This window comes from Bidens hawaiensis, unplaced genomic scaffold (assembly GCF_021521415.1).
Source record: "Bidens hawaiensis isolate Kalapana, Puna unplaced genomic scaffold, B.hawaiensis_p1.1 tig00023983_1, whole genome shotgun sequence".
In the NCBI taxonomy this organism is placed as follows: Eukaryota; Viridiplantae; Streptophyta; class Magnoliopsida; order Asterales; family Asteraceae; genus Bidens; species Bidens hawaiensis.
This window is the reverse complement of record NW_027493767.1, coordinates 223,764-295,852: the sequence shown is the minus strand read 5'-3', so window position 1 is coordinate 295,852 and position 72,089 is coordinate 223,764. Positions and strand designations below refer to the sequence as shown.

General features: G+C 35.0%; 1 protein-coding gene and 1 pseudogene across 2 annotated transcripts; one reads left to right on the top strand and one right to left on the bottom strand.

Moving 5' to 3' along the window:
• Positions 1-32,894: 32,894 nt before the first annotated feature.
• On the top strand, positions 32,895-45,958 carry LOC143568370 (protein TRANSPARENT TESTA 9-like; annotated as a pseudogene). Its single transcript, XR_013141568.1, has 20 exons — positions 32,895-33,663; positions 33,755-33,831; positions 33,936-34,069; positions 34,226-34,322; positions 34,832-34,889; positions 35,594-35,702; positions 35,798-35,921; positions 36,953-37,139; positions 37,244-37,548; positions 38,367-38,455; positions 38,534-38,604; positions 38,772-38,873; positions 39,072-39,137; positions 40,120-40,257; positions 40,338-40,443; positions 40,525-40,596; positions 41,298-41,356; positions 41,456-41,615; positions 44,231-44,398; positions 45,355-45,958. The product of XR_013141568.1 is annotated as a protein TRANSPARENT TESTA 9-like (transcript).
• Positions 45,959-53,166: 7,208 nt separating this feature from the next.
• LOC143568371 (RNA-binding KH domain-containing protein PEPPER-like) lies at positions 53,167-56,623 on the bottom strand. The gene is made up of 6 exons (XM_077054544.1): positions 56,353-56,623; positions 55,637-55,880; positions 55,222-55,373; positions 54,940-55,137; positions 54,081-54,269; positions 53,167-53,338 (listed from the first exon to the last, which is right to left on the bottom strand). The coding sequence occupies exons 1-6, from the start codon at positions 56,611-56,613 to the stop codon at positions 53,225-53,227; spliced, it is 1,158 nt and encodes a 385-aa protein (XP_076910659.1). The 5' UTR covers positions 56,614-56,623; the 3' UTR covers positions 53,167-53,224.
• Positions 56,624-72,089: the final 15,466 nt, after the last annotated feature.

Below are 72,089 nucleotides of genomic sequence, written 5' to 3'. Positions count from 1 at the left end.
TCCCTGAAAAAGTCTAATGCAGTTGGATCAGAATCGGAAAATCAAAGTTAAATCAAACATATAGGTTATATTTTAAAGCTCAGAAAAACGCAAAAACCGCGATCATCGATATTGTTGTCCACCTAAACCCATGCCTTAATCTTTACCGAGACAAATAAGATCCGACAATAATATTACTTAGTGGTTTACACAATTAAGACTCGCTTATTTTCTGCTTTTACCGGACCAGACCACCCCAACTTGACTTAAACCTCAAAATTAGCAGAATTAAAACTTTGTTGCTCAATATTTATGAATAGTTAAGACGATCAAGGGTATTGTTTATCCACCTAAGCTTAAGCATCAAAGTCTACCAAGCAGCCATTAGATATGATTAAGGTTCAATTATTTATAGCCAGTGCTCCCCACAACATGACATACCCCCGTTATCAAGCAATACCCCAAATCCTTCACCATAGGTGAGTATGCAAAATTTCATCTGTAGGGCTTACATGTAGCGTGTCCCTTGTGGTCCGTTTCTTAATGGTAATGAGACGCGAGCAAGGGGACCCCACATGGCTAACAGCGTGGATGATCAAGTCTGTAGTGTATTTGTACTTTTGTACTTTTTGTGATCATGTTTATAGACTTATAAGGGTTTGCTCTTTGGCTTTATTTTTAAATATACACAACCCCACTTAGGAATTGTGAATACCCAGATAAATAGATTGCATACAGACCCATGGTCTCCGGACCCAAGGCATCCCATCAATACAGGATTTAAGGTTATAAAACCATACGCCAATGAGGTGTAAAACACTAAACTAGCATTTTATGATTTATATCACAGGCTACACGGCATACTCTAACGTTAAACCTACCCAAGCATCATATGATAACGTATTCAAATTTTTTATTTTTTTTTAAACTCATGATATTTCCAATTTTTTTCATACCAAAATTTGAGGCTTGAGTATGGCCCGACCTTTCATTGCTTATTTTCCACGGACAAAACGCTTTACCCACAAAAGATTTCCGTTTAAACCGTTTTATCAAATTTGCCCTTTCATTTTCAAGGCTGAGCCTACCAACACATCCCAAGTTAAGTGCGTTTTCTTTTATTTATCTCATATTATTAGTAGTTTGAAAAACCGATTTCCGATAAATATCATCATCTCCCACTTTAATGCAAAAGAAACTAAAAACGAGGGACATTTTTTTTTAACTTAAACATCGTACGAAAACAAAAAAACAAGTGAAAACTTTTTATTATTTTTTTTTAATTTTTTATTTTTTTCTACAACTAAGTAAAATAAATTCCCATCCCCACATTTAGAACGAAATCGTCCTCGATGAGAACAAGGAAAAGAAATAAAATAAAAATAAAACGTAAAGCATAAAATTAAAACTTTAAAGAACAGAAATTAAAATAGAGAACGGGTTACTCCCCTGGTTTAGATGCAAATTCTTCATCAGCTGTGTATGATTCGAACGAACGACCGTATAGCATTTCATTCGCGGCCGCAACCTCGGGTGAACCAGTTCCAAAACGCCATCAGAGCTACCATGCGCATAATAATACCTGTAACAACTCAAACTCGCTCGCATGTAGCGGCGTACGAAACAGAAAACAAAAACATAAGAGATAAACATATTTTTGTGTTTTTGTATTTTTTTTAATTTTTTTTATTTTTATTAAATATTTAAATTTTTTTTTATTTTCTATTTTTAAATAACAAAAACAAAACTCTAAATCTCGGGCTGCCTCCAGAGAGCGCTTAGTTTAACGGGTCCTCAGCCTGACCCCAAATCTCAATTTCCATCAGGTGGCTTCTCCTTTATCCGTTTCCCACTCGACCCGTTTCGTTTTATTTGTCTACTAGTAGTTGGGAAAAACTTACCAGAAAAATTTAAAGAGATTTTGAAAATCTGAAACGGGTCGGACCACCAAGACTTATACCTACCCGGACCAAACTTTATACGAGTCGTGTAATGAAGGAGGATGTCATCTTTGCTGTGTGTCAACTTTTTATGTTGTTTCGTATGTCGTATCCTCACTTTCAAGTTCGTTTGATCCAAGTATACATGTTCCCTCTTCTGTGATGTCTCCCTGAAAATTAATCTTCCTATTCCTTCAATGTCACCTCCCGGGTCAAATTGCGTATCATCTACTTCCATAGAGCTATCCTCCACAAGCTCTTCATGACAACCCTCGATATCCAAGATAACCACATGCGCCTTCTTGACCTCCATCAAAGTAGATGCAATGATAGCCGGCAGCTTCCTCTCTTCATCTAAAAACGCATACTCAAGGTGGGCAGGCGAATCCTTAATCTCAAAGGAAGAATGAGGAATCTCGACCGAAGGTCGGTCCATCGGATCGTCTCGTACGATCTTAGCAGACACGCCAGAGTTAGGGGTATACGACTCGGTGTCGTCATTTAAGGACTGATTGGTTACGGCAACCATTTCAATCTCCGGAATCTCCCTAACGAGAATCTGGGTGTCGGAGGCAGATCCTCCACAAATTTCGCTGAAAAACTCCCCTACATGCTCCATGATGGTATCAATGAAGTATAAGGAGTCATCAGCAGACTTGGGGTGTTTCAGTGACTGTCGAACGTCAAAGGTAGCTTTCTCATCCCCAACTCTTAAGATTAATTTACCCTCGCAGACATCGATCAATGCCTGTGCAGTGGCAAGGAATGGTCGGCCCAAGATGAGTGGGACACTATCATCATCGTTCATGTCCAGGATGACAAAGTCCACCGGGAAGATGAACTTGTCGACACGAACAAAAATGTTCTCGACCACCCCTCGGGGGTATTTTACAGAACGATCAGCAAGCTGGATACTCATACGGGTAGGCCTCGGTTCGCCTAGACCCAACTTGCGATACACGGAATACGGCATGAGATTAATACTGGCACCAAGATCTGCCAGCGCATAGACGACCGTATTATCACTCAAGATGCAGGGAATTGTGAAACTCCCAGGATCGGACATCTTTTCTGGTAACTTTCTCTGCAAGACTGCAGAGCAACCAGCACTCAGAGGAATGGAAGAGACTTCGGCTAACTTCTCTTTGTTTGAAAGAATATCCTTAAGAAACTTTGTGTATTTGGGCATTTGCGTAAGTGCCTCAAGGAAAGGAATATTAAGATGAAGTTGCTTCAGAAGATCAAGAAATTTGGAGTTCTGCTCCTCGTCTCTATCCCTACGGACTCTCCCGGGAAATGGGAGTCTAGGTTTGTAGACTCTCGGTGGTGTGCTGGGTGATGGTTGGTTCTCGGCCTGTGCTTTACTTCCTGGGCTGTGCCTTTGATGCACCTTGGCCGGTGGAGACTCCAACTGAATCTCCTCGTCTACCTACTCCTCTACATCTACCGCAGGCTCGCTAACGACTCCTCTCGTCGCCTTTTGAATCACGGGCTCGCTACGTGCCCCCGCACCGCTCCTTATCGTCACAGCCTTCGCGAACGCCTTCGGATTTTGTTCAGTGTTACTTGGAAGTATACCTGGCGACCTCTCATTTAGACGACTTGCTATCTCTCCCATCTGACGCTCAAGATTTTGAATTGAAGCTCCTTGATTTCTCATGAATGACTCGTGTTCCCGGAATTTCTCTTGAGTTTCTTTGTGACGGGAGTTCTCTCGAGTCATGAGTTGCGACAGCATCTGTGTCTGCTGTGCCAATCTCCTCTAATGTGGGCTTCTTCTCCCCGCTACTCGGTCCCCTCACCGGAATCCTGGAATAGGCTCTGACGTTGCTGGAAGCCGGACTGATTTTCGTTCCTCCAGTTGGAATTTTGGTCACCTCTCCACCCCGAATTATAAGAATTGAAAGAATGTTGATTTCGGTTTGGATTATTAACAAAGTCGACTGCCTCACCCTGGAAACCTACGGGGCACTGAACCGTATCATGTCCCCCTCTACAGATCTCACATAACTTACTTTTCACTTGCAAGTCCTTCACGATCTTTGCTAACGCTTCAACTTGTGCCGCAAGTGCGGTGCTCATGTCGACCGAATGCATGCTGCGTGATAGGGAATCGACGGTTTTGGTACTCTTAACCGGTGGTCGCTGGTATCCACTCATGGCTAAACCATTAAACAAGGCAATGCACTCATCCGTATCTTTCGTCGTTAGTAGGTTACCTCCTGCAGCTGTGTCGAGCATACTCTGAGTTGCGTACGTCACTCCGTTATAGAACTTCTCGATAACCGCCCAGTCTTGTAGGCCGTGGTTCGGACATAAAGCAAGTAGATTTTTGAACCTTTCCCACGCCTCGTAGAAGCTCTCGGTGTCCTCCATCTGGAAAGAATGAATCTGGTTACGTAAACGAGCGGCCTTAGCCGGAGGATCGTATTTCTCAAGAAATTGGGTCTGCATGGCAGCCCAAGTAGCAATGGACCCCTGTGGGAGGGACTCAAGCCACAGACTCGCATGATCAACGAGTGACAACGGAAAGATTCGGAGTTTTATGGCGTCTTCGGATACGCCGGCAAGATGAAACGTGTCGCAGATACGTGTAATACGAGTGAGATGAGAATGCGGGTTCTCGTGGAGCAACCCGTGAAATTGAGCAGAATGAGCAATCGTGTTCAGAACATTAGATGGAATCTGCCAAGTCGTTTGAACTCCTATAGCTGGTGGAGCAATGCTGGATCTCGCGCTAGCATAGACCGGACGGGCCCAGTCTGCAACTGTCCTCCTCGGTGGTGGATTTGCGTCGCCCATAATCCTATCCCTATTGACGGGTTCAGAAAAAGGAGGAGAAGAAAACGTATTACCGACGGACATAGATGAACTGGAAGACGGTTTTGTACGACTTCTCTCAAGAAGCTCTCTCTCTGGTTCGGGAAATCCTTCAACTTCTGGTGGTCCTAGAGATCGAGTTTGTCGCATACAACTATTAAAATAAATAAAAGAAATATTAATTAGCTAAACTATTTTAAACTAACAAACAAAACAAATAAGAAAGACAAGTAGTAAACAAGGCAAATCTTAACTCGAGTCGTTCTTAATACGCCTCTAACCGTGTCCCCGGCAACGGCGCCAAAAACTTGATGTGCGAAAATATATATATAAATAAAACACAAGTCGCAACTAAGCTTTAAAAACCAAACAATCTATCCTAGTTCACACAAACGACAAGTGTACCGATCGCGTATAGCACAGATAAGGAAAGTCCGGATATCGAACTCGAAGACACGTGAAAACGTTTATAATTACTAAACTCTAATCAAGACTCACCAAAATATTTAATTGATTTATTTTAAATGTAATTTAACTACTTAACTTAACTGAATGAAAACTTTTAACAAAACTTTGAAAACTTTGACTGCAGTGATAAAAACGTCAACCTAGGAATGAATCATGTTGATAGAAATAACAAGACAACGGATTGAAAATATTCAAGACACCGATTATAAAGGATGACACAACTAAAACTTGTTTAAGAAAGTCAAATTACCTCTCAGTCTCTCTAACAAACTCTAACTTGTTTTAATTGATTTTAAAGAACAAACCGGAAAAACAATTATTAACGTGTTCTAATACCGACTCACCTCTCGGTCTCACCGACACACTAGCCTAATGGAAACGAATACTACGCAACCAATGATAGAGGAACAATTTAACTTAACCCAAATTAAACCAACTAATTGCACATAAACACTCAAACTTGACAAGACAAAAACCCGCTCTCCGCGCAGTCTTAATTCTAACAAGTAAAAGAAACGAGACAATATTACTTCTTATCACCTCTCGGTCTCAAAGAAGGTGTATTTTAACTGATTTTAGATGATTATATTACCCACTTATCCCTACGGTTGTACACCCCGCAAATAAACCCAAAACACCAAGTCAAGAGTCTAACAAGCAATCAATTAATCAAAACCAATTCAATTAACTAATGCAAGAGGATTATAAGTAATAACAAATAAAACACAGCCATCACACACAATCTAATTTATGGTTTAGTTAAACTTTACATCAATAATTTAAGTCTTGAGCATTAACAATCCATTAAACAAGTTAAAACCATTCAACAATCATCTATCCTAGGTAGAACAAGCAAGTTTAGCTACTCATTAATTTTGGACAGCCATGCATACTTAAGAAAAACACCATAAACATCATCATAAACATTATAAAACTCATTCAAGATCCAAACAATATCAATAACAAGTCAAATAATCAATCAATTGCAAAACAATTCAAAACAAGAGATCAAATCAATAAAGTTAGGGTTCTTGAACAAAAAGTAAAGTTTATGGATGTTTTACTTTGAAGTATGGCTGAGATCTTTGCTTGTTTGAAGCCCCTAGCTGCTGCCCCGATATTCCTCTTCCTTCTCCAGCCGCCAACAGCCCTCAGCCGCCTTGCTTTTTCTTTTTTTTCTTTCTTTCTTTTCCGGCTGACTTGCGATCGGAACTCTAGGGTTTTAGGGTTCTTTTGTGTGATTTCGGAATTAGTGGATTAATTATGGCTGGAAACTCATGTTATTCATTAAATATAATAATATAAAAGGCTTTTAAGAAGTGGGCTTGGGTCGGGCCTTGACTTATAAGTTTGAAAGTTGCACAATTAAGCCCCTAAACTCTTCAATTTAACTCTTTTTTCCACCAAACTTCACAACCTACAAGTAAACAATTATATTTGTAATATTAAGCATAAACAAACCATAAAACTTAATAATTATACTAAAAACAATTAAAACATGATAAAAATGATACGGAAAGTAAGTGTGTTTCACTACACATCAACATGTAAAATATTAATTAGATTTGTTGCTTTAGACTTTTTTTCCAAACTAGTGTTTGTGAAAAAAATATTTACCAAATAGGTGTTTTATAAAAAATATTTACCAATATGGTGTTTTGACAAGCTTTTTGTTTCTCACTCCTAATTTTATTAGATAAAGCCAAGATGGGCCATGATATATCTTTCTTATCTTTTTATTTTAAAACAATAATGTTATTTAAATTAAAATAATATTTTTTAATACAATTGTGTATTTTATGAAAATATATTATTTAAAAGGTGCGACGAATATATTAATTGAATATTTTCGCAACAAATATTATGAAAAACAATGACATGTTATATAATATTTAGAGTCTTATTAATTAAAATTTTTTATTCAACCTTGAGCAAGACTACTTAAAATGACATATTTGTTTTAATTATATTTATAAGTTCATATAAAAGCTTGAATTTACATTCTTTTTAGAAATCATAATGAAATTGAATAATGTATTTGAGTTTACATATATAAGATAAACTTAAGAACGTGTTAAGTGTTTTTAATTCTTTTTATTCTTCAACCTAAGTAAAAGCATGTTCTAAAAAACACTATTGTATATAGTTTTTCTTTCTTTTTTTTTTTCTAAAAAGCTCTTCTAAAAAATCAATTAATCTGGTTATTCTTTAAAAACACAATTTTATTTGAAGTTTTTTTAATTGAAATATGTTATTAAAATAGTTTTTCTAATAAAAATTATTTTTATTTCAAAAAGTTGTTTTCTTCAAAAATGAAAGAAAAAACGATTTCCTCTTTAAAGAAAAAAAACGTTTGCCTTATATTTATATATTTTAGTACTATTCTATAAGCAGCTAAAGGTTTATTAAATACACAAAAAAAGTATTCAATAAATTTAATGGTAAAAACGGCTCCAATAAAGAACAAAATATAACACAAACTTTTTATTCATGAAATGTTTAATTAATTTGAACATACTTTTAAAGAACGTATCCTTTTTATAAGATAAATATTATAATTTTCTATTAGGTGGAAAAACTATTGAAGCAGCTCCTTTCAATTATCTGTTTTGAAAAAAAGAAATAAATTACGGAATACAAAGAAATTTTTAAAAACATTAAAAAATACATTTACAAAATGTTTTATTATTTTTTTATTTCCCTCTTTAAAGAAAATTTGTTTGACTTGAAATCAAAGTAACTCTTTTTTCTAATTGGATTAGGAGTGAGAAATAAAAAGCTTGTAAAAAACTATATTGGCAAAAAAATTATAGAGAACACGTATTTGGTAAATATTTTTTCCATCAACACTAGCTTGGGAAAAAACTTGTTTTACGTGTAAATGTTAATGAAAAGTGTTAACAACCAACCCCCCCCCCCCCCCCTCCAAGCTAAAAAAAACCTACACCCGCTAAAAGCTAAACTATACCCAAAGGCTAAACTAAGTTTGAGTTTTTTTTAAACGGGGGTACTAATGTGTGTGTGTGTAGGTATTGGTTTTTTTTTTTACTTTTTATATTTTGTTTTCGTTTTTTAATATTCTTTTAAATAAATTTTTGATTTTTTTGTTATTTTGGATCGGGGATGCTAGATAAACATTTTGGTTTTTTTACTTTTTTTATTTTTATGCTTTTTTTGTTCTATATTTTTTTATTTATTTTTTTGATTTTTTTAGAGTTTTTTCCTCTTACAACAATAATGTGATGTAGGTGATTGAAAGTGCACCATAAGTACGTGGGGAATTGATCAAGGGTTGGGAATGTTGTTCTCCAGTTTTTCACTTTTTTGGAGTTTCTTTTTAAACCTAATTATATATAGAGAGAGAAAAGATGCAATACAATAATCCTTAACGTACCTTAACGTACAAGAATATCTATATTCACGAATTTGATCCATAAAATCGCATCTAAACATCTCGGAATCATCAATACATATCCAGTTAATCATTGATTCACCGAGAATAACAGATTTGGATCGTTAATCGATCGATCTTTTACTTTTTTCACGAAACCCGTTTTTGAGCGTTTTAGGTTTTGGCTGAGCGTTTTAGGTTTTCGACTGAGCGTTTTAGTATTTTACCTTTTTTTTCCTCTGAGAGTCTTGCATATATATCGTACGTTAAAACATTATTGTACAATATCTCGACCCTATATATATATATATATAAAGAGAGAGAGAGAGAGCAAGGTTTTAATAAGAAGTAGATTTTTCCTAAAAGTGCAGAAAGTGTGTTTTCACCCTTAAATCTAATAAAACACACCGCACAATAAACACGCCGCAACTAAAATAAAACACACCGCACAATAAACACACTTTTCATATCCACCATCAGATCAACATATGTGCCCGCGCGTTGCGGCGGGGAAGTGACGGGGATGCGGTCGGTGTGAGTTCGGTTTGCGGTGTGGTAGTCATACAACTAGGATTCAGTCGGTAATTGTTTAGTGCGTTGTTATAGGGGCGTGACAGACAATTTATCGGGCTTGATTAGACTCATGGGTTGTGTAAATGAACAAATGATTATTATACTTGAATAATTAAGAAACGAAACTATTTTTTCATAACTGGATCTAACGAGTAGTAGAAGAGCATGCGCTTTGCGGCAGGTTCAAAAATTGAGCAAAATGCTATCAGTGCATGTGTTACATCGTAACACTACGTTAAAAAGAATATATAAAATTAAGAAAGAAACATAAATTAGTTAACATGGTTTCATAGTCCACAGAATGCTGAGCTTCTTCTGTACACTACAATGTTTGCCGGTTGACATCTCTTGTAATTCGTTGATACGAGAAGCAAATTGTTGCCCTTGTTAGAAGATGCAGCCAGTAAGCACTCACTTATTTTCTTCATTTACAAGAATAGATAGATAAGAAAAGACAGCTGACTCCTTTTCAATAGAATAGAATAGCCAAACCAACCCAGCTTCTCAGGTGAGGAATATGAACGAGATAATACGATCTAACAACGCGTTCTAAGCACAGATCATTGGTATTGGATGTATCGTTAGCAATTAGTAGCGCTGGCACGTCACTCGGCTCCTCGGCTGACGGCGTCTCGGGTTGAGGAAGAGGAAGAGGCTGCCCTGGTGGACTAAGGAATATAAACTAAAAAAACATTTCGTTAATTAAGCAAGAACATAATATCATATATTCACATTCCAACAAATTAATTTTAAAATATAAAAGTCCAGCAAATTACCTTACCTTTGTAGGTAAATATAACTTATTACAAGTATATCTACAACTTCATAGTAACAAGTCTTTAAACACATCAAACATATTTTTATTAATTTAATTGACTGGATGGATAACTTTTCGTTAAGTGTAGCTAAAAAAGAAGCTATGGGTGCAATTATATAAGTTTTTTGGTGGGCTATTTAGAAGCTGCGGAATGATTTTGTCTTCTTGAAGAGTCAGTCAAAGGACACGTGGTTGCTTGATGATATTATGTCTCTCTTTTTATTGATTCTCAAGTAGAAAAAATAAATGTTAGGTATCTTAGACGGAGTGGATGAAGAAAACCTTGCTTTTCATGTAGTCTTTTCTTTTCTTTACCTGTGTTGCTTCTTGTTAGTCGATACTGGATACTTAACCAAAATTATGCCATTCAGTAAACAATAACAAAAAAACATTACTTCTATTTAATCATATCATTACTTTTATTTAATCGTACCATATAATTGCTACATACTTACATGACGAAATTTTAAATTTTGTTCATTGGCGAATTAGAAATCAAACTTTGTACCAAAATCTCTATCCTTTTAATAAAAGTAAAACCATTTAACAAAAACTATTAAATCACCATTAAATTTGAGAGACTGGTTGATTATGAGGTCTTTCAAGCTAAATAACTTCAATGGCTTCATGATGATGCAACTTGCAAACCTGATAAAGCACCGTTTGAGTCCCCATTGTAACCAAAAATATCACACGTGATTCGATCGCAACCTGCCAGTTCCAATTCAAAATCCTTGTACAAGCTCAATCAAAAGAAAAGTTACCAAATTTCATTTCTTTGATTTTAAGTCCTTCTCACTCCTCATTCAATTGAATCCAAACTATTGTATTAGTTTACATTTTATGTTTTGAGTTCTTTAAAATTGTACATGTTGGCATGATGTTTTACTCGCTTTCGAACCTCCTTCACCATTTTCTTCCTTTTCATACTCTTAACCGATTCTTTAAACATCAATTAGATTCAGGCTTGCAATTAATGTTGATTCTGACCTCTGTTAAAAGAATCAATGGTCATATACTCGAAACAGTTCAACCGAATAAGCAAGATTAAACTTGGTTTATTCGACTAAATTCGGTTCAGTTATCCGAATAAGCAAGATTTCGGTTTGGCTTTTTCCAGTTATGGATTGAGTTTTTTTTTTCAGACTTTTCGGGTTATTTTGACGTTTATCTAAATGGGTGGGTTGTAATTGGTTAAACGAGCTGTCTGTTTAGACATAACATTACATCTTTAACATTTAATACTGAATTTAAATGGGGTGACCCATTTATCTATAACCCAAACCAAACATGACCCTTTTAAAGTAGGTCAAGTTGTTTGGCCCGCTTTAGACACAACCCTAACCTGTTTATTTTTGTTGTGTCACAGATTACCACCCTTAATGTGCATGATAAAACAAACTAACGACATGACAAATACTAACTAACCTGGCCCATTTCCCAAGATTTGCAATAAGGGTGGACGGGGCGGTGCGTGATGGGTGATCCATCACGCGTGATGGCCCTTTCAACACCGTCGCCGCCCCCTTGTCACGCGGAAAATGGGTTAGTTGCGTGATGGGTGTCACGCGGGATGAGGGGTGCATTCCAAGAAAAAGAGCCGTTGGGGGGAGGAATGTAGCCGTTGGTAGCTTGGAAAATAAAGGAGGAGCTGCTGTGTTTTGTTGGGTCACTGGAAAAAATGGGGGAAAAAGGAGGAATAAATTGTTGGGTCACCGGATAAATAATATAATACAATATTATTATTGTATTATATTTTAAATACAATTTACATATTTAACCCCTTAACTTTCATATTTCTTTTAAACAGAATTTAGATTAACTTACGAATTAAACCTTGAACTTTTGAATGCTATAAAAATTATATAAAAGTCGGCTAAGTTGGCGGAAACGTGACGAGGCCTATATCAACCATTTTTTGTCGGTTTTTATTTATTTATTTATCTTTGTAACATTTAATCTTGCAAAAAAAAAATAATAAAATAAAAACAAAAAAATTCCATCACACACCACCACATCACATCACCACCCCTAGTAAAAAACCATCACATGTCATTGATTTGGGGTTGGTGATGTGACACCGTTTGATTAGGTGGGGTATGTGATGAGTGATGCCACCACATCCACCACCCCTCCCCCCCTAAGTTGATCCATATGAGAAACATAAAAGGGAATTTAATAGGTCTCTGAATCCAAAAGGTTCTGACGTCATCTATAATAGCCTGCATTTCATAAGGGCGGACGGGGCGGTGCGTGGTGGCCTCCCCGTCACGCGTGATGGCATATTCAACACCGCCGCCGCCCCCTTATCACGCAAAAAAGATATGTTTGCGTGATGGTTGTCACGCGTGAAGGGGGGTGTTTTCCAAGAAGAAATGTAGCCGTTGGTGGGGATGTAGCCGTTGGAGGAGTGGGGGGTTTAAATTAAAAAAAAAACAATATAAAACCAAAACAAAAACATAAACCAAATCCAAATCAAAGCCAAATCCAACTCAAAAACACTCTCAAACTTCCCCTTCATTCACAACAAAAAATATGGAATTTCCGAAACACTCGATGCCCTTAGACACCGATAGCTCTTTGTCTTCGGACGATGACATTCTCGAATGGTTCCCGTTGTTATACAAAGAACTTGAAGGACCGAGCCGTCCAAAGAAAAAGGTGGTGGTGCGTGATCGTATACATGCCCACGGCGTGCTAATGAACGACTATTTTGTGGAGAAGCCGAAGTACAACGACGAGACGTTTAGGGAACGCTTTCGTTTGCCAAAATCTTTATTCTTAAAGATTGTAGCCGACGTCGAAGAAAACGAAGAATGGTTTCAAGAATATTACGACGCGAGAGGCAAACGAAGGTTTACGTCGCTTCAAAAATGCACATCCGCTATTCGTCAACTAGCGACAGGTAACCCACCCGACCAATTCGATGAATACTTACAAATGTCTGAGAGAACTTCACGTGAATGTCTACAATTCTTTTGTAACGCGATTATAAAATTGTATGCCAAAGAGTTTCTACGAAAACCAACAAGACACGACATTACACGTCTTACGCCGCACACGAGGCTAGATGGCATTTTCCAGGGATGCTCGGTAGCATCGATTGTACACATATCGAATGGAGGAATTGTCCACGGGAGTTGCGAGGGGCGTATGTTAGGGGTGATATCAAACGACCGACCATCTCACTAGAAGCGGTTGCGTCAAATGATTTATGGATTTGGCATTCTTATTTTGGTGTTCTCGGCTCAAACAACGACATCACTGTTCTATACACATCACCGTTGTTTCAGAGCGTAACAGATGGCACCGCACCTTTCTGTCCGTACTTTGTCAACGAGAGATATTACAGACGTGGCTACTATCTTGTCGACGATATCTACCCGCAATGGTCTGTTTTTGTGAAAGCCTTTTCGTTTCCTGTCGAGACCAATGAAAAGGCGTTCAAGAAGTTGCAAGAATCGGCAAGAAAAGATGTCGATAGAGCTTTCGGTGTTTTAAAGGGTAGATGGTGCATACTCAGTCGACCGGTTCGTGCAATGAAAAAACCCACGATCTCTAGCTACGTGTATGCATGTATCATATTACACAATATGTTAATAAAAGAATATGGAAATGCAATTTCTCCAGATTGGGTACCGGATCCTCCGACTAATGTTCCCGTTCCTGATGATGTCCAATTAGACTTGCGGGATGAAGATATTCATCATCGATTGAGATGGGATCTTGTTGCGCATATAAGTTCTTTAGGTTTGGAATTTCCAGATTCAGACGAGGAGTAGACGTTCGTTGTAACTTTTATTTTTTATTTCTAAATTTTAAGTTGAATTATGTTCTATTAAACTATTGTTTTTAATTTTAAGTTCTATTAAATATTGTTTTAATTTTTAAAGTTAATAAAAATAAAAAATAAAAAATTCCATCACACACCATCACACCACACCACACCACACCACCACCCCTAGTAAAAAACCATCACATGTGATGGAATTTGGGTTGGTGATGTGGCACTATAATTGGGTGGGGTGTGTGATGAGTGATCACACCACATCCACCACCCCTCCCCCCTAAGAATACTTGAAATGAAGTTTTAAGGGGTCAAAGATCAACCAAAGTGTCAAAGTAACGATGTTGTGCATTAATTTATACCATCAAAAGCATATAATTACACAATTAGAATTGCTTTAATCCAACAACTTTTTAGTTATTTGATAGCATAAAACAAAGCAACTAAATAAGCGTGTTTGTTATTCAAAATCAAGGTTTTGATCTTCAGCTGGTCCTTCTTGCTGGTCAGCTACGAATAGTCAGCCCATGCACCTCCATTCGGCCCCGAGGCTGAGCCCAAAACACTCGAACTTGTTGTCCCATTTAAAATACTGTTCTGGCAGCCACCATCGCTACTTTTTAGAGCTATTTGTTCAACTATTCTGACCCATAATACCTACTAAGCGGTTGTCAAACACCTCAAATCGCACGACATGATATGGGCTCAAAACTAAACCTAAAAGCATGACATTGCTACACTCGTTTGGCAGCCTACAGCTTATCAACACCCTGCAAATATCCCAAAGTTCTTGAAGTTAACTTTATATTTCAAAAGCTAAACACATACATATACACGATTAGTGATTCTTTTTCTAACATATGAAATACTTTGTTCTTTGGAACTGTTGTTTGTAGTCATAATTGACTTTGATAATTCCAAGTCCAAAAGTTGTAGGTCTAACAAAAAAAGGTATTATAAAGAATGTGAAAAGGTGCCTATATGTATCATAACAGAAAGAAAGATATCAGCATCACCATTGGATGATGAAACAAGAAGCACAGAAACTAAGATGGTAAGATACTATAAAGAAATTAAATCAATCAAGTAAATCTGAGCTGTATTAGCCATGATCATTACAAAAAATAGCATGATCAATGTACATAAAGGTAGGCCCACAAAAAATGCACACTAATCATTCATTATTTGCATGAAAAGTGATATTAGATCCAAAAACACAAAAGAGGATGACTATATATGTGACATTTTGATGAGGTGAATACCTTCTCTGCACCGGTGGCATCATAAATAACACAATTTTCTCTCAAGCAAACCCACATAGCATCCAGATCATCAGCGTTCAGCAAAAGATCAGATTGCTTCTGCATCAACATAACACAACTTTTGCTTATCTCTAGAATCCTAACATGATAGCAGAACTAATTAGGCAGCTTTGAAAGAAAGAGAAGAGACAGACAAACAAACAAACAACTGTACCCAGTAAAATCTCATTTATAGAGTAGGGTCTAGGGAGATGAGAGCAAAAGCAAAAAATACTAATAACAGTAGCAAAATATCAATTTTGTTTCAATCTAGAACACAAGAAATAATTGACCAATAATGTGTTTGTTCACATACATATACCTTTGTTCACTTCTTTATATTTTAAAGATATATATTTAATCGTTTAATACTAATAAAGGTCATCTAGAAAATCTCGTCCAATGTGTGTGTTCAATTGTTTGTTCGTTTAAAGTTAAACGAACAAAATCTAACATGCTTTATTCGTGTTCATTCACTTAATTTACAAGCCTATTAATTATGGTGTTAAGTATTTTCGTGATTAATCTTGAATATTATCACTGTAGAGTTGTAAAATGACATAAAAATGCCCCTGAATCAACTCAATGATTGGTTCACTAACCTCACCGAAACCTGAAAGTCGTTGAGCATGCCAACCCTGCATGGCTCGAAGTCTATTTTTACGCATACAACCTATTAAATCAGTTTATTCAAAGATTTAGATCAAATCTGTATCAATCTTGTTTCTGTAATCATAATCAACACATTCATCATCTTTAAAAGGTTATAAAAAACGGGAAACAAAGTGTTAGCGGGTCAACCTGACCCGCTCATTAACGTGTCATGTACCTCAAAAGATTTAGAAGGATCTCTTTCTTGAAAATATATACTCCCATGGAGGTAATATACGGCTTCTTTTCAGCCTCTTCTTTAAACAATCCCAAAACCGTTGTATCCACTGTCTGAAGCATAAAATTTAACCGTATAAACAATTTAATCGTTTGTATCGTATCATTTTATATATCTACTAATTTACCATTGCTTTTAACTCATTCCATTTAGGATTTTCACAAAATGAAAGAACTCTTCCTTTCCCATCAATCTTCATTAATCCAAAATCCGAGGCCCGACTATCACACGTAAGTAATGTTAAAAATAAATATGAGCGCATTACATTTTTTGTTCTTTAAGTTTACTCCAAATTGTAGGATGTGCCATTTAACTAAGTTAACTAAAAAAATGCCCTTTAGTTAAAAAGTTGTAACACATTACATCCTTTTGACCAAATGGTGTTAACGTTTTGACCAATGTACATGAGGGTATTTTGGTCTTTTGTATCGTCAGTGAGCATGTTGTGAAGAAAAATAAACAGAAATAACCTGTCATCCATGGGTAGACAAGAAATTGTGATATCTGCACCACTTTGTTTGTGACTCTACAACAAAAATGAAGATTTAATATGTTAATTTGTAAAACAAAACTATAATTAATATAAAACTTGTTTATGGTTATAATATTTTCACCTGAAGAAAGTCCATATAATCCATTCTATACAAGCGATCACCAGATAGAATGAGAACTGATGTGTTGTAAAACACATTTACTTTCCGTATCATTTTTATCATGTTTTAATTGCTTTTTAGTATAATTATTAAGTTTTATGGTTTGTTTATGCTTAATATTACAAAGATGATTGTTTTCTTGTAGGTTATGAAGTTTGGTGGAAAAAATAGTTAAAATTGAAGAGTTTAGGGGCTTAATTGGTCAACTTTCAAACTTATAAGTCAAGGCCCGACCCAAGCCCACATCTTAAAAGCCTTTTATAATATTATATTAAGTTAATAACAAGAGTTTCCAGCCATTATTCCATCAAGAATCCCGAAATCAAGAAGAAAAAAACCTAAAACCCTAGCTTTCTTCAGCTGCCGATCGGGGCAACTGTAGCAGCGGTAGAAAAAAAGAAAAAAGGAGGCGGCTGAGGGGCTGTGACGGCTGGAGAGGAAGGATAACATCAAGGGTGATCTTGTGCAACTACTAGGGACTTTATAAATCATAGATCTCAGCCATACTTGATAGTAAAACATTCATAAACTTTACTTTTTGTTCAAGAACCCTAACTTTGTTGATTTGGTCTTTTGCTTTGAATTGTTTTGCAATTGATTGATAGTTTGACTTATGATTGATTGTGTTTGAATCTTGAATGAGTTTTATCATGTTTAAGTTGATGTTTGTGATGTTTTTCTTAAGTATGCATGGCTGTCCAAAATCAATGTTAGGCTAAACTTGCTTGTTCTACCTAGGATAGATGATTGTTGAGTAGTTTAGACTTGTTTAATGGATTGTTAATGTTCAAGACTTTAATTATTGATGTAAAGTTTAACTAAACCATAAATTAGATTGTGTGTGATGGCTGTGTTTTATGTTTTATTACTTATAATCCTCTTGCATTAGTTAATTGAATTGGTTTTGATTAATTGATTGCTTGTTAGACTCTTGACTTGGTGTTTAGGGTTTATTTGCGGGGTGTACAACCATAGGGATAAGTGGGTAATATAATCATTTAAAATCAGTTAAAATACACCTTCTTTGAGACCGAGAGGTGATAAGAAGTAATATTGTCTTGTTGCTTTTACTTGTTAGAATTAAGACCGCGCGAGAGCGGGTTTTTGTCTTGTCAAGTTTGAGTGTTTATGTGCAATTAGTTGGTTTAATTTGGGTTAAGTTAAATTGTTCCTCTATCCTTAGTGGCATAGTATTTCTCTCCATTAGGATAGTGTGTCGATGAGACAGAGAGGAGAGTCGACATTTGAACACGTTAATAATTGTTTTTCCGGTTTATTCTTTAAAATCAATTAAAATAAGTTAGAGATTGTTAGAGAGACTGAGAGGTAATTTGACTTTCTTAAACAAGTTTTAGTTGTGTCATCTTTTATAACCGGTGTCGTGAATATTTTCAATCCATTGTCTTGTTATTTCTATCAATATGATTCATTCCTAGGTAGACGTCTTTATTCATTGAATTTAAATCAAAGTTTTCTGAAGTTTTGTTAAAAGTTTTCATTTAGTTAAATTAAGTAGTTAAATTAAATCTAAAAAAATCAATTAAATATTTTGGTGAGTCTTAGTTAGAGTTTAGTAATTATAAACGTTTTCACGTGTCTTCGAGTTCGATATCCGGACTTTCCTCATCTGTGCTATACGCGATCGGTACACTTGCCGTTTGTGTGAACTAGGATAGATTGTTTGGTTTTTAAAGCTTAGTTGCGACTTGTGTTTAATATTTATATATATATATTTTCGCACATCAAGAACATCCTCAATATCCTTGCTTCTTGCATTCTATACACTCAAAAGTTATTAATAATATTATGTGTTCTTAATAATATGTTAATTTGACCAAAGTCAACGTTTGGGTACCTCAACCAGCCAATGAAATTGGCGAACCGCATAGGCAGTACCTTGAAACCACCTCTTACCTTCCTCACATGTAGTTTGAGTTGCGGATAATGCCTGATATCACATAATTATTAATAGTCATTAGAACTTTGTGATGCGGAGCTGATCCAAGAGATGACAGACTTATAATTATTCTTTACATGTAAATAATCATCAATCTTAGAGTAAACCTGGGATCACTTATCTTTCTGTGAACATGGTGTGTACTTTAGGACGAACTTTACCGGCAAAAGTGAAGGGATAAACAATGTTACGGGCCTCTGGGAAGACAGTTGCAAGAGGGAATTCAAGCTCACCAATCTGGACCTTATGTCTTTTGTACTCGAGAAGTGCCTACAAATAAAAAAATATATCATTTTTAGCGTTAAACTTGGACCATTTTGCTACTAAAACTTACCAGTAGGCTTTAACAGTGGAGATAAAAGAGTTGTGAGCCACTAATATAACATTTTGGGCCTTAACTTTGGGCCATTATATCATTAAAGTAAATAAAATATAACATTTGTAGCCTTATCTTCGGGTCATTTTACCGTTGAAGCAAATATAACATTTTTGGCCTTTAAGTCGGATCATTTTGCCCATAAAACTTACCGACAGCTCTCTCTGGAAAAAATATGTACCTATTGATTTTTATAAAGATTTGGAAATGATAATAACTATACAACATCATGATTGAAAATTAGAACAAATTAGATTAAACCAAAACAAAAATTGATCTAATAAAACAAATTACTTGGAGAGGTAATTTTGGCGTTCCATGATACCGAATCTCTTTTGGGCAATTTGTCGAACATATGACGTGCAAGGTTGAGACAATTATTCATAAGCATCCAGATATCATGTAGTGATTTCCTCACATACAAACCTGAATTCTTAGTATATCCATATTTTATAGGTTTTTCGTATCAGATATTTTGTGAGATTAATTTTTAATATATTTAGATGTTATAATCTGTTTAAGGTTATCTGGGTTTGGTGAGACTCATACACGTGAATTCGGTTCAAATGCATGAGAAGTCTTCATTTACAAATAAAACAATCTGGTGGCTTGAGAGAATGTAAGAATCAACCAGAGAATTTTTAAAGGTTTCATTTATATATATTTAAGATTAAAAATCTTAGTTCTATTATTTTTCTTTTTTTTTCTTTCCTTTTTTTTGCGTGCAGCATGTATTGTAATTTATTTACATCCTCATATGTTGTTTTACATTATTCGTTTATAATATTAATATATTTTTTTGGATTTTAATTTTAATTATTGTAAGGAAGTTAATAATATACTTAGGATTTGATGATAAAAAGAGTTTTAAAAATAGATGAAATGTTCGGGTTTAGTGAGACCCTTGATCCGCTTATTATATACTATAAAATTATTTCTTAAATATAAACAATATCTTTTTAAAGAAATAGATATTAAATTTTAGTATATCCATATTTAATAGGATTTTCATATCACGTATTTGATGAGATTAATTTTTAACATAATGAAATGTTATAACCCATTTAAGGGCTATCTGGGTTTGATGAGACACATACCCATTAATTCGGGTCAAATGCATAAAAAGTCTTTATTAAAAAATAAAGCAATCTGGTAGCTTAAGAGAATTTAAGGAGTTTTTATTTTTATATATATTCAAGATTCTAATAATATGTTGAGTTCAGTTCATGTATATTTCTCCCATTATTTGTTTTTTCTTATTTAAAACTAAAAAAATAATCGAGATGCAACTAGGTTCATTGGTGATTTTCGTTTTGTTTTTACCATGCGAAAGTCTACCGAGGTAATGTGTATTTATTTATTTTAAATACCATTCATCATTCTATTTACCTCTGATTTAATACCAAATAATTTCACACATCGACTAATTTATTATTTGTTAACTTTTGAATATTCCTACACACAAACAAGAAAAAATCAAACAATAATTCCTTCATGCACTATTTATTAATCATTTATTTTTATATTTCTTGATACACGTTAACTAAATTCCTAAACACACATTAAAAATAACAAAAAAAATTATATTCTCTCACACACCCTCTAATTTTCTTATCTTATATATTTACAATTGTCATTCACATTAACATACTTTCCTACACATTTCATATTGATTGGTTATACTATACAGAAACCTATATCTTATATATTTACGATCCTTCTACACTTTCACATAGTTTTCAACCATTGACGGATACAGAAATTTTTTCCATTGGGTTTACCGATTTTAGAAACTCTAATTTTGTACATTAGACAAGGTTCATTAGATAATAAAATAGTAAAATACGATATAATAACAAAGAACAAACGTTGTCATAAGCTAATTGTATAATGCAATTCAATAAATTTCAACATGATCAGTCATACATTCTAGTTACGGTGGACTCAACCGTTTTAGAGGCCTATAACAAAATTTAGGGCTTTTTATCGAAACTTCATTAGTTTAAATGTTATTCGACTTGTTTATAAGACTTTAAATTTCCGACTAAAGCATTCAGTTTAGTTCCATAGAGATTAAGACCAAAATTCTAAAAGCCTTTTATTAGAAAAGAACTAGTTAAGAAACATTACTAAAGAAAGATTATGATACTTGTGTAGTTGTGTGTAACTAAAAGCATGTCAATGAATGTTGTATTTAATTAGCTTCCAGAAGTTGGTTTGTCAACTGTCAATTTAGTGGCCGCGTGTCTAAAATTTAAAAAAATATATAGAGTTCAAGCACTAGATGGGACTCGAACCCGGGTTACCAATGTATGAAGGAGGATTCCTTACCACCAGACCAAGATTCAATTTGTTTATGGGTTCACTCAACATTTTATGTATGGGTTCACTCTCATATTTTATTTAGACGTTATACTAAAAATTCGAAACTTAGTGGGTTCCCGTGAACTCGCACATAACATGCTAGGTCCGCCCCTGTTTCCAACATATATATTTTATATACAACATCTAGACATCTCATAATATATACATTGCTTGTATATCCCTACACATACATATATCTACACAGATCAGCATCACCTACATATAGCATTATGTTTCGTCATATTGTAAACAAGCAGGTTCATAGTGTGTGTGTGTGTGTATTGTTTGCATGTGACATATCCCTACACACCCGCGCGCCCGCACACACACACATATATATATATATATGTATATAATACCTACCCTTATTATTATACACATGCACTTAACATTTTGTTTCATCATGTTGTAAACAAACTTATCATTTTATTCCTACACAAAATATTATACACCTACACATATCATAAAATTATTAATACACTGTCTACATAGCTCTACATAAAAAAAATTAATGCAAGTAATCAGACACTTTACACTTTCTACTTTATTATAGTATTTGCTAGGCTTTAAAGAAAAATAAACCCTTCGCCGAGCTAAACTATTTCCATAAAAGCCTTAATATTAAACCAAAATTAATAAATCAGTAAATTAACAATTCAAAAATGTAATGTAATTAATTAAGTATTCAGCGTGTGAGAACATTTATGAACTCAAATATTCAATAAAAAATACATTAAAAAAATACTTTCACATGTTGTGCATGATAATAAAATATTATTTTCATGGTAGCCTGGTAGGGTTGAGAGGATTCCCAGCAAGTTTGATATTTTGGAATGTTAGAAATTAAGTTATCATTAGGAGACAAGATGATTGCATTTTAAATCTATAATATATATAAACGAAAACATAAAAATCTTATGTGTTGCGATGTGGTCGTTCCCTCTTTTTTTGGAGTCGCCAGATTTATTTGCTTTTTAAATGGAGGCTTCTAATGCATTTGACCCGAATTCACGGGTATGGGTCTTATCAAACCCAAATATTTCTTAAACGAGTTATAACATCTCATTAAATTAAAAACTAATCTCACCAAATATTTGATATAAAAATCCTATAAATTAGGGATATACTAAAAATTAATATCTGATTTATTTAAAAAAGATATATATTATTTATAATTACAAAACCAATTTTATAGTAAAAAAAATAAACGGGTCTTGGGTCTCATCAAACCCATATAGTTTTTAAACCGGGTTATAACATCTCATTTATTTGTGAAACAATTTATCATCAAACCATAAGTATATTATTAACTTTCATACAATAAAAAAAATATAAATTCAAAAAAAAAATAAATATTAAAAAACAAATAATATAAAACAACCCCCGTAAAGAGCAAAATACCAACCTACCCTTTTGCTTTTAAAAAGCATTAAATTAGGCATCTCAATATTACAATATTGCCATCTAAAATGTAGGCATTAGATCAAACACAATCAAGGTTTGTAAATAACTTATCACACTTCTCACTGTAAAGCGAATTCTCTCCTCCTGAACCATATATATATATATATATATATATATATATATATATATATATATATAAAGGTTAACATAAAAAACAATTGTTTTGTGAGAAATATGAGAATACTTTAAAATAAAATACACCACCTAAATAGGACACTAAAACATGTAAATAGGAAACTATACAGCTTTTAAAAACTAACAATCTCAACCACTAGATCCTAGATCCAAATGTGTACATCTATTATTATGTTTCTCACAAAACTATTGTTTTTAGATTAATCCTACCCTATATATATGTGTGTGTGGGTGGGGGGGTAAGTTTAGGAGAGAAATGAGATCATTGCGAGAAGTCTTCTCAACCAATCAAAAATTTCCTTTTATTTAATTACAATGGTACAATTGTAAACATTCAAATTGCTATATTTGAAAAAAAAAATAACTAGTATTAATTAAAACCTAATAACCTACACCAATCATAATAATGATACACATTATTCATATTACCTACACATTATTCATATTAACCTACATTTTATTCACATTTTAGTCAAACGTGATTTTATAGGGAACAAAACTCTATATTACAACACATATACATACACAACTAAAAATTTCCATACATAGATTGATTGTATCATACTTAAATTAATAATCCATGTAAAAAGATAAAATTTGTACCAACACAATCTTACATTCCACCTACACATATTTAATCATACATAGGTTTTTATATTTTTATACATGAAATATGAACCTTTATTGTTATATATGTAATTAAGCTAAATTTGTGAAAATGTCAAATTAATTAATTAAGCTAATTAAGTTTGTTTAATTAAATTTAGTAGGTTACATAACAAATATTGACCATTATATCCTTCATCATTAAAATTTTCCATATCAGTTTCCAATTTATTACACAATTGCCACTATAAATCTAGACCATTGATTTGACCAAATTGATGTGAGAAAAGCTATATATAAATATTAATAAATAATTCTCGCAATTCAACACTAAGTCTTAAATTTATAAAATCAAACAATCCTAACTAAACTTTTCACAAACGGCAAGTGTACAAATCGCGTAGCAGCACAGTCTAATTGAAGTCCGGCTGTCGAACACAAAGACACGTGAGAACGGCTCAGATAATTAACCCTAATCTAAGTCCCGCCTAAATAATATAGTTCTTTATCGTATTTGTTTAAAACTAATTTAACTTAACTAACGGTGAAACTTAATGGAACTAACGATAATAAGAAAACGAATCACCTAGGTAAGATGACTTAACGGTCGTAAGATGACACATGTATTAACATGTGGTTGAAACCAGGGTTCTAAAGGTGGGCTAACATAGGTGAGGTCGTGGCAACTGGGTCCCTATGGCCAGTATTACCAGAAAACCCTACAACGCCTAGATAGCTTTTAATTCGTGGTTGTTAATCTACGTACCCTAAACTAGTTAATTTAAATCGTTAAACCTCAAACCTAGGTGATTCTAATCAATAAGCCAATCATAATCATAATTAGCAGATAAAATAGATATAAATAATAAACATGTTATTAGAATCTGATTACAAAAGGTTTGAATGTGTCAAACCCAAAAACGAACTCCTAAACGTTAAAACGAGCAAAACCGACAACTGGTTGATGAAACTCTGATCCAAAAGCTCCTCCTCTTTAGGTCTTCGTCCCTCAGGCTCTCATGGTGGCTGGAATGGTCTATATATCGTACATAGGGTTTATATATATATATATATATATATATATATATATATATATATATATATATATATATATGAGTTTAAACTTGTTAAACAAGTTATAAAAACAAAATCCGGTCCAACTAGCCCACTAAAAGACAAAACAGACAGGCTGCATGAAATCTTGTGAGATGGGACACTCCTAGAGCACCGCGCCACGCGACCTAGGGGGGCTAGGTGGCCGGGCGACGTGGGGAGCACCCACATGTTCAGTTTTTTGTTTTTTTGCATTGTTTAGCTTCGTGTACGCATTCCGACTTCCTCTCGAACCTCGTATACCCTTGTTTCCTCTTATTGGACCTCGTTATCCACGGGACCTAAAATAAACACCAACATGTAATCACATGCATACACAACTTGATATTTGTTAACGTTTAAGCATAAAACAAACATGAATTCGGGATAATTTTCTATATATTTTGTATCACATCAAATATCCCCAAACTTGAACCTTTTTTGTCCCTGAAAAAGTAATCTGCACATGTAAGGCCCAGTCCCGGTACCCTACTTTAGTGTTGGATTTACTCATAAACACAATTCTAAATATTTGAATGAATTAAAACTTTTGTCGGAATATAAAAACATCAAAATTCATATAAAATCTTGTCTTTAAACTTTCAAATTATCTTAACATAAAACATAACTTTTCTTCACTAGATGCCAGTCAGCTCAGTGCATGCCATGTGTCAACCTCAAGCCAGCTCCTTCATCCTATTTTCCTGCGTGCATACTAAAAGTCAGCTACGCTGAGTGAGTTCCAGTTAATCATGCAAGATATATTACATTCATATATATATATATATATATATGCGTATCCGTAGATACATATTACATACTTAACCTTCTTCTTTCATTCATACATACACACATACATACATTCATACTTCTATATTTTCATATTTGCATTCTTTCATACTTACATTCTTTCATACTTAAATTCTTTCATACTTTCATTCTTTCATACTTTCATACCTTCTTGTTTTAGCTTGCTTATACATACATAATTATCTCTAAGTTTTAAAGAGCCTTTCGCCCTATAAACTCTTAGATATTATAAGGGTTTGGACCTTATACTCTTAGATATTTTAAGGGTCTGGTCCATATCCTCTCAAATAGTATAAGGGTCTGGTCCATATCCTCTCAGATATTATGAGGGTCTGGTTCCTATTCTTTCAGATATTATGAGGGTCTGGTCTCTATCCTCTCAGATATTATGAGGGTCTGGTCCCTGCCTTCCATACAACCATACACCATACATTCCTTGTCATATAATCATACATACTTTGCCATACATACATTAGATATCTATATATATTTATACATATAATCATAAACATCCACATATATACTCCTAGCCTTTTCTACATTTGTTCATCATTTCAATATCATTCATATATATCTTTCATAAGACATTCATATAACATACACTTACCACTTAAGGTAAGTGTATTAACTATCACATAGGTTTATGCACACAGGACCGAAAACATAAAAGAGAAAGGGGCTAGAAACTCACTTGTGTCTGGTGCATCTCAGAGTTAATTGTAATACCTCTCCTTAGCTGTGCATGGCTAACTGTGTAATAATTATAAGTATCATTTAACTACCTCTAACTCATCTAATCGAATCACCATTCTAGTCGAATCACAATTCTATTCGAATCACAATTCTAATCGAATGACAGGTCTAATCGGATGACAGTTCTAATCGAATGACAGTTCTAATCGAATGACAGTTTTAATCGAATGACAGTTCTAATCGAATGACCAATTCGATTCGATTACTTTGTCAAGTCAATTCGATTACTTTTTCATTCGAATCGAATACTTTTCTCCAAAACCCGATTCAAACATGGTTTTTCATATCTTTTCTTCCTAATCACATCTTTACACCCCGTTATGCCCATTTTAATGATAAAACGAGTTATGAGCCATAGCAAGTTCGTTTTCGTACTTTAACTCGGTCCAAACATCACTTGTATTACCTGTTTCATTCCAAACAACTTGTTTATGTTCAAGTTTACATTTTTCTCACATAATAAGGTCCGATTTACTATCCTACCTAGTTTCATGCAAAATCGGCTTCGTTTACCCGTCCTTTTCACGAACCGAACACTACTCGTTTTACCTTAAACGAGCCAACTAACTCTTTTACTCACAAGTTCATTACTTATCAATAATTGTGGTCTATTTTATCATCTTACCAATTTTCATGCAAATCCGTACACGAAAAGTAAACCTTTTTAACAAAAATGTACCTTTGAGGTTTATGTTCGAAATCACTCGAATAGACCAAAACCATATCAGACGAACTCGTAATTAAGTGATTCAAGTGGCCACGGAACCGTATCGCCCCGAACTACAAACCCATCAGCTCTCCTTTTCCGGCAAACGCCGCTACAGTCGCCGGAAAACCAAAACAGTTGCCGAAAAACTCCATATTTGCTGTTATGGTTTTCTTATTAAAAACCAGGCTTCCCGACCTTTGATCAAAGATCGGACTAGTGGAAATATTTATTAATATTGTAGGAACACTCTGTAAAAATGAGACCGATACAATGGTTAGATCTCCGGGAATCGTCGGATATTTGTGGGCCGTTATCTCAAAAATGGGAATTTGGGTTTTAATGAGTTTGGAGGCTAGGATGGTTATGAATGAGATGGTGGCTATATTAATAGGAAGAGGGTAGGGTTTCATGTTTAATTTTTCAGCTAATGACACTTATTCCCCTCACACTTTAAATAATTACATTTATCTTCTATAATTATATTAAACCCAAATCATCTAAAATATCAAACGAAATTTGGGATGTTACAAGTCTACCCACCTTATAAGAGGTTTCGTCCTCGAAACCTGCTTAGTCCTTGTAAAAGGAATACTTCATGTATTCACATCTTTTCTTTAACTGACTTAGCTTCCTAACTTACCGGTTTATTCTTTGTCTCACTATCATCGAGTGGTGTTCATTAGTTTTAGCTGTCTTAGGTAGCTTGTCCATTAAGTCCTCGTTGATACGCTTTCTTATATAGACTTAACAAGTCTCCATCATTTTCTTAGGCATGATTTTCTTTCTTGTCCTTCAAATAGAACCAATGAACTTACTGTTATAACACTTAGCACTGAATGACCCTTCTGTCCAATTACAACCATTAGCAATATATTGTTTTGCAATATGTTCAAATCTTAAGGAAACATTTCCAGTTTCTCCTTAAGGATTATTTCTTAAAATCCTTTTATCCATCCTTAAGATATAACACTTCTTGCAATTCTTGAGCACATCCATTGCATAACTTGTCAAAGAACTCCTTAAGTTACCACTTAAACCTTCTTTCATTCTCAGCTTTGCCTCAACACGTAAGGTTCATGAGTTATAGTTGTCTAAGGTAGCCTGAACATGAAGTTCATGATGATACATCTTCCTTTTCTTGACTAATAAAGTCTCACCCTGTCCTATGAATCCATTGTTGTTTGCTGCTGCATATCAAGCTGTCTGATATATCATAACTATTTATCTTAACTGACTTCCTTTCCGAGCATGTCTTGACCTTCATATGGACATTTATAATACCATTCTATCTTTACCATTCTAGAGGACTTCATGTCCATGATCACATGGTTATCAGTTGCACACTAATCACTCGTGTTAAGACTTAATTCCAATAACATAAGTCTAAGCCATCTATACGCTTTCCTTGCATGTATTTCCAGCTTTTGTCCTCGGTTTCTTGCATCCTCTTGCTGTGTTACTGTCGGTTTCACCTTCGTAAAACTTGAGGTTGTTCTTGTCCATGTAGGCAAAGTATCATATCATCTCATAGTGACACATACTATAAACTCATTTTTTACTCGACTTCTACTTAAAGGTTTCACTTACATTAGTATCTGCCTTCATTTTAACCGAATTCTTTCCTTTCGAAACCTCGATGTAAACCGAGTATCTAGACATATGAGCTTCATCTAGGATTTGGCCTCGAAAATCTCCATGACGTGGAATCCTCAGGCGACAAAATCTGATTTTCACATCATAAGTATTATCTTCCACATCTCGGTGTAACTAGAAAATTCATTTCTTTTTCATCTTGCTCTCATCATTTATAACTTCTATTGCGCCTCGCATATATTGCTCATGAAATTCGAAGTGCTTCTAATTTATACAACATAATCGTCGCGATAACCTCTTCACCTTTACGACTTAGTGTGTCAGCGACCACATTAGTCTCACCAGGATAATACTTGATATTATAATCATAATCTTTTATCAACCCCATCCATTTTATCTGCCTCATATTCAGTCCTTTTTGCTTGAAGAAATACCTCAAACTCTTATGATTTGTATAAGAACGATACACTTGAAACTTCGCATATGGTTTCTCTTTCTTCAACGTCTCCAACACTTCTCTCAAGTGTTCGGCATGGTTCGACTTATTCATTAAATAAATCAAACTATCGCCAATAAGGAAATTATAGATTTGTCCTGCATCGGACGACATACTCTATTCATCATAACCATATATGCTGTTGGAGCATTCTTCAATCCAAACAATACCATGAGAAACTCTTGGTGTCCATATCTTAGTCTTAGGGATGTCTGCATCCTTCACTTTCAGCTGACGATAGCCTACTCTAAGGTCCATTCGCAAGAACCAACTATTGCCTTGCAATTGATCGTTCAAATCGCCAGTCCGTAGCAACGGATATCTATTCTTCATCGTAAGCTTGTTAAGGAGTTCTTGCAGTTGGGACATTAACTCTTTCATCTCAGACGACGCCAGACGGTAAGGTGCCTTCGCGACGTGTTGTGCTCTTGATATTACTTCTATCTAGAATTCTACTCCTCGTTTTGGTGGTAACCCTTGAAGGTCCTCTAGGAACACTTCTGGATAGTCACACACTATAGGAACATCTTTCACTTCTTTCGTCTCGGGCGTAGATTTGACAACTTACGCCAGGTAGGCACTGCACCATCGTCTTAACAAACCTTCGGCTTTTATCATCGAAATGACGTTAAGCCCTAAACTTTCCTTAATACCATAAACCGTCACTGTACCGCCATCCAAAGACTTCAACCTTATCAACTTACTCTTACATGCTATATGAGCCTCAAACTCAAACATCAAATCCATTCCCAAACGACTTCGAACTATCTTAAGCTCAAACAATAAGAGTAATAAGGAACTCACGTCCCTCTAGTTCTACCTTACAATTCTTAGTCATTCTTATATTTTAACGAAAGTATCGCTAGTGGTCTCTTCCATAAAGTCTCATATGCACAGCTACATTCTTCTTAGTGTCTTCCTTTCATATTCGCTGCACTATGTAGCCTCATCCTTTCATGCCTTTTTAATTAAGATACCTTGACAATCACCTATCCTTCCCAATCATCGCTGATTTCTCGTCATTCGCTTCGTTACTCATGATCCCAACAAGTTGCCTTATGGAGTTAACTATTGCAGGCATACTACATGTCTTGACTCATTCTAGTTGACTTATCTCTGTTTCTTTCATGTTGCTTCCACTAGGATTTCCCAGTTTGGACTGCCTTTGATGCTTCAGCGAACATTGTTGGTATTGTAGTGTGAATCAATTGAGCAACTCCCTTAGTGTATATGACTACAAGCTCTAAGTGTGATCCTTCTTCATTACTTCATAAAGTCGAAGTCCTACTGCTTTCGTATATCGCTTTGTCGCACCTTCTTCAAAATGGGTGTTTGGTTGGCACATGTCTTACCACAGCGTCCAGTACGACCTTCTCGTGCTCGTCCCTTTGTATCAGTCATCTATCTTATCTCTAAGGAAGCACAAACATTATCACTCTAGGAATTATTTAGCACATGATTTGTAAGGTAAGTAGTTAATGACAGTGGCCAAGTGTAATTAACTCTTTACATTACTCCTTAGGTTCTACATACTTCCCTTTATGATTTCACTTGTGCTAGTTCCTACTTCTCATACAATCATGTAAACATACATATAACCTACATTCTTATCCCTAGCAATTAAGCTAGCATAAACATATTCTTTCCCTAGCAATTATTCTAGCATACAAACATTCTTTCTTTAGCAATTAAGCTAACATCATATATTCTTCCACTTTCATTTAACATGAATATACATATATTTTTAAATCTTTACATGAAGTTAATCAGAATCGGTACCCGCATATGATTTTTGTAGTTATGTTTATGTTTCTCTTGACATTCTGGCATAGATTTTGTTCAAACAAAAATGTTTTTAGTATTATATATTTTTTTGATATCATAATTTTTTGTTGGTACTAAACTAGTATCTATAGCAAACCGAATCGTTTCTGACTGAACACCATCGACATCAATATAAATATTAAATCCAATTCAAAATTTAACTACCATTAAGAAGAAACTAACTTGTAAACTAATAATACAACACTTATCAGAAACAACAAAGATAAACAAAAACCAATAAATAATAATTTAAAACCTTGTTTTGAATCGGTCTAGTAAAACAAAATTTTAAAATTTTTAAAAACAATTTTCAAAACATTTTTTTAATGTATTTAAAAAAATGCTATGGAAATAAAAGTATAAATTGTGTTATTATTAGTTCATTTTTTTTTATTATATTACTTGAATTAAACAAGTTTAGTGTAAATTTTCTTTACCCAATAAGATAATAAGATTAGGGAAGAGAAAAATAACTTTATTCAAAAACACCTAATTTATTAAATACTTTTCACAGTCTTCATTTAGGTAAATATTTGTTTCCCCAACTCATTTTGGTAAAAAAAAACTCATTTAGTTAGTCAAGGTGGTAAGTTATAAACAGAGGGAAGAAGCGTGACTTGACTTGAGAAAATTGGTGTCGATTCAAGATGTAATATTATTGTTGTAATTTGGTGTTTCTTTTGTTGTTGGCGTTGTACACTCTTTTCTAGCTACTAGCCAGTATTTAATATATGTTTTGTTAGTTGTTAAATAAAAAAGTTGACACTCTTTTAAATTGTATTCGGTAGTCGTTATTATATGGTGCTCTGTTTTTTATAATAATAATCCGTTTGCCAGCTCAGCATTCCTTTTGTAGACTGCGCTAATATCATTATCATTATCATTATCATAATTACAATAATAATAATAATAATAACATAAGCTTTAGTCTAACCGGAGTTTATCGATCCGCCAGCGTCTGTGAATATTATTCTCCGTCGCATTCATCACCACAAACACAAACACATACTCATCAACACTCGGAACGTTTTAGGTCTCGTTGATTTCGTTAGGTTTTAACTGACGGAAGGTATAATGTGATAATAATAATCCTGATTGGAGAGATAATCATCATCATCATGTGGTTGGAGATCCAGAGATCGTTTCACTTTGGATCAATGGCAGGTAACTAACCAACTGTTTTTAATTGAATGCTGTGGAATTGTGTTAGGGCACAGATAGATAGAATTATTATTATTATTATATTATGAAGATGATTTCTGTTACTTAGGGCAAATTAATTAGGATCATCAGAAGAGAGTATACGAGGAGGCATTGAGGTTTAACATAATTTTATATTAACTGTTTATTTAGGCATTCTTATTTGGTGACTTTGACTAGTTTCTTCTTGGCATACCATTCCATTCCTCTAGTCTAAACAAATTGCACCTTTGGACTTTTGCTCTTGGTACTCACTCATATGTACAATTCCGTCAGAGTTATTATTAATCCTCTGTTTGTTGGTTATGGCCGCCTACAAGTGTTGTACAAATCGCTAGTCGGGTGGTTAGGTACGGACTAGCGATTAATCAGATTGGAATCTATATGTAGTTTTTCAAATATACATGTATATATACAAAATTTTGTATAAACAATTTTCAGTTTTGACCAAATAGCGATTAATCGGCGCCTAGTCGTTGGGGTACCGACTAGCGATTGATTGGGTGGCCCTGGGTGTTACATGTACGCCATTGACATTTTATATCCAGAACAATACATTCTACACATCCTATTGGCACCACTAAACTTGCACTTTTAGACTAGCTCAATTTGAAATCCTCATATTGTAGGCTGTTTATCAACACTAGATTTTTGATACTTGATTTGGTATTTCTGGGAGTCAAGGATATATAGAGGCATGGGCCTGTTTAACAGATCAATTTCCATCATATATAACATGATATCATAATTAAGAAAAATTATACAATAGTTTCTTTTTTTGTATGCCCTCTAGAACCACATTCATATCTAAATTGCAAGGAGACTGCATATTCATAAGAATAGTGTCTGATGTGTAGGTTAGTTTGTTCTAACTTTTAATGGGAAAATGGGAATCGTAATTTCCCTACTCAACACATGTTAGACTACCCAAAGTTAGCTGCTCTTTGAAGCTAGGAAACACATCTATGCAGGGCATGTGGGTTCAGCATCAAATTACTAAAATCCGGTGCAATAAACATATTTAAACATGTATATTGCAATAATAAAGTGTAAAACATAACAAAGAAACTTGTTTAGGTATCTTAACTCAAACCACAATAATAATCCATGAAGCTCAATCAAACTCTTTTGCTATCCCATATGCAACAACTCATAATTGAAGCCTATAAATATTAAGAATTACTAACAAACTGTAGTTAGGTTGATGAGATGCATTAGTAGAAACAGAAAGCAAATTCAAGCAGAGGACGAGTAAGTATGTATGTATGCATGTATCAATAATAAAAAAGTAAAATAGTGAGGAGAGAAGTACATAATTGACATCCAAACCCTAGTTATTGGAGCATTGGTATGCATGTATTTTATGTTTTTTTGAAGTAGATATAGCACAAGCATTACTTTTCTAAAACTGAATGTAACCATTTGTGCAAAAAGTGGCATTTCCCCTGTTCATAAAGTTGGATCCTTTTGGCCTGCATCTAATGTTTGCTAAATAGGCAATGATACATAAAACATTTTTAGTTTCTATTCCAAGATCAAGTTCATAGGCATGGATCTATGTGCATTCAACAATCTTGATCCGTATACCCGGCTATTAATTTTCTTCCGCTGCAGATATTTAACTGATCATCTGATGAAAATTCAAGTTGTTAATGATTTTAACAAGGTAACACATCCACATTTCAATTATCCATGATTTATTGTATTTTCTTTCTGAATGCACCAAATTACATATATTTATGTTTATTTTGCAATAGGCTTTTGTGATCGAGGCATTGAGATCAATTGCAGAGTTGATGACATATGGCGATCAGCATGATTCAGATTTCTTTGAGTGCGATTCTTTAGATCTTTACTTTGTTTTACTTTTTCCAATTATGATGTATGATGTCATGTGTGTGTATACATTGGTATTTATCAATGCTGCCTATCTAGCAGGGTTTTTATGGAGAAGCAGGTCATGGGGGAATTTATACGCATACTAAAGATCAGTAAGAGTGTGATTGTTTCAGTTCAACTGCTACAAACAATGAGCATAATGATTCAAAATCTGAAAAGTGATCGCTCCATATGTAAGCTGGTTATTTTGGTAAACTGTAAAGAAGTACATCATAGAATTATACAAATGTATGTGTGTTTATATGTGTGGAATGATGTGTGCACCCTTATTTTCTAAAAAGCCTGTATTTGCTTGATTTTCTGATATTAATATATTGGATAATCTGCAGATTATTTGTTCAGCAATGAACATATAAACAATCTTATTACTTATTCTTTTGATTTCCGGAATGAAGAGCTATTGTCATATTATATGTCCTTCCTCAGGTTTGCAAATTCATTAGCCCATCTGCTGGTTTTCAGAAATTGTCCTTTTTATTTAGACTAAATTACAAGTTGTTACCTTTATACACAAATCATAAACTGAGACCTTTTGAAAAAACACTGTCACTCAATAACCTTTATTTGAAAACTAGTTACAGTTTTTAACCTTTAGGATAACACCCATCCATTTGAGATGTTAATTAACTGCACATAGGTTGCATATAATGGGCAAGCATGACCTTTTACCCTAAAAAATCAACTTGATGGAGAATAGATCAGGGGAGCCAACTACATTTTCACTGGAGAACTTACCGTGAATGAACGGGTGCAGTTAATTAACGTCTCAAATGAATGGGTGTTATCCTAAAGGTTAAAGACTGTAACGAGTTTTCAAAATGTCGCATTCCATAATTTGTGTAAAACATAGAGGTTATAATTTTAATTTACTCTTTTAAGTATTAAATGCTTCTGCTGATGTCACCGATTTGAATTTGCATTTGCGTTTGTTGTAGAGCAATCAGTGGGAAGTTAAACAAGGATACCATATCTTTGCTTGTGAAAACTGAAAAGGTAAGTTTGTTTTTGCACGTTTACTCTCTTAAATCATTTTTCACTTATAAATTGATTTTGTATTATTGACCTTAACAAACACCTTTTTCCAACCGCTACCCACATTATAAATGAATTGTATTGTAACAATACCATTACATATTATATTAAGTTGGGATATATGTATTGCATGTCCAACTAACTACTCTCTCTCTCTCTATATATATGTGTGTCATCATCGTACTCAGTATATCCCACCAATAGCAAAGCTATGGTAGGGTCTGAGGAGGGTAAGATGTAGACAGCCTTACCTCTACCCCATGGGGATAGAGAGGCTGCTTCCGGTGAGACCCCCGGCTCGATAGTAGTTTTGCATCAAGCCTTGGACATAAGGCACATAGCACTCAATCATCGGGACGCCGGCTGATTGGTGCATGTACCCCTGTCTTTCGGCTATCAACGCCACCACATGATGCCTGATTAACCTTCCATCACTTTTAACGTTATTTTCACGAAATTAGTAAAATAACGTTAAAATTAGTGCAATTTTACTTTTGCCCACCCGAGGGTTCACACATATATACATTATATGCGCGCACCGCAAGCAGGGCAATCTCTATATATGTGTGTGTGTACATATATTTATATGTATATATAATATCTACCACTTGTTGTCTTCTGTTCATATACATGTATTTCATCTCTTCGTGTTTTTGTGCATCTAGGAGGATATAGTTGCCTTTCCACTTTATGTTGAGGCAATTCGTTTTGCCTTCCATGAAGAGGGCATGATCCGTACTGCAGTTCGTGCACTGACACTAAATATATATCATGGTTAGTTACTAACTTTTAACATCGCATTTGCTTCCCCAGTTACTCTTGGTATATTGTTTTTACTGCAATTCTTACTTGTGTTTATTCTTTTTCAGTGGGAGATGTATATATTAATAAATATATCGCTAGCACTCCCCATGGTGATTACTTTTTGAACCAAGTTAAATTTTTTAGAGAACGTTGCGTTAGCTTAAATGGAATGGTATCACCTACCACAGAGTGCGTATAATTTTTTGTGTTATTTAGCATTACTTTATTATTTTACATTGAGTTCTAAAATAGTTTCTAAATCCCTATCCATCACAAATAAAGGGATTGGTATGGGGCGGTCCTTAGGGTTGTAAACGAACTGAATGAACACAAATGAGCAAGTTCGTATTCGTTCGTTCACTTTAGCCGAACAAATGACCGGAGACAAAAAATCAAATGGACAGGGTTTTCTTGTTCGTGTTCGTTTTTGTTTTCGTTTATGTTCATTCGTTAACAGTATAAATGGACGGTTCACGAGCGTATACAAATGGACATAACTAAACATAAATGACCGAACGCAATCGAGAAAACCGATTATATTTAAATGTGAACAATGGTGTTTTGGGCCAAAAAAGCTATTAAAACTTGACTAAAGTGTAATAGGTGTAAAAGTGTAAATGAATATATTAATAAATGGAAATGAACGAACTTAAACATACATAAACTAACGAACATAGATGAACATAAACGAATGCTCATGATCATAAATGAACGAACAAGACATGTGTTCATGTTTGTCTATTTAACTAAATGAACAAAGTTTTTGTTCATGTTGGTTGGTTCGTTCATTAAATAAACGAACTTCCCGTCAAACGGCTCACTAACACTTCACTGAACGTTTGATTCGTTTATACTCCTGCTTACTGGCCCATTTTTTTTCTTACAGTTTAAATTAATAAATAAACTTTTTATCTTTCCGTTTTTATTTTCTTTTCAGTTAGAAAAATTAAGCTGTTATAAACTTGTTTTTAAACTACAGTTAAATTTTGTTATATTTTAGCAATATATTACGAGTTTTAAAAGGCATAAGTGCATAGCCTTTAACAGTTTAATGATATTAAGAATGCTTAATGAAACACAAATAGTAGAAAATTGCAACTTTTGGACCTAAATGTGGGTCCGGGCCCAGTACAGGTCTTGGGTTCAGGCCCATTTGTGCATCTCGCCATTTAATCTTAGTTTCATTTAATTGAGCTTTTTTATATTTGTCAATGATGTAGGAACCAGAGTACAGAATCAACCTCTAGCATACTCTCAGCAGTGGATGAAATTGAAGACAATCTATATTATCTAAATGATGTTGTATCTGCTGGGATTCCAGATGTTGGGACGTTAATAACCGACAGCATATTGAAACTCCTCATATTTCCAACGCTACTTCCTTCACTAAGAATTCAAGTTTCTGATGTATAAGTTTGCACCCTGTCATATTTTTGTTATTGTCATACTATTTATTTACTGCAAAGATTTGTCTGCTAATTGTCTGCTAACATTGAGTCTTACAATTTCAGGGAAAGAAATTCAGTTCTGTCACTTCCCTGTATTTGTTGTGTTGCATATTGCGGATCCTTAAGATTAAAGATCTGGCGAATACTGTTGCAGCTGCCCTAATTTGTTCTATTGAGTCCTTTATGCCAAATTGTGAGGCTACAAATGGTTTCAAGGAAGATAAGGATGAAACTCATGATAAGAGCCATGTAAATAATGAGAAACCAAGTGGAATTCTAAATTCTAGCAGCATGATCATTTCTATTCCGAGTTTATCTACTTCATCAAGCTTTCAACTTAGTTGTTGGAGTTCTGCTTCAGTTTTAAGGTAGTAACTCTAAAATATCAATTAATGATTCTGGCATCAGTGTTATTCTTCTGCACAACTGTTGTTAGAGGTGGCGATTTGCCAAAATGAGTAGATTAAGGGTAAATAGATTACCTTGTCTAGCCTTCTATATTATCTGTGTAGATAACTAGTGTGATATATTATTACCGTTTACTATAAATATATATTTTTAATAACAATATGTTGTTTTGAATAAAGTGATTTTTGAGGTTTATGAAATAGAACATGTTGACGACTTTTCACCTGTTTGATATGTTTCTCAATTAGCTGCCTTTTTCATTCTTTACCGTTTAGAGTTATAAACATAACCTAAATCATATTCATAAGCAAATAGGTTAAAATTGCCACCTCTAATTCAAATTCTTTGTTTGCATTGTATACACACACACATTAGTTTAATATGATGTGATTTTTGTATTTATTTTATTCAAGAAAAAGTTCAGGGGTGCTAACAGTCGGAACTTGTAGATATGTGGTTTCAGCTTTTTAGATAAATACACCAGATATGGCTGTAGTTTATAAATTGATCTGAATTTTCAAATAATTTCCACTTGACCAAATAGTCCACTTTTCTTAAATGGCTGGTCTAGATACAACTGTAAATATTTCTACTCGTTCAGTTTATAAAAAGATGTATAAATTCTTGGACTTTCAGCTCTCTAGATCATAGCATTAATCATCTACCACATGTCTACTTGTAACGTTTTAAGTTACTTCTTATTAACATCTAAAGTAATCTATGAATGGTTTGATCTATAATTTAGTACTTAATCTTTTACTTTCTTATCTTTCTATAGGGATACTTTGATCTCTTACATCACAAGTGGAAACGATATGCAAGTGGTTGGTTCTTTGAGTTTATTGGCCACTTTCTTGCAAACTAAAGGTTGTATGTTGTTAAATATAGTTATATATTGTCACTACTTCTTGATTATGTATTCTTATCGTATATCTGAACTCTCAGAGCTTGATGAATCAATGCTAGATGCTCTTGGAATCCTTCCACAACGCAAACAACATAAGAAACTATTGCTGGTTTGTGCTCTACTGATTTAAGCATTGCAGACCCATTAAACTGATCCAATACTTAACTTTACGTCACACTTTCTCTTTAGATAATAAAAAACCTTTGATAAAGGAGTATTATAGCCTTGTTCTTTAATTAGTGGAAATTTAATGACTTGTATATGTTATCATTGCAGAAAGCCTTGGTTGGTAATGACACTGGTGAAGAGCAGCTTTTTGCATCAGAAAATTGCACATCAAATGATGGTGAACTCAATATATACCTACAAAGGTTAAAGGTATAAAATTAATTCCCCTCATTAACCTTTATTGTGATAAACAATGTTTTTTCTAGTTGAAATTTGAATAAGAAATGAACATATTCTGATATTTGAAGGTCCTTAAGTCATTTTCTAGATGTAACTTATTGCTGTCTATATGATCTTATGTATGAAAAGTAACACTTGGACCCTTTTGACACCTAAATTTGTTAACAGGATCAATATGAAGTGTCGTGTTCTTACCAGGACGTTGGACAAAGCCCACGTATACATAGATATCTAGTATGTTTCTGTTATCTATTATTTATCTGTTTTTAGCATGCTGTCATGTTTTTGGAAGTTTGTTTTGCCTCATCAAATGCTTTCCTGGCTGGGCATCATGTATTATGTACAAAATATTAGACGTGGAGAAATGGGTGGCCGACTGCAAGCATTTCGTTTATCCAATTGAAAAAAAATTATTATGCAAGATATGATCGTAAAAACTTTTATCATTACAAAAATTACATTTTCCTGTTAAAGTGAGTTAGGAGGTTTCTCTGCATATGAAAACATTGGTTATGACTTTCAACCTGTTTTACCTCTTTAATTCATGTTTTTTAGTTAAACCTGTTAGCGTAACCATTTTGACCTACTAGAGATAAATCATAACCCAAATCGACACCTCTAATTCATATCATATGGATGAACATGGACACGGATAACCGATGTTTTCAAAAATAGACTAGAGAGAAAACTGATCATCTTACTGATTCAGCAACCCGACTGTTTGAACTGGATTTAAAAATCGGATGACATAAATAACATAAGATTAAGCTATCTAATACAAAACAAAATGTGAAAATAATATATGTTTTGGTGTGAGTTTGCAGTTATAGTTATATTAAGTATTAAATATATAAAATATGAAACATGAAACCTAGAGTAATAAATGGTCATAAAATGAGATTTTGAAGGAAAATAATGAAAAATAATAAAATTGAAAAATCGGGTCTGATCAATAACTGGCCAGTTTGGATAGGAAACGGTTAAATATGCTTTTCCGGACCAACTCCACTACTGGTTCCTGGTCTGGTCGTGAAACAGTTCATGTTACTGAAAACTTGAAGAAAACGATTTAGAAGGTTGTTTGAAATAAAATAGACTTTCGGCAACTTTCAACCGGTTTAAAACCCAAACGGACTCACTCATAAGTAATAGTGTTTTAACTTGCCTTCTCTACTAATCTGTTTTTTTTGACGATTTCTAAATCCTTGTTTCACAGGTATTAGATGCATTGATTAGTCTTTTTAGCCAAAAAAACATATCAGCAGATACTTTATGGTATGGAGGGTGGCTTTTGAGGCAATTGCTTCCTTATACTGAGACCAAATTTAACCCTCATCATCTTCAATCCCTCAAGGCGAGTGGAATATAATAGACACAATTGAATTTTCAAAATTAAAATATATGTCCCCGCTGACATTAAATTTTTGTTTACAGGATTCGTTTAAGGAGTGTTGTAGCCAACTTTCTGAAGTGCAAAGAGGACCATGGCCCGATCTACTCATACAAGTGATATGTGAAGAGTGGAGAAAATGCAAAATAGGTACTTAATATTTGTGGAAAACTGTATTAAATGATTCTTTTTATTAATATATTTATATTTGACAGTTTTCTTTTATTATAGCAATTGAAGCTTCCTCCCCTCGAAAGGAACCTAAAACCATGCTCTTACCAACAAAGAAATCCTCTTCAAGTGGTATGACTTCTCATATTCTCAAATTATTTAGATGACAGGTGGCAATTAATGGGTCTATTTGGGCTGTGTTTTATCTTAAGGGAACATAATCAACCCTCGCAGAATCTATAGTTTATGCATACAATCTCTTAAATCATTTTAATTGAGAATTTAGATTTAGTATTTGTGTTAATACATTAGTTAAGTAGCTCTTTTTAGAAAATGGACGAACAAGTAGAGCTGTGCATAGGTTGGTTTTGAGCTCAAATCGAATGAATAATGGAAATTCAGGTTTGGAGTTTTTAAAAACAGTTTGGTTTCGGTTTGGGTTCAGTTTTTTTGGTTTTACCATTTGGACTTAAAATTTTTTGCCCGAAAAAATATGGCCCAAAATAATGAATTTGAGCGTAAAAATTTGGCTTAAATCTTTTTGTTAATTAACAGTTGATTGCTTATTATGCATTTGAGCTATAATATCTGGTAACACTATTTATTATAGTATTATAAATCACTTCAAATTCAAAATTAAAAATAAAATTCAACAATTTGCTTTTTTCGATTTCATGCATCACACCCCTACACAAAGGTGTTTTCAGGCCAACCAGCCCGTTTTGACCTGTTTTAAAAATTACCTGTTACCAACCGATCATCTTATGATCTGTAATTAAAGTTATGTATAAATATAAGTACTAAAAATGATCTTCTACCTGATTCTTTGATAGATGAATTACCCATTGAATCGTCTTTTGCTGCTGGTGAAATGATGTACGAGCGTGTCAAGGTTTTCCCCACAATCAATCTTTATTACATGTCTATATTTTTTGTAGATAATTTAATCAGTGAAAACATGAACCCTTAATTATATTGTTTTTGAATTTAGGTGTTTGTGCTTCTTCATCAGCTTCAAATTTTCTCAACGGGTATATCTTTTCCAGATCATCTTCCTATTCTTCCTCCAACCGACTTCCCTGAAATTTCCAGAGCAAAATCTGCTGGTCTGAGTATTTACGGTCCAAAACTGGGCACCGAGATAAATCTTGGTTAGTTTTGTTTACTTTGTTATTAATGGTCGCACTCTCGATTAAAAGTTAGTTGAATGGCGTTCTTTTTGAAAACAGTATTCGTTGAGAACCGCGAGAACCACATAAAGCACTTGTACCTTTTGCTTTAAGTGCAATACATAAAGGTGTGCATATGTCTTTGGCTAAAGCTGAACCAAAAACCGAAATTTTGGTTTTTAGATTTTTGAAAATTGTTTGGTTTTGGGTTTCAGTTTTTTGGTTTTGCCATTTGAGTTTGAAATTTTGTGGGCAAAATAATAAAATTGACCCATATTAATAAGAATTTAGGCCTAAAACTTTTTCTTAATTAATAACTAGTAAAATTACCCGCACTTCACGGTGCGGGTCTAAGTTGTTTATTAATAGTGATAGTGAGATTACCCTGCCATGCAGTTACATGAAAACACAGAGTGCTTTAAGGTTACATTATGGATAGTGATGAAGGAAAATAAAATCTATTAATTTATGAATACAATGGAATCATTGATTCCTATTCATACAAACACCTAAAAACATAATAATAAGCTCTGATCAAAAGAGAAAGCATACAAATGAAAGTAAGCCCTCACATCATGCTTTTATTCACTTCAACCTGCAATTGTAATGCTTAATGTTGGACTTTCGTTAATCTGAAAAAGATTAATAAATAAAGATCAATGAAAAAACTCTACCTTTTTTGCAGTAGCTTCAAGAAGTACTAAATTTTATTTAATTTGTTAGTCTGCTATAGCAAATCGACTAACCACCATGTGCAGTAAGTCAGTAACTGTACTTTTAGCTGATGTGAATTTTTCAGTAATTTAACACTACATAGAAGACTCAGGATGTCACTTTCAAAAACAAAATAACCATGGCTCCTTTAAAACCTATTATTAAACTATGCATAATCAATTTTGTGGTAAAAATAACATGCAGTTTAAGGGAAAAAAATGGGTTTCCAGTCTTACCCGAATAAAAAAAGACAACATTGACCCATTACCTGCTCGACCTGTTTAGTCAACCCAGTAAAGAAATAATAATTGACCAGTGGAAGTCAAACCGACTTAAAAAGCAACTTTAGCAATCAAGTCTACGACACTGTACAACACTGTCATTGCTCCATCTCTTACTGCACAAAGTATAAAAATAAGCTATGAGTTTCTTTTATGCTTTTTAGATTAAACCTGGTGTCGTTATGTAACCATAATCCATTTTTGAAACCACATGACCTGAACTCGATTACCAAACCCATCCCGAGCCCACCACTCCACTAGAGACCTGAGTGAAAAAAATAAACACATTTTTTTTAAAAAAAAAGCTTGATTCGATCAAAGGTAGTGATATATATAATCTGCTACAAAAAAGATAAATTTACCAAACAAAAATTTAATGCAACTACAAAGAGGAAACAACAATGACATGTAATAAGTTAACTGAAAGAATGATTGTTCAATGAGTCCGACTTTGGCCATTTCCACCCCATTTCAAACATCCCTCGCAAAGAAAAAAAAACCGAAGTCATAATTAAACAGGTCAAAACTGTCACCTCTGTGAGCGAGATTTTGATCATATGGCACACCTTCAAGTGTGTAATGCTGAATCTGCAAGTTGCTGCTGCTTAAGTTTCTTCCAAGTGCAGCACGTTTCGTGTGTTTTAATTAATTTATTATTTGATTAGGTATGCATTGTACCTTATTGATTCGTCTGTGTATACCTTGTAGAAGAAATGTGTTTAATGCTTGTCGGAAAACTATAAACACAATGACAGATTCATCTTCGAAATCTGCATAATGTTAGCATTGATATAAACCCTAAGAACCGAAATCATCAAACACATGATTACCAATTATACAAATTGAATATGTAGGGTTTTTTTATTTCAAATTCTTACACTAATAAAGTCTCGTCGGAACCGGCTGCGAAGTTTGAAGACGGCAAAAGAGAAGCAATTGAGTGTCTGGCTGCCCTTGTCATTGAAGGCAACAGAAAAAATTACCAGTAAAGGCACATGTGTTCCCCGACGTATGAACCAAAAAGTGAACACGCGTGGCAAATATTTTAAGCTACAAAGACTTGTACAACATGCAGAAAAGAAAGTAAATTCTATCTGCAGTACCAAACTATGAGAGCAAAGCAGTTTGCAAATTAATAGTTATATAATTGATTAGTGAACATTTTGGCTAAAATATTGGGTTACACTTACTAAATCCTTGTAAGCGATTTAAATTAAGCGTAATAAATGAAAATCTATAAAATTGGTTATGTTTAGTTTTTTCGGGTTTTATTACACGCAAAACCAAAACCGAACTGAAAGTTCGGTTTTTATGAAAACATAAGACCTAGCTGTCAGTTTTTGTTTCGTTTCGGTTTTTCTGGTTTCATGACTAATACATGAAGTGAACCCTACTAGTTTCCTCTCCTATTAAATCATCAATGCACTATGTATAACTGTACCAGTGCTCTATGCAGTTCTCATCATAATATCAGTTTTGAAAAGAACGCACCACTATGAATGCCATTCGATATTTTTAAACTGGTTTGAAAATTTTTACCTCTAATTTTAAATGCATGTGTGACTAAATGTTAACTATTTGCCTTAACTTTTTAAAATTCAGTTGATTCGGTGCCGTGTAGAATTGCTTTTGAAAGAGGAAAGGAACGTCACTTTTAACTTTTTGGCGACTTCTGTTGGAACGTCAGGATGGATAATCCTTGCAGAGGTATCGCCTCAGAAACCTTCTTATGGAACCGTTCGTGTTGTTGCGCCTTTAGCCGGATGTAATGTAAGTTTTGTAAATGTTTTTTTTTGTTGTAATTTATATTTTACTTTCCTGATCCATCCAACTTGATATTGAGGCAATTAAAAGTAAAAATTTAGCTAGTTTTGTAGAGCTTGTTATATGTCTATGGCCACGTCAAAACAGTTTCATGCATACAGTCATGAGATAGGGTAGGGGTATAAACGAGTCGAGTCGAGCCGGGCTTGTCTATTGGCTCGTTTAATTTAAAAGAACTCGAGCTCGGTTTGTGAGTAGCTTTTCAAAGTCAAGCTGGACTCAGGCTTGGCTTGTTTACTATTTTTTAGTTATTCAGATATCTATATTCATAACTAATTATATATATATATATATATATATATATATTGTTATAGTTTTCTTATAAAATATATAATTTAATTATTTTGTTATCACAATTTTATCTAGTATAGTAGTTATTATGTAATATATATTTTATATATTAAATAGAGTTTATATATAGTAGGCTTGTTTAGGTCCATTAAAGTTGTGAACCTAGAAAAAGCTTAATATTTGAAGCTCGGGCTTGCATGAACTTAATAAAAGAGCCCCATTATAGGCTCGCTCGAATTGAGCTTTTGAGTTTTGACGATGCGATCTTGGGTAGCTCGCGAGCAACTCGGCTTGTTTACGCCCTAATATAGGTGAATCTTTGGCACATATCTACTTTTTCTTCCTAAACCCTAAATATATTAAATTCTATACGTGAATCTATGAACGGATAACAGTACATATGTGAATCTATGCACGAATAATAATACATACATGATATTGCGTCGTGGATCATGTTAGTACGAGTTAATGGAAAAAAGTCTCGCGTGTGTTATGGCTAAATGAGTAATGTGCTTTTGACATGGCTATGTAGGTACAATGAATATTTTCATGTTTTTCTTTTTAAAGTTTTAATTTCTTTAACCAAATTTTGTTTTGCATATTCTATACAGCCAAAAATAGACGACAGGTTTTCAAGATGGGTACACCTTCGAATCCGTCCAACAACTTTACTCTTAACTGAAACCGCCAAAAACGCCTCCAACCCTAAACTAAAATCAAAGTCAACGGTTGATGGAAGATGGACACTTGCGTTTAAGGATGACGCGGCTTGCAAATCAGCTTTTACCATGATTCGTGAAGAAATGGACTTGCAATGCAGTGAAGTAGAGAGAAGACTCAAACCTTTGATGTCAGAAGATATTTGAACGAGCCGGGTCAAAAAGTCAACACCTCTTGCTTTTAACGTCATCCTGTGACCCCGTGTAAGGGTTTAGCCATACAAATAATGTGTTGTGCGCGTTCTAACCGACACCTGGCCATCTGTCTGTAAATGTCCTTGGTAAGGCAACCTTGGCCCAGGTACAAAGTAAATATATAGACATAGATGATAACATACTGTCAATGTAAGGAAGAAACAATTTAAGAATATTTCATGCATATTTTAATAAATGAAAAGCTAACTTTATGTTTTAAGATGCTCATTAATTTGAAAAACATGAGTAAAGGGGTTCGTTATACGCACACTTCTTACTAGACTAATAAACCCCCGATTGATCTGATGTTTATACGGGTGTAGAATATGTGTATACAGTCATATAGGACAGTGAATGTGAGGGTATACATGTGTATAGGACAGTGAATGCTTATGAAAAGATAATAAGTATTATTTAATTAATGAGATACGATTACAACCAATTATATAGAGATACTAAATACACTTAGATAACCTATACAATATAGAACTTAATAATAATAAACTGAAACTATAGCCGACATAGTCTAATATTCCCCCTTAAGTTCAGGGCGGTTAGCAATCTGCAACTTGGACCGCAAAAACTCAAACTTTTGAGAAGACAAGGGCTTCGTAAAGATATCAGCTATTTGATCATTGGTTGAAATAAACTTGACATTGAGATGGCCTTGAGTAACCTGTTCACGAACAAAGTTGTAGTCAACCTCGATATGTTTAGTACGGGCGTGAAACACCGGATTGGCAGTGAGATATGTGGCACCAAGATTGTCACACCAAAGTGTCGGTGCCTCGCTTTGTAAGCCAAGTTCATGAAGAAGAGACTTTAGCCAAATTAATTCTGCAACAGTATCTGCAATGGCCTTGTACTCTGATTCAGTAGAGGAGCGAGAAACTGTTTGTTGTTTGCGAGCTGACTAGGGGATGAGGTTTAAACCCAAGTATATAGCAAATCCCCCCGTGGAGCGACGGTCGATTGGACAACCAGCCTAATCAAAATCAGAGAAGGCCTGCACATTAGTGGTCTAGTGAGAATCAGAGAAGGCTTGTAGCCGATAGCCCGTGTTGTGACGAAACCAAAGACCCATATTCATAGTACCCTGTAAATAATGCAAGATGCGTTTGACAGCAGCCCATTGATTTTCCGTTGGAGCATGCATGAACTAACACACCCGATTGACTGCAAACGCAATATCAGGACGAGTAAGGGTCGCATATTGAAGGGCGCCAACTGTTTGTCTATACCGAGAGGGATCGCCCAAGAGAGGACTATCATCAGGAAGTAAGACATGAGAGGTGTGCATAGGAGTGGAAATTGGTTTGCAGTCAGCCAGGCCCGCCCGATGTAAAATAGCGCAAATATATTTTCGTTGGGAAAGAACCAAATTTGATTTCTTGTGAACAACCTCCACCCCAAGAAAATAATTGGTTGCCCCAAATCTTTAAAAGCAAAAAGTGAATTGAGGCGGGTAATGAGCTTGTCAACCGTGTCAGGATTGTTACCGGTTTTCATGATGTCATCCACATAAACCAGGAGATAAACCAGAGAACCCGAAGAATGGAGAATGAACAACGATGGGTCAGTTTTGGACCCAAAGAACCCCAACTGATGAAGAGCACCAGACAGTTTGTTAAACTAGGCACGGGGAGCCTGTTTGAGGCCATATAAGGATTTGTGCAAAAAACAAATATGATCCGGTTTTGTAGGATCAACGAACCCCTGCGGTTGGCGCATATAGACGGTTTCCTCAAGATCTCCATGTAGAAAAGCAGTCTGAATATCCAGTTGTCTCAGGGACCATTTGTTCGTAACAACCAAGGACAATATAGTCCGAATTGTGGTGGGTTTGATTATAGGACTAAAAGTCTCACGATAGTCCATGCCATGTTGATGAAAGCCTTTCGCAACCAATCTGGCTTTGAACCTACTGAAGTTACCATGTTCATCAGTTTTTAACCTGTATACCCATTTACAATCAACAATATTAGCGTTAGGTACATGAGGCACAAAAGTCCACATGCCATTTTTGTGAAGCGTGTCCAATTCTTCGGACATAGCATGACGCCATTCAGCATATTTGTTGGCAATAGTAAAGCTGGTTGGTTCAATGGGTAAGGAGGAGGTGGTCTTGGCAAGGTAAGCGGTCGGGTTATCCGATCTGGTCGTTTAGGGTGTTGTCTGAGGTTGGGGGTCTTGAACTAGCATCCATAGGGGGAGGGGCTGGTGGTTGTTGGACAGCCGTGGACGCACGCTGGGCAACCGAGGGTTGGGAAGTTTGGGCAGCAGAGAATTGGGCTGTGGGGGTAGGGTCAGTATTGTAAAAGTCGGATTCCAAGGCCTTGGAATCGGCGATTCCAAGGTCCTCGGACATCAACCTTGCCGCCTTTCCCAACTCGGACACCATTACTCGCCAAGGTCCAACTCAGTCAAAAGTCGGAGTACTCGGGATTACTCGGCCTCCAAGGTTAACTCGGCCAAAAAATTTTATTTTTTTTAAATTTTTTCTATTTTTTTTTATTTTTTTATTTTTTAGTAAAAAATTAAAAATAATAGCAAGACATGAATTTTTTGTATTATATATTTTTTTTCATGTGAATTATGCTTATTTTGACATGAATTATGCTTATCTTAAGATATATATAATATCCAATACTTATTTTATGTTATATTTATCATGTCCGAGTACAAGCCGAGTACTCCCCGAGTACTCCCTACAAGGGGGTCGGCCGCCTAGGGACCGCTTAGCGAGTTTTACAACATTGGTAGGGTTAGTAGGAGACGGGCGATATGGTGAAGGTGGTGGAGATGGTTCATTGGCTGGGGACGTGGTCGGGGCTGGTGTGCTAGGTTCTAGTGAGAAACCGGGCGGTGGATTAGGAAAGATAGAGATGTACGGGGAGGATGTAGGTGGAGATGGGTTCGGCTTTGGTGAAGGTGTATACGGAAAGACATGTTCATTAAATCGAACATGCCGAGCAATGTAAATACGTTCAGTGGAACGATCAAAACATTGATAGCCATTATGAGAAAGGCTATCGCCAAGAAAGACACAAGGAGTAGAACGGAACTCGATTTTGTGATGGTTGTATGGGCGGATATAAGGAAAACATTGAGAACCAAAAACTCTTAGAAAAGAGTAATCAGGTTTATGGTGAAAAACGTGTTCAAATGGAGATTTGTTTGAGGAGACACGTGAGGGAAGCCGATTGATTAGGTAAACGGCTGTCTCAAAGGCAAAGTGCCAGAAACGTTGGGGAAGACATGAATGAGCCAATAGAGAGAGACCCATTTCAACAACGTGCCAATGTCGGCCTTCCACAATTCCGTTTTGCTCACTAGTGTGTGGGCAAGAACGGCGATGGATGATGCCAAGGTTGCGACAAAGGTTGGTGAGGGAGCGGAATTCACCTTCCCAATTGGATTGGATGCATTTTAATTTAGTGTTAAATTGGCGTTCAGCCATGGTTATAAAGTTTGTTAATATAACATAAACATACGATTTTTGAGTTAAGGGATAAAACCACATATATCGAGTACAATGATCAACACACAACAGGAAATACCGGTGACCATCAAGCGATGGTGCCGGTGACGGACCCCCAAACATCACAATAAACAAGATCCAAGATATTATAACTACGAAAATTAGAATCTGGTAAATGCAATTTAGTTGATTTTCCCATTTGACAAAAAGAACATAAATTGTTTGATAATTTGTCTGAAACAGGTAAAGAACAATAAGAAACAATAGAATTAAAGACTTGAGCGTGAGGATGTCCCAAACGTTGATGCCAAATATTCGAGGAAGCTTTGACAGCAGTGAAGGCCACCTTGGGCAGAGACTTGAGTTGCGGAAGGCAGATAGAGTACAAACCCTGTTCACTGGGGCCCGTGAGGAGGGTAGTGCGTGTAGACTCGTCCTTCACAACAAAATGAGAAGAGTGAAATTCAAAGAATACATTATTGTCAAGACAAAATTTTTGCACAGATAAAAAGTTGTGTTTAAGTTCAGGAACATGAAGAATATCTGAAAGGTTAAAGGTTCTGTTTGAAGAGTGGAATTTAGATGAGCCAATGTGTAAAATGGGTATGGAATTACCATTTCCAACAAATAATGAATCATTACCATATTATGCCTCAGAGTTGTCCAAGCTAGTTAAATCTGGAGTGGCATGATGGGTTGCACCCGTGTCGGGTTTCCAAGCACTTCCAGAAGAAGAAGCTCCATCCGAAAAGGTGGAAAAATTGGCCTGTGGAGCGGGTCGATTCTGCTGATTGGGCTTATTTGGGCATTGAGAAGGTAGATGCCCAATTCCACAACGATTGCAGTGACCATACACGGTGTTTTGAGTGGGGCCCATAAAAATTGCCTGCTGCCACCATTGTCTCTAGGACGTGAGTTGAGAGAGCCACGTGAGTTGCCCCGAGAGTGGCCACGATTGTTCCGGTTACCGCGATTTGTGTTGTATGATCGAGATCCAAAATAGGCATGGGGTTGTGGTGAAAGATTCGGATTCAGTTGGTGACCCAACTGAGAGGCCATCAACTGGATATTTGGAGTTGTTGTTGTAGTTGGTCAAGGGTTGGTTGAGATTTTAAGAGACCAGGAGCAGTGTAGGGTTGTTGTGAAGGAGTAGAGGCAGCAGCAAGAAGTGCCTGCGGGTTGTTTTGCACAAGTTTGGTGACCACTAAATCATGGTCATTTAATAAGGCAAAGATTTCATGAGAGGCGACAGGTGGTTGACGACCCAGTATTGTTCCTTTTAGACCGTTGTATTCTTCCCGTAGCCCTGCAAGAGTAAGCATAACAAGTTCTTTATCTTTTACCGGTTCTCCGATGTTGGCAAGGGAAGTGGCATATTCTTGTACCCTACAGAGGTAGTCAATAGGTTTCTCATCACCCTTCATAGTGATGCGTAGTAGTTGACTACAGAAAGTAAATTCATGAGAAGCATTGACTGGTGCATAAGCCGTTCCAGAGATAACCAGACTTCACGAGATGTCATGCCCGAACATGCTGGTACGAGTCTTCAGAAACAGTGGAGATGAGCAACGTGCGGATATAAGCATCGTTGGAAATCCAAGGAGTATAACTAGGATTGTCTGTTGTTGCAGTTCCAACGGTGACCTTTTGTTCTGGACACGAAATTGTACCGTCAACATAACCAAATAGATTATGTGATGTCAGGAAGGAGTCGATCATCGACCTCCAGTAGCCATAGTTGGTAGGCTTTAGGGTAAAGGCGAATTTATGAGAGTTGTGGGTAGAAGGTTGTTATGGCTACCATTGAAGATTATGTTGGCCGGAAGTTGCGTCGGCAGGAGGCATTAGGGGCTGGGCGCCAGATTAAGCCGATTAGGGTTAGAGAAAAACAAGGAGCTGATTTTGGCTCTGATACCAAATCAGATATGAAAAGATAATCAGTATTATTGAATTAATGAGATACGATTACAACCAATTATATAGAGATACTAAATACACTTAGTTTCCCTATACAATATAGAACTTAATAATAATAAACTGAAACTATAGCCGACATAGTCTAATAAATGTGATGGTATGCAGGCGTGAATGAGCCTTTTGCTTTGTTAAGTTGGACAGAAATTGTGTCTAGGTGTCTGCAACATGTACCAAATCTGCTAGAAAGGATCTTGCGACCGTAGTCTAGGGGTTATGACGCTAGTATTGTGTATGTATGTGTCATGTATTATGTAACTGGGTTAGAAACTTGTGTATTACATGGTTGAATAAACTAAGGGGTTGTTTGGCAATCTTGTGCCTAAATCATATGTTGGCTGATTAAGAGATAGTCTTTCAATCATTTAGCATGTCTCTTAAACTTAACCATTAAGAGGTGTGTTTTTAGTGAACCAAACACACTCTATCTCTGAACGATTTAGATGTAGCCTCTTAATAGAATCATTAAGAACCTACCAAACATCCCCTAAATATTAAATGGTTAGTAGATGATTTACGATAAGATATGATTGATTACTATTGTTTTTTAATTAACTTTATAAAATTATTAAATAGAATATGAGGAGGTGAAAATTTTGATGAGTTGGAAATAAGAATTTTCGGTTCACAGAATTATGACATGTGGCGTGGGAGTTGTGGGGCACAAAATTGATTTTTTTGTCTGATTGAAAGGGATTCTATGTAAAAAAAAAAAGTCTAAACGGAAACCATACCCCATTCGAATCATTTCAAACCCGTGTTTCATCCCCCAAATTAGTTTCATAACTGGATTTCAAATGTGTTGAATTGATTAGCTATTTATATATATGGAAACGGTAGATAAAACAAAATATACATCAAATAGCGCATATGCATCACATAGATATGCATTTTGAGTAAGAGAGATTATATAACACAAATCCAAGAAAATTACTACATAGAATTCTCTTGCTTTCATTTTTTTTTATCATATATCATTCTTTTAATTTCTTTTTGTTTTTTTTATTTATATGTATACACAAAAGTAGTTTAAGCCGTCTTACAAAACGCCCAGGGTTAAAACCCATTACGCTCAATTCCATATATATTTTCAATAATTACGCACAAAAACCCATAATTACGCTCAAAAACATTTTTCATGAAGAAAAGTACAACTGATCGATAAACGATTCAGGTCTTTTTTTGTGAACCGATGATTAATTGGATATATGTAGATGATTTCGAGATCATGTTATGCGATTTCATAGATCAATTTCATGAATATAGGTATTTTTGTACATAATATGTACTAAGCAATTATTGTATTCTATCTTGTTATCCATAAAAGTAATAGTAACACTTAGTTTGGTTTAATTTAAAAAATTACAAGTATCTTACAAATTGTAATTTTTTTTTCTTTTTTCTTTGAATTCTATTATGTTTTTTTAACTTTATATTCATTGTACTACGTATTCTTAACAATATTTTAGAAATTCTAAACCATTATATTCCCTTGTATGAAAACCCCCTTTTTTTTAACAATCAAATTATTATTTACAATCACCCCGAGTGAGGATTGAACTCCCAATCTTCATTTTAAAGTTATACATTGATTCAAGTAATTAGAAAATGTGTGTTAACTTCTTAAACAAATTTATTCAATATGACCATCCAAAATTATTAACGGCACGGCACCTAATTATTTGATGTTTTAAAAGTTCTTGATATTACATTGCATTGCATCATCCTCTACCGTTTCCATGTCTAGCAACCAACTTTCGCATATCAAAATTAAATGAAACGGTTGCTTTGTTCACCGTTCGACGGATAAAGCCACATGGGTACTACAACGATACAACGATCGAAGCCAAAACAGAATATATCAATAGCACTTCAGGGTTTTTATCGGGTTAAACATTCTATAAAATGATGACCACACTATAGACCTAACCGCGTGGATAGAGCCCGAATCATTTCATATTGTACATTGACAAGACAAAAAAATAGCATGTTATGCACAAAGAAACAAAATCAAGCTCAAGACAATTTTGCTGTCATTTCTAATCAAATCCTGTTCACAAAATTTGCAAGTGAACAGAAAACGATACAAGAAAGAAAATTCGGGTAAGTGCTTCACATTCTGTAACTATTATATTCACGGAAATCATACGGATCTCGACTATAAGATGAATCCATGAAGCGGGAGTAATCGCTTGGAACGGATTCTTTATGGTTGCGTACACAATCCTGGGTAACAAAGATAACACACCATTATAACCCATTTACTAATGAACTAACAAATAAAAGTTGTTTTCCATCAGTAACATGTTTAATGTGTAAAATCAAATAATGTAGCTATAAAGGAAACTGGTTAAACAGGTCCAAAATGTATATTTTTAAGAAACTTCGAAATCTAATTATATAACTTTTGTTTTCAGTCAAATAGTAATGAAAGTCAAATTACATTAAATAGATATTAATGTAACTTTGAAACCCAATTATATATTAAAGTTTACATATTTTTGAATTTTTTTAAAGCATTTGTATATGCAATACATTTTTCCATCTATAAAATGTACATAAAGATTCAAGAATTTTATGTATTGTTATTTTCCACCCTATGTAGTACACGGGATATAAGCTAGTTATGTTGTATATAATAATTTTAATTAAAATATATGTAAAAAGTAATTAAAAATGTATACAAGTTAACTAATAAATAATAAGAAGCCGAGCCTGGGCTGAGAGTTCAAGCTTGTATAGGTTTTGCAAGCTCAAGCTTAAGAAATAAAGCTCTTAACGAACTGAGCTCAAGCCAAGTCGGCTCAGGCCTGGCTCGTTCACACCGCTATGCATGAGCACTTATAAACAACCCGACCCAATCATGGATTTGCATTTATGATTTGTTAGTCTGCAAGAAAAAGACAAGTATTTATATTTATATTTAAAAACAAACTGATTATGCAGTAAATTATCTGACTTCACTAACCTGAATAAGATGTTGAGCCGTCTGAACTTGTGATGAAGTGCCTTTTATTTCAATTACAATTTCATCTTGTAAACCTTCTTGAACCGTAAGAAGTGCACCGCTTGTGCGACGAATAAACGCTATATTTCTTCCACCAGAACCAATTATATCCTCAGCATAAACTAGTGGTATTTGCATCGTTTGTGCAACCTATTTAAATGCAAACATAATATCAAATTTGAACAATATAATATAGTGCCACATTTATACTACATGTAAACAAAACACGATTTATCTCAAAAGGAAAGGGGGGTGGGTATATTTGAAACATCATGTATGGATGAATCTATGAAGAAAGTTGACAATAATAGTTAGGCATGTAAACGAACCGATCAATCAGTAAACCATTTGGCAGGAAGTTCATTTATGTAATGTCTAAACGGACATGAACATAAGTTTTTAATCATTTAATTAAACAAACAAACATGACAGATGTCTCGTTCATTTGCGTTCATTTATGTTCGTTACTTTATGATTTTTTTTTTAGGTTTGTTTGCATGCATTCATTAATATCTTCATTTAAATTTGTTATGTTCATTAAATTTTAGATTAGTTTTGATAACTTTTTAAGCCAACACATTGTTGTTCCACAGTTCACATTCGCCTATAATTGGATTTAGCTCAGTTATGTTCGTTCATCTATATCCAGTTATTTTGTTCGTGAACCGTTCGTTGATAATGTTAACAAACGAACATAAACGAACACAAACACATTGATTTTCTTAACAAACAAACACGAACATAAAAACCATGTTCGTGTTCGTTTACAGGACTAATCCTAAAGATATCAGAAAATAGAGTAAACAATAAAAACACTCGCCTGCGTCACAAAACGACCGCTTGTAGGACCAGTTACAGGAGGAGACCGAATTGTAGATAACCCAGAATCCCGCCCATGAAACAAAAGTCCAGATGAAAAACTGGATTCACTACCGACCCGGCTACGTGAGCCCGATTGCATAATTGGCTTTTCAGCCCATGCATCCACTCGATGTTCTTGTGTGGCTGTAATACAATGCTGCATAAAACATTAAAACAGTTCAAGATTCATCACAGATCTGTATGATGTAGTCAAAAACTAACAAAATGAGAAATAACTTACGGTTTTTTCAAATAGAGGAAGAACACTATGATCAACCAAAAACTTCCTCAAATGTCCAAGCACAGCTTCTAAAGCTTTCAAAACTTTAACAGCTTCTCCTTGTAAATCAATAACTTTATCTTCTGAGTTTGTGGGCAATGTTGTTACTTCACCTGGAAGAAAGGCGTAGAAGATAACGATTATTATTATAATATTACAGAAACGATCCCCTAAAAAGTCAATATTGCCTAAGCAGCCTAAAAAGAATTTTTGTTTTGGATCGAAACCAGTTCAAACGAACTCTGTTTGAACTAATTCCAGTGGCATTGGAATCAGCCGATAAAATAAAAATCTTTTTAGGCTATTTCGGCAAAATATACACTTTTTATTTGATCATCATCGTATAATATTATTCGATTTAGAATACGATATATACCGGAAGAGTGTACACGAACAGAGCAACCAGTTTCCTGTATTGTTTTGATTGATGATCCTTGTTTTCCAATAAGACTCATGCCTTGATTTGATGACACTAATAATCTTAATGAGCAAAAAGGAATAGAAGCTGCATCATCATCCCCGTCCTCTGGGAAACCATTTACGCGTTTGAATACTTGTATCACAGCTTCCATTGCAGGTGACAATTGTGCCTCTGTTTCTTCTTTACCGGATATCAAAACCTAAAACCAGTGTTGTATAAAATCACGATTACACGCCAATAATTGGCAATTAAACCAATTTGATTCCACCTAATTGGCCCCTAAATTCGATACCAGTCAAAATCGGTTCAAACTGGTGAAAATCTTTTATGTATTTGAAAAATTCTTATCTTGAAAATTATATATACAATTTTGTAAATACATATAAAATTTTGAAAAGTTGCATACAAAATTCCAATCTGATTAATCCCTATTAAATGCTAGCGCCTAGTGAGTTCTACAACACTGCCTAGGGGTTTGCATAAATCCGAATAACCGATCCGAAATTTACGGTTACAACAATGACCCTACCAGAAAACCCAAAGTTGTTATCTTTTTGTTTGGTTTTAGCTCCAAACCAAACCAAACCAAACCATGGACACCCCTAACACTCCCTAAACCAAGAACTGCATCTAAAAAAGAAAACAAACAAACCCTAGAAAGTAATACTTACAATGCGGTCAGGATTACCAACCGGCCCATCGAGTACACGAACCCGAGCTTTCGTTTCTTCGCACATCTTCTTAATTATGTCTCCTTTGTGTCCGATGATACTACCCACTTTAACCACCGGAACTATCACCCGAAACACGCAGTCTCCCGGCCACTTCTTCTCCTCCGCCGTACTTGCCACGTCAGATTCCGGTGCCGGTGGTGTTAGATCGGTTGTTGTGGCGGCAGTGATGGTGGTGGGAGGAAGCTCGGGTTCTGCCATTGGTGGGGTGGGTTTGTTTGTGAGGTAGGGTTTATACCTGAATTAGAATATTATTATTATTATTATTATTACAAATATAAATGCGGGTTTGGTAATGGGTCTGAATGTTTTTTTATCGAACTGGGTTGGGTTAAAACGGGTAAGTTTTTCGTTAATGGTGTCAAAAGTATAGATCAATCAATAACGGCCTGAGATTCTTATAAGGCTAAAAATCGCACGTCTAGCCAATCACATGTTGTCAGCGTTGTACCGTCAAGATGGCATCTACCTCTGCACGCCAGCTATCACGTCTAATCAGAAACCTCTGACGTGCTCAGCCATGTAAATAGAAGGTCCGATTAAGGAGGACAACTGGACCAGTCTTTCTCGACCCCTTCGGCTATAAATACCCATGCAGGATTAACGGTAATAGGATATGCAACTTGTTATCTTAAACGATTACAATCTCCATTAATAGGGATTCTCACGTCGGAGGGTGGTTACGAGAAGACCTCTTAATTCCCCTTCTCGTAACAGGCTCATAGTGTTCTATTTTGCAGGTTCAGCCGATACAATTCATATCGACTTAGATCCCACCATCACTTGGTTGAGATATTGAACTAATCCTCTTAGGATTGGTTTGTTGTTTCTTCACTGACGCAGTTGAAACTCATTTCTGGTCATTATAAGTTCAACTTAACCTCATCATTTCACGTCGCCTTCATCGAACCGGTCCGGACCCGTCATAGGCGAGTTCCTGGGGGAATGAAAGGCGAAATGAGGTGTTCAATCGAAATAATGAAGATTACATTGGAATCGAGTAGTCACAACAGCCCGATTTGGCCTTTCGCTTTGCAGAATTCGGTCCTCTCGTCAAAAAGGTCCAATGGGAAAACATACCTTGGCAAAGACCTAATAGTCTAGCTAAAAAAAGAGCAAGAAAGAATCAGTGCAAGATTTAAGAGAAGGTTGCTAAAGCAACAAAGAAGACCAAGCGATTCGGGTAACTCCAAGAACTTTTACCTATCCACGGAATGAGCGAGACGACTCCTCAAGCGAAGATGTTCCTCGGTCTCGACGCCACATCATGGACACTAGCACAAGCCAGAAAACCCACTGAAGCGAGAGAGCGGGAAGTCAGAAGGCCATACGAGAGATCAAGGAAGAAGTCACACTAAGAGCCGAGAGCAACCACGTGGCCAGAGCCACGCGACTCTCTAGACAGACAACCCCGATAAAGACCAAAACTCCCGCGAAAAAAGCGAGAGTGGTCAGAGCGACAGTGATACACATAGTTATAACCCAGGGGGGCAAAGCCGCGCAAGACGCGGGTGAATTATTAACCAGACGTAGATGTGGATTTCACTAAACTATACATGCCTTAAGCCTTCGCGGAGAAATCAAAATTTGTGACACGAATTCCGGAAGCTCCCTTATCGCCAAATTCAGAATTACCCTCGTCAGTGGGGAAATGATGGGATGACGGATCTAAACTTACAGAGCTTCATAGTAGCAGACAGGGTTGCAGGTTGGACCCTGCCGGTGTGATGTCACATGTTCGCATTAACCCTTCATGGTGCGGTCCGAGAATGGTTTGAAAGACTCCCAGAAGGACATATCATAGGCTTCGAAGACTTGATAGCAAAAATCTCTCAACATTTTAGCCAGTAGTGGAGACACAAATATGGCCCTACAGACATACTATCGGTAGTCCGCAAGGATAACGAGTCGATTGAAGACTTATTCATGCGATACAACAAAGAAGGTCTTCTGATTGGCTGAGTGAGTGAAGACATGATGGGGGTGGATTTCCACCAAGGTGTAAAGAGCGATGACCTCATTCGATGCCTCTTCCGACGAGATGGCATGCCTCAGTCCTGGGACGCGATAATGATAGCCACCAAAGTATAAGCAACTCGAGAAAGGTCTCTAAGTAAAAGAGAGTATTCGTGGAATGAAGTCAGAGGAGAACCCGAAGGGTAAAAAGGGAATAACAAAGACAATGGATCAATTTGGTCGAGGATTCAACTGCCTGCAGAACCTTCCGTGCCCGCAACGACGAAACCCTTGGTGGGCCAGAAGCATGAAGCAAACCGCGGGTACAAACCGTGAAAATGGACACCACTTTCAAAAACTCCGCCCCAAATATTGGCAATAGAGAATGTAGATTTCAGAAAACCAAAGCCAATATTGAACATGAAAAACTTAGATAGTTCTAAGTATGGCAAATTATATTAAGACATCACCCATATAGCTTACGAGTGAACTAGTGTGCGTGAGATGATAGTATGAAAATGGTGTTAATTTTTTCAAAGGTTTGTTTACATAATGTTGAATTCAAAATTTATATAAATGATTATTATCTTAACTAAACCACACACAAATAGGCAAGTGTACCTATCGTATATGTGTTAGTGCACGATTTTGCGTCTCGAGTCTTTGTATTTATCATTTTATTTATGTAATAAACATTAAGTTATTAATGTAGTTCGTTAAGAGAGTCGTCTAGTTCGTTAAGGATGTTTAACGAACTAGACTTAAGTTAAGATCCCTCTTGATTCGTTAAGGATATTTAATGAATCAGGGGGTGATTCGTTAATGTTATTTCATTATTGTAATGTAACGAAGGCGGTGTCTGATTTGTTATGGAATGTTAACGAATCAGACTCGTCTTCTATATATAATGATGTTATTCAACTGTTAATTTAAGCATTGAGTTAAAGTTAACGAACCCCTGCCCGATTTCTCTCTCAATCTTCACCTTAATCTATTCAATCTAATATTATACATACACCTAATATAAACTAATACTAATATATACAATCTATAATATAATCAATAGCAACAATGAACTAGATCCGTTGTTATTATAACATATATATATCAGATCTGAGATTTGGTGTTAAGGTGTTCTCAAGTGGTATCAGAGCTCTCGGTTTGTTCGATTGCTCTTGATTCGTGTGTTAAATTGTTATTAGTAGACCGATAATTGGTATTTTGGTATAAGTGTGTTACGGTTTAAGTTTGAATCAAATCGAGTTTGATTTGGAGTTGGATATGGATTGATTAGATTGGATCTGAGATTGTTAATGTATTGGTAAGGTTAGACTTAAAGGAATTGGAATTTGGATTGATTTGGATGGAATTGGTTTGGACTTGAATTTGGCTGAAAAACAGGGTATACGTTTTGGTCAAATTAGTTGTGATATATAATTGGATTGACGGGATGATGCGATTTGGATTCGCGTTGAGTTTCCGAGTGTTTTGGTAGTTTACTTGAACGATTTGGTTGTGTATCGAGTAGGTATTACAAATTTGTTACTGGGTTAGTTGTTCATTAGTTTCCAGAAATCTGGTAATTTGTGTTTGAAGATTTGAAGATTCAGGTCAATTTGTTAACATTTCTGGCCAATTCGTTCACGTTTTTAAGCTGATTTGTTATAATGATTAGCTTATTCGTGAACTAATTTGTTACATTTTTTTAATTCGTGGCAACCAATTCGTGTGACACGTGCCCTACCTCGTTAACTGTTATTATAACAACTTTTTCCACGTGGCACAAGTTGTCAGAGTTTGTTACAAACCGTTGTAATAACCGGATTCGCTATTAGTTGATTCGTTATCAAATGTAGCTGATTCATTAAGGAAAATCTTCTGATTCGCTAAGTTTTACAGTGATTCGTTAAAGAAAACCATATAATTCGTAGTTCTGAAATCAAATTCGTTAGTTTGATTCGTTGACTTATTGAGTCAAACTAATTCGTTACTTTACTTAATTCGTTGACCATATTCGTTAACATCTTTCAGATTCGTTAACTATTTCTGATTCGTTACCTACACAACTCTTAATTCGTTAAGTTGTGATTCGTTAACCACTGTTTACAGTTCATTAATTCTACTGTTCACAGTTCGTTAATATAATTTTAACATTTAATCCTTGAAGTTTGATAACATTCTCATTTATCAACATGGTTGGTATGTATGCTTTGGCTTCACAAAATTTGTTAATGCAACAAATGTTGCAACTTGATACCGAGATAGGTTCACATTCGAAATGTCCAAGATTGATGAAATTTAGCGATTTTGCTAAATGGGAACCTTTTTTTCATGCTCATTTGGGTTATGTTCATCCTGACTGCTCGTATTGCTTAGATGAGGTGTTTGTTGTTCCAATGATAGGAGATTGCACTATTGGTTACACACCTAAAGCTATCTCTCAATACTCACAAGAAGAGAAGAAAGCATTAGAGATTGAGACAAAGGCTTATTCTACTCTAACAATGTCTCTACCCGAAAACATCTTTCACCAAGTGGGTAGCATAAAAATATGTGCTTCCTTATTCCAACATATTCGTATGAGGAGTATGGGTAATACAGCTGAGAGTAAGAAGGTAATGCTCAAGTTTCAATTTAGAAACTTTAATTTATTTAAAGGAGAAACTGTTGAGGAGATGACAACGAGATTCAATCATTTGATAGCTGAGATGGATAAAATGAAATTGGAAACTTCTGAGGTTGATAAGATTTATACTATTAAGAGTGCACTACCGAGTTATTATTCTACGTTTTTAATGGTTCTAAAAGAGAACAATTATTTCAAGAATGAAGACTTAACTGCAACTGAATTCTTGCAAAAGATTGAAGCATGAGAGTACGATCTCAAATTTCAAAAGTCTTCCAAAGAGAGTCAAGATCCTGCTTTTTACGGTGGTAGCATGCCTCTAAGTTCAACCATTTACCAATCACTGCATTTCTCACACAAAATGCAAGTGAGAATGCAACAACCATCTATAATGATCCAAAAGCATGTTTCTACACTTCTGGATCACCTGGTGTTTCTGTTGGATCTGGAAATTCATCTACTACAAATCAATTCTCTCCATCACCAAGTGTAAACATGAAGGAAGCTGAACAAAACTTTGCTTTTCTGACAGCCTTCATGTCTTCTTATGAGAATTTGGTGAGTAGCAAGATTGCCATAAGTGATCTAACTGATGAAGATCATGATCAGATTGATCCGGATGACTTAGAGATCATGGACTTGAAATGGAACATGACTATGATTGTCCGTAAGGTTAAGAGATATATGCTAAGGACTGGCAAAGATCTTCCTTCTTTGAACAAGAAATTGGGATTTGATAAGTTAAAGGTGAAATGTTACAATTGCCAAGAGTTCGGTCATTTTGCAAAAGAATGTGACAAGCCGAAAAAGGAGTACACTAGTCCTCGTGGTCAAAACCAAAGCTCTTCTACACCACGAGGCAATGATGTTAAAAAGAAACTGTCTACTTCTAGGTCACAAGCAATGTTAGCTGATGGGACTGACTGGTCACAACGATTACTGTGTAGCGACAATCAAGCAAATTTGGTGATGTTCAAGACAAATGATGTGTTTCAAGATGCAAGCGGAAGTGATATATTGTCTGATAATGACACTGAATCCGATTCTGATGATTCATGTGTTAATATTCCAACCACATTTGCTTGCATGGCTAAGATCAATGATGTTAGTCATTCTATCTCTGCTACTTCATCTGTTAAAGTCACTTGTGTTGAATGTGAAACTAACAAACCTAAGTTAGAGTCTTTAAAGAATCATAATGATAATTTAGTGAGAGAAATTGCTTCATTAAATGATACTTATTGACAATCTCTTGAAACTGAGATCTCGAGAGAAGATTGAAGCTTTGTCGACAAGTAACCATGATCTCAAGGCTGAGTTATCTGTTAAAATGACGATTAATGATAAAAAAATTTCAAGAAATCTTGAAACATCGTTCAAAGATAACCGAGCTTGAGAATGAGGTTCTTGAGTTGAAGAACAAGTTGGGTAAATTTCGAAACTCTTCCTTTTTGCTAAACGAAATAATCGAAGTGTCTAGCACTTCTCGGGGGGGGGGGGGGCAACCCAGTAGTATGTTTTTATTTTTATTTTTATTTTTCGGGTTTCTTGCTTTCTTGTGCTGGTTGTTTCTTGGTTTGCTTTCAGGTTGCTTCAGAGATGCTATTGGATGATTGATGATGCATGGTTTAATTCAAGTGTGGGGAGGCTATTTGCTTATTGGTTGCCGCTTTCGTGCGTAAGTGACAGCTTGGTAGAGAGCATTGGAGTATGAGGTTTTCGTTCGAGTTGGAGGGCATGGAACACAACTCACGAGGCATATCGTCATATTTACCAGGGGAGTCTCTTCCACTTTACTTATATTTGAATGTGCTTTAATTTTTGTCTTTTTCCTGTCTCATTAAGGACAATGTGACATTTAAGTGTGTGGATGGGAAACTGAGTTTTTATATTAAAAAAAATTTCAAAAAGTTTTTAAAAATGATAATAAAAAAAAGGTTTAAAAAAAATATTCAAAAAAAATGTCCCGAATACTTACCGAAAATTTTTGCAAATAATGGAAAATGATAGAAAAATTTGAGATTGGTTTTTTAAAACTACTATTATATATGAGATTAAATAAAAGATAACGCACTAAGATTGGGATGTGTCGGTAGGCCCAACTAGCTTTGATAGTCCTCTTTAGCAAATTTTATATATCTAATAATTTGAAAAACGGTGAAACCAAATTTCGATGCTTAGGAAGGATTACCATAATCTAAAAACTTTGAGATGGTAAGACTTAGATGCACTCAAACCAGCACACCACCACATGTCCATCTTTTTACAAGCTTAGAAATAGTTATACACTTTAGGGTGATATAAAAGAATGATGAAAAAAAAAAGAAAAAAGAAAAGGCAAAAAAAAGTATGTTAAGAAAGTTATAAGTATTCCGAAAAGTTGGTCCGAGAAGAAAAAGAAAGAGAAAGTTATGTATTGTAAAATGCCAAAGAAGCATTCTCAAAAATAGAAAAATAGGCCAAAGATGCACATACTAGACGGGACTTAGAGTTTACGTGTTACCAAGGGGTTAGTGACTCTGAGGATACACTATTGGGGCTCGAAAGTTCTTAGTCAATAAATATTTTTTAGGGAATATATAGGAAAAAGTCCAATAATATTTAGGGTATGCTCGTACGGCCTCCACATGACCATTCATCCAACAAATTTCACCGAGTGTATCTAGTTAGTACCACCAACGAGTCCTTGGCTTATGGTGATTTGTCAAACCATTCTGCTTTGACTCTAGTTTTTCTAGCTCTCTTTGTCTAAGATGGGGTACGTGTAGCCATGGTTTTAGAACTTAAAGCACTTATGCAATTGGGGGCATGATAGGCTGGTGGCTGGGTTTATGTGGACAACAATATCGACAATCGCAGTTTTTGCGTTTATCTGTGCTTAAAAGATAGCCTATATGTTTTAAAGATCAGTTTCGAATTATGATTCCATTGCAAAATACTTTTTCAGGGACGAAAAAAGTTTAAGTGTGGGGATATTTGATATGGTCTAAAATATACATATTATTATATAAATATTTCCAACACTTTGAGTATTTTTAGCCAAGTTTTTATTGAATATTATTCTCAATTGGTTCACATTCGAATTTTTTAGTGGTTTCAACAGGTAATGAGCGATGTATTTTTACTAAACTTGAGACCGGCGATTAAAATTTCAAACAAAATTTATCTGTCATGATATTCCGTTTCTATTAAAATTAACCATAAATTTTATTTGCTAGATTTTTATACTTAAATTTATAAATTGGTATAACTGATAAAATTATGAAATACTTATATGACAGAAGATCAACGATTATGTTTTTCTTAATTATTATTATTATCTCACTAGATTGCTAATTCAAATACATGAACTTTGATTACTAGGGCCAAGAAGAAAACGTATAAATGGTAATTAGCAAAGGCCCATGTGACATATATCATGCAATGTTTAGATAATAATCGAGGTTGGGCCTCATATGAAGTTGGTTAATTGATAGCCCAAGAAAAAGAAGGTAGCAGGCATACGCAGCCATTGGGAGATTGTGACACCAATCAAGGGGAACCACCCCTTGTTGGTCGGCTGGTCTTGGAAGCAGAATAGATAACAATATTTGTACAAGCAAGCAGTCAATGAGGTAAAAAAAGGTCCACGGCAATTTCAAGAAAGAAAATAAGAAGCAAGCTAGCACACTGATGAATTAATTTAAGCTACCAGGCACACAGCTCAATAATTTAAGCGCACAGGCTAGTAGCTCAATCATATTTATTTCTTTTTACGATGAACCATAATATATATTTTATATTTGTTTCGTTCATAATTATGATAGGCTAAACTATTAGACTGCCTGGGTTTGGATGAATACTTTGTAGACTAGTTTAATTTTTGGTTCTGGATTTATTATTGATTGGTTCATGATTTGGTAATGTATTTACTGTATTTGGTTGTGATGCATATGCGTATTTGGTGTTAATTTATGATCAATTTATTGTTCCATATGCGTTTTTGTGAATGTCTTTCATGTATGGATGCATATTAGGTTGTTTACTGTGTGTTTATAACTAGTTTATGGTTTATAGTCGACTTATTCCATGGGAACAGTAATTGAGAGTTTGGAGATACCTTATATTCTGTCACTTGAGAGACCGGGAGGTAATTAAGTGTCGTTTGTTTTGATCTTTTGCGGGTTTGGGTGGTGATTGCACAGGAGTGAGTTACCCTAGACTTCTTTAGATTCTTACATATCCGAATTATAACCGAATTCATTGAAAATACCCCTTTACGCCGTAAAGTGTTTTGTGATTAGAGAGACCGGGAGGTAATTTAGTCTTTGGGTACCTTAGCATAGTTAGGAAAGGTGAGACCGGGAGGTGATCCGAACTATTAAACCTTTAAGTTTTACATGATATTTAGGGTTCTTAGGTTTTGTTGGTGAGACCGGGAGGTGATCTAGCATACTTAAGTTATTCTTTAAATTTCATATTTTTAGAATACGGTTACCAACCATAAATCCAATTCCGAGAGTTTACGAGTTGACTAGTAGGATTCCTTACCTAGGTAGTTGTTTCACCCTATTTGAGTTCTAAACTGATTCGTCCATGTCTAGTTTTAGAGTAAGTATTATTTAGTTTTATTTAATATTTAAAAAACACAAAAATCAATTATATCTATTTATTTAAGTTATTAGTCAGAGTCTAGTTTAGGTGTCGCTAGTGTCCTGTGGGTTCGACATCCGGACTTCATCAAGCTTTCCTATAGTTGATAGGTACACTTGCCTGTCTAGTGGTCTAGCATTAGGATTGTCTAGATTTATAAATTTAAAACTAGAGTGTCTAGGTTAGGTTAAGTTTTTAATAGACCGTTTCGAACATCAGAAAGCGTCTTTTACAATGAAACTGACCAGTTAAAAGATCTTGAACGTCAATATGTTTGTGCCAAAACATCGAACTCATCAGATCCGTTGATTAAAGCAAAACAATTGTTAAAACATGCTAAAAAGGTTCAGTTTGTAAAATCAACTGGAACAGATACATTGAAAAGTTTTTCCAATTGTTCTAACCTTGACTTTTATATGAAAAAGAAGTTTGTAACTTCTGATGATTTGGCCAAACGTTTCACTGAAAATGTAAGTTATCAACCTTCTGTTGCATCTGTTTTTGCCAAACCTCATCATGACCGTGTAGACATGCGAAGTTGCTTTTTGTGTGGACAACAAGGTCATATGGTGAGAATCTGTGGTCAACAGAAATCTCAGAATCTTCATCCTTTTGTCAAGGACCATTCGAAACCGGTTCCTGTGATAAAGGAGATTCTGAAACGACTCGTGACGTGTGAGGATGATACACATATCATGTTTTCAAACGTGAATCCTCGTAAGGTGATTCATGTGAATGAAACACATGGTCAAGTGAAACCAAAATTTTTCCAACTGAGCTCATATGTAAGAACACAAATTCAAATGTCGTTCAAGCTGATTATCTAAGACGAAAGTCTAAGAAGCCGGTAACTTATTCCAAGTTGCTGAACAACATTTGAAATCTGTTCAAGTTAATATTCCAAGAGAAACTCAAAAGGTGCCCAAGACTAAGGCCCGGGTTGCCTTTTTGAACTAATCACTTTTACTTTGTGTGTAGGCTACATCCAAGACTGTGTCTGGTGAAAACTAGATAATGGATAGTGGATGTTCTCGTCATATCACTGGAAATCTCGACCTCTTAACTAATGTGAGAAATATTCAAGGAGGTTATGTAGCGTTTGCTGGGAATTCTGGGGGAATGATAACACAAGAGGGTGAAGTTTTAAATGGTCACATTACTTTTGAAAAGGTTAATTACTGTGACAAGGTGAATCATAATTTATTGAGTGTGTCGCAAATCTGCGATAAGAAGTACACCACTGTATTTACTGATAAAGAGTGTCTTATTTTGAAACCGGGATACGTGATTCCTGAGGACATGGTTGTCATGCGATCACCTCGATCAAATGATATTTATGTCTTAAATATGAGTTCTAAAGTATCAACGTCTATCGAAACATGTTTTTGTCTCCAAAGCAACCGAGAAGGACTCTATTCTATGGCATCGTAGAATGAGTCACATTCATGTTCGAAAGATGAATTATTTAATAGCAAATTACTTAGTTGAGGGTGTTTCGTTGAAGAACTTTAAGTTATCTGATCACTGCATTGCATGCAAGAAGGGCAAGCAAAAGAAAAAGTCTCACCCATCTAAGTTATTGAATTCCATTGATACTCCTCTTGAACGACTTCATATGGATCTGCTTGGTCTTGTGAATCGTGCTAGTATCTCTGGAGACTGGTATTGTCTTGTTGTCACCGATGATTATTCAAGATACTCATGGGTGTTATTTATGAGTTCAAAGGATCAAACACCTGTTTTGGTACAAAACCTTATCACTAAGATCGAAACACTATACAAACAAAAAGTGAGGAGAATTCGAAGTGATAATGGTACTGAATTCAAGAACACTGTATTGGATTTATTTTACATTCAAAAAGGAATTCATAGAGAATACAGTGCACCCTATGTACCACAACAAAACGGTGTTGCTGAACAGAAGAATAGAACCTTGATTGAAGCTACAAGAACTATGCTTGCTGATTCTAAGCTTCCCGTCCAATTCTGGAATGAGGAGGTGAATACAGCTTGCTATACGCTTAATCGGGTTTTAACTATTAAACGACTCAAGAAGACAAGTTACGAGCTTCTAAACAATCGAAAGCCTACCTTAAAGTATTTGGAACCTTTTGGGTGTCCTTGTACGATGCTGAAGAAGGATGCGAGTAAGTTTGAAGAAAAGCCATTGAATGATATTTCTTGGGGTATGCGTCTCCAAAGAAACGAGTATTTAATGTCACTTCTTGTTGTGTTGAGGAATGGTATCATGTGGACTGTCAAAAGTACACCACACCTCCTCAAGGGAAATGTCCCGACTGGATGTTTGACTATGATGGCTTATTTAATTCATTTACTCCATCAACTGAAAGCATAGATGAAGACCTGGTTCGAGCATACTTTGAGCACGTTTGGGTGTTTGGGATTTAATTGACAAACCTGCTAGAGTCAAGAAATCTATTCCGACTAAGTGGGTATTTAAGTGTAAGAAAGACGATCGTGGGGTGATAGTAAGAAACAAGGCACGATTAGTGGTGCAAGATTTTCATCAGCAAAAGGGTATTGACTACACTGAAGTGTATGCACCAGTTGCTAGATTAGAGTCTATTCGAATCTTTCTGGCGTATGCTGCTTAAAAGAATATCAAGGTCTATCAAATGGATGTTAAAAGTGTTTTTCTCAATAGTGAACTACACGAGGAAGTGTTCGTCTTACAGCCTCCTAGTTTTGAAGATCCTGATTATCCGGACCGAGTTTACCGATTAAACAAGGCCCTATATGGTCTACATCAAGCCCCGAGAGCTTGGTGTGGCACGCTCGCCGACCATCTGACTGATAACGACTTCAAGCGAGGGACTGTCGACTGCACTTTATATCATAAAACTGTTAGGTGATGGTCTTCTCCTAGTTCATATTTATGTCGACGACATTATCTTTGGGTCTACACACGACACATTGTGTAAGGAGTTCGAGAAGTCAATGCAAACGAAGTTCAAGATGAGCTCGATAGGAGAGATGAATTTCTTTTTAGGGTTGCAATTTCACCAGTCTGCAAAAGAAATCTTCATTCACCAGACCAAGTATGTGAACGATGTCTTGAGCCGATTCAAGATATATGCCGGAAAAATCCCTTCAACACCTCTCCCCGTGGGTCACAATTTATCACCGGATGAACTGGAGGATACCGTTGATCCTACCCTCTATCGTGCAATGATCGGATCTTTAATGTATCTAACGGCTTCTCGCCCCGACATTATGTTTGTTGTTTGTCTTTGTGCTAGGTTTCAAGCAAGTCCACGAGTGACTCACCTAGCTGCGGTTAAGCGAATTCCTCAGTATCTGAGGGGAAATCCAGACATCGGGTTATGGTACCCCAAGGACGATAACTTTGAGTTTACTACCTTTACAGACTCGGACTACGGAGGTTGCAAGATCAACTTCAAATCAACCACGGAAAGGTGTCAATTCTTAGGAAACCGGCTTGTTTCCTTGCAGTGTAAGAAGCAGACGACGGTCTCTACTTCAACCGCTGAGGCAGAATATGTTGCAGCCTCGGGTTGTTGTTCCCAGGTTTTGTGGATTCAACAACATCTGCGCGACTACGGTTTGAAGTTTCTTACTACTCCTATTTTGATTGATAACTCTGCTGCCATATCTATCACAAAGAATCCCGTACAACATTCTAAAACAAAACATATCGAAATTCGATATCATTTTATACGGGATTGCTTTGAAAAAAAATTTATCGACCTTGAGAAAGTACATACTGATTTTCAGAAAGCCGATCTGTTTACCAAAGCCTTTGATAAAACTCGTTTTCAATTTTTGCTTGGTTTAAATGGATTGAAGACCCTTGCTGACATCCTGAAATAATGATGACTATCTTTCTTTTCTGTTAATTTTTATTTTAAAATTTATTTTGATTTTAGGTTTTAGGGGGTGAAAAAATAGAAAATACAAAAATATTGTGTTTTTCATTTGTATAGATAAAACCTAAAAACATTAAAAAATTTAAAATCCAAAAACATTTGAAAATTATGAAAAATCAAAAATATTGTGATTTTGTTTTTCCTTAAAATATTTGAAAAATCCAAAAACATTTTAAAATTTGAAAAGCCAAAAAGATTGAAAAAGATTGTGTTTTCAGTTTGTACAGAAAAATTCGAAAAAAAAAAAACAAAAAGATTGTGAAGTTATTTTTGTTTATAAGAAAATTTGAAAGAGACAAAAAGATTGTGTTTTTATGAATGTATAGAGAAAAACCAAAAAGATTTTTGCATACGTTCGCTGAAAAGTATGTGAATTACCCAAATTTGAAGGACATGTACTTGTATATATTTGGTCCTGACATTTACTTGTAAATGATCGGGATAGCCATTCACCTGATAATGGAAAGTAGTTGGGGCGTTCGTTATGCGTTTTAGACTCATATTGACAGACCATTGCTTGGATTTTGGACGAGTACTCAAAATTCCATGGATACTTGCGGGCTATTGTGATGGGAAATCCATTAGTAAGCATTCACATTATCAATATAGAGCATGTTATAACAAAATCGGACTATCTGAAAGTGTATTGTATTGACCAAAGTTGACTTTTTAGGGGTTTGGCAATGTGGTATCTTGGGTGGCTTGATGGTCGAGCTATTGGTCAAAATATAATTATTTCATTGGCTTGATGATAAACGGCTACTATTGTTGTTTGAGGTGGAGCTGATCAGGTACCTTCTTTTCACACACCATTCTAATGCTATATTATTTATTGTCTGTTATAATATTTTGATGTATTATGTTAGCTTTTTTTAAGGAAGTTGAACAGAGTGTACATGATGCAATCATGATTGTGAGGAGGGCGATAAAAAATCCAAAGTCGTTCCTTGCGGTGGAGCAGTATATATATGTTATCTCTATACATTTTGTTGAATTTTCAACTTGATTAGTCATTTTTAGTTTCTTAAAAGTGTATTTTAGACAAATGCAGATGGAGATAAGCCGATACCCGTGGCAACATGCACGTATTTTGCTGAAAAGTCCCAACTATTTATAAATTCCTTTCCCAAACCACATGAGGTAACTATTATCTTATTTAATTACAATTTCAACTTACAACACTTCAGTTTTATTAAATTAGTATTTATCCATGTTCTCTTACTTTTAGTTCATCAAACCAACTTCAGATGCTTATTAATATATGGGCATATTTGTAATTATCATTCTGAACACATAGTTAACGGGAATGAGAAATGGACAAGTTATTCCACAAGAACTTTGTGATAATGTTGGATTGAATGGAGTTGATGTCTTTGTGTTTTTTTTTTTCTGAAAATAGGCTTGCTAAATGCTTTGAGCCAAACTTAAATGAGCTCGAGCCCAAAAGTAAGCTTGTTTAATAAACGGGCTAAATCCCGGGCTTCATTTATTGAGCTCAAGCTAGCTCCGATTATCTAATATAATTTTTATATAACTTATTTATGTAATAAATACTTTTATATATAAAATTATTATAATAAAACTAAATAATATAAGTTACACTGTATGTATTAATTCTATTATTAATATATCATAAGTAACAAGGAATATATATATAATCTATACTCTTGTCAGGGTTGCGTTTACACCTTTTATGTTATAAATGATTTTTTGTGTATTATTATTATTATTATTATTATTATTATTATTATTATTATTATTATTATTATTATTATTATTGCTATGTGTATTATTAATATATTATTACTATTATTATTATTGTTATTATTATACTTATAATCATAATCATGATTATGTTCTTTTACATGCACTTCTATAAAAACTTGAAATTTGTCTGGACATATTACTGCTGCTATGGATTTACCATTGAAGCAGATCTGGTAACTTAATAACCACATTTTTTTAGACTTTAACTTTTATGCAAAAGTTGATATTATTCTTTCGATTTTTATTTTTATAACTAACCCGGCTTTTAGTCCTATTGATAAACTTGCTAGCTTAGACACAACCTTTTTTTATTCGTTTTAGTATATGACAATCGCACAGTTAAGATTTTCATAACCACGCGTACTATTTGATGTATTATGTATTTACTTATTTTATAATAAGAAAAAGTTTCAAAAGTTTGTGTCACTATTGAGAAATTATTGCTATTATTTGATTCTATATTTTTTTTCGTTGAAGAAATGTTTTAAAATTTTTATGTTGATGATTTTCAAGATCTAGAAAGAAGGTTCTTGCTTCAAGAATTTGCCAAAAACTGAGCTATTAAGCTAATTCATTCCGGGAGTACTGTATTTGAGCGCGAATACATATGTTATAAACTTTAGTATATGCGGAGCTGGATCAAACTTTTACCTGTCTTAAAAACCAAATGGACTCTTTTTTGCATTGGTAAAACAACATATTGAGGTGTACCTCTAGAAATAAGGTCTGCTCGTATCTGTGAGGTTCAAGGCATATGGTTTATGATGAATATGTAGCAGTAACACATT

Bases quoted from the DNA above. Each gene is read 5' to 3' on its own strand.
- LOC143568371 (XM_077054544.1), bottom strand. From the start codon at position 56,613: ATGGCAGAACCCGAGCTTCCTCCCACCACCATCACTGCCGCCACAACA. The intron at 55,881-56,352 runs GTAAGTATTACT...CACTGGTTTTAG, and splicing joins TTGGTAATCCTGACCGCATT to GTTTTGATATCCGGTAAAGA. The intron at 55,138-55,221 runs GTAAGTTATTTC...TGTTTTATGCAG, and splicing joins TTCCTCTATTTGAAAAAACC to CATTGTATTACAGCCACACA.